Genomic DNA, 72089 nt, shown 5'->3' with positions numbered 1-72089 from the left:
GTGGGTATAAATTGGACTGTATGTCTGGATCTGTGAAATCAAGATCGTAAGGATCGTCTGATTCTCCAGAGACTGTTTCATATACAGGCTCCTGTTGCTCCTTCACATCCACTAAGGTGTTAATAGGAGTGGATGCCAGAGATTGCAAATACTCCTCTGCAGGCTGGAGTGCAGAGAGTGCTGTAAAAACAACCCTCCACGTTGCTTCTAAATCCTTTAGAATATCAGACTGCAACGTGTTCCGTTTTTGTATTTCTACTCCCACTTTCTCCCAAATCTTTGCATCGTAAGTCCCTGATACAGGGAACCAGGTACAGTTGTGTTTGATCCATACTAATAACTGCACCAATTTCGCTAATTGGACCTTATAGCCCTGTTCGCGTAATATACGCTGTAATACCTCAGTGTAGAGCTTATGCTCTTGGGAACTAGCCTGTCCCATGTTTATTGCGATCGCGGAACTCACTGATTCTGGGGACTCTCCGGTCCTGGGGACTCACTCTCTGGTCCTGGGGACTCACTCTCTGGTCCTGGGGATTCTCCGGTCCTGGGGACTCTCCGATCCTGGGGACTCTCAGGTCCTGGGGACTCTCCGGTCCTGGGGACTCTCCGGTCCTGGCGCGCGCTAGCCCCTGACAATCCTTCGATCAGAGTCGCTGCCGCTTCTTCGTTAATCTTCAACCTTGTTCGGGCGCCATTTGCGGCGGGCGGCAAGGAAGGCACAGACTCTGAGATCGAGGATGCAAGGGCCTAAAGCCGAAAGGCCTAAGGCTTTTTATTGTTATGCTACTACTCTATTTAACTGCTACAATGCAGGAGCCAGACTAGGCAGTTCAAGATAACATCAACATTCACACGCTAAGCACTCATCACCCATCCTGGGAAGAGCCCACAGTGTCCTGGGCTCAAAACATCAACAATCATTCCTGTTTTCAGCTCTGTGTTCAGAACTGACCTTCAACACATGTTTACTTGTTACATGCCTCAAAGAGCCCTGTGAACTGGTCTCGGCTCCTTTATCTCAGAAGCAAGCAAAAACTATTCTCAGTGCAGTGTTCCCAAGCAAATCTTATGCTCCCCAAGTAAAGCACAGCTCTTTGCAGGCTGAGGGTCTTCCACAGCCACCTGACAAGGAAGACCGAGCAGATGAGGCCCTCTATAGACAGATAGGTGTAGCCTCACGTTCACAAGCCCTTCAACCACCCTGATATCTGTTGGAGGGACAACACAGCAGGGTACAAGCAATCCAGGAGGTTCCTTGAATGCATTGATGATAACTTCCTTCTCCAAGTGACAGAGGAGCCAACAAGGAGAGGTGCCATGCTGGACCTTGTTCTCACCAACAAGGAGGGGCTGATGGGGAATGTGAAGCTCAAGGGCAGTCTTGGCTGCAGTGACCATGAAATGGTGGAGTTCAAGATCCATAGGGCAGCAAGGAGGGCGTGCAGCCAGCTCACTACCCTGGACTTCAGGAGAGCAGACTTTGACCTCTTCAGGGACCTGCTTGGCCCTGGAGGGAAGAGGGGCTCAAGAAAGCTGGTTAGTATTCAAGGATCACGTCCTCCAAGCTCAGGAGCAATGTATCCCAACAAAGAGGAAGTCAGGCAAAAACACCAGGAAGCCTGCATGGATGAACAAGGAGCTCCTGGACAAACTCAGACACAAAAAGGAAGCCTACAGACGGTGGAAGTAAGGGCAGGTAGCCTGGGAGGAATACAGAGGAATTGTCTGAGCAGCCAGGGACCAGGTTAGGAAACCTAAAGCCCTGATAGAATTAAATCTGGCCAGGGACGTCAAGGGCAACAAGAAAAGCTTCTATAGGTACATCGGTGATAAAAGGAAGACTAGGGAAAATGTGGGGCCTCTCCGGAAGGAAACAGGAGACCTGGTTACCTGGGATATGGAGAAGGCTGAGGTACTCAACGGCTTTTTTGCCTCAGTCTTCACCGGTAAGTGCTCTAGCCACGCTGCCCAATTCACAGAATCCAAAGGCAGGGACGGGGAGAATGAAGAACTGCCCACTGTAGGAGAAGATCGGGTTCAAGACCATCTAAGGAACCGGAAGGTGCACAAGTCAAGAGAGGGACTTTCTACAAGGGCAAGTAGTGATAGGATGAGGGGGAACAGTTTTAAACTGAAAGAGGGTAGATTTAGATTAGATATTAGGAAGAAATTCCTTACTGTGAGGGTATCGAGACACTGGAATAGGTTGCCCAGAGAAGTTGTGGATGCCCCCTTCGTGTTAGTATTTAAGGCCAGATTGGATGGGGCTTTGAGCAACCTGGTCTAGTGGAAGGGTGTCCCTGCCCATGGCAGGGGTTTGGAACTAGATGCTCTTTAAGGTCCCTTCCAACCCAAACCATTCTATGATTCTGTGATCACTGTGGCCAAGACAGCCACCAACCATCACTTCACCTATGAGACCATCTCTATTTACAAACAACAGATCTAGGAGGTCACCGTTCCTAGTTGTCTTTGTTTAGCCCACACCCAGGGCTAAACAACAAGCAGTTGTTCTATCACCCAATGTCCCTTCCCCCACCGAGAAATGGAATTGGGAAAAGGAGGGAGACTCATGGGTTAAAATTTAAACAGCTTTAATAAAATAAGGAAACCAATATCAATGTTAATACAAAACACACAAAATTATACTTAGCCCAAAGAGTGGTGGGAAGTCACTCCAGGGATATCAATAATTGAGAAGAGAGGAAGAGAAAGATGTCTGGGGGCGGGGGGGGGGGGAGCAGAGCAAAAAAAAAACCCCAACCATAGCCAGCAAGCTTTCCCATTTATAGTGAACCTGACATTAATGTTATAGAATACACCTGTGGGCCAGCCTGGGTCAGCTGCCCTGCATTTAACTGCTAATGACCTTGATCATCATACCACAGCTAGCCACAAACTGAAACAAAACTTAACAGAAAATTGATTCTATAAATTTTATCCCAATGAAACCAGGACAGGATCCACCCCTTATTCTATAACATTTACGTCACGTCACTACTATTTTCCCCGTCTCTCGACATATATATATCCATATATACACACAGATATCATTCTCTTTAGTCTATGTGCTCTCTCTCTAAGAAGTCCATTGAATTAATTTAGTCCAAAACCATGGGTTCCATTTCTCATAATAGTCTCTTAGGGCAGGAAAAAAAATGGTGTGGGATTCAATCAGGCCGCAGATCAGGACCAGGCCTCAATACATTGTGATGGACTGGTGAAGTTGGGTACAGCAAGATGATGTATTGCATCTGGACCTTGCAGCTGGTGTATCTGGTGCAGCCCATGTTCACAGTCTGGGGTGATTCTTACTGTGATAAATAACTAGAGAAATGATGACAAGCAGTAGCCTATAACAATTAGCATCATACTGTGGAAGACCATCAGCCTGCAAACAGCTGTGCTTTATTTGAAGAGCAGAGGATTCACAGAATCACAGAATCACAGAATCACAGAATGTTAGGGATTGGAAGGGACCTCGAAAGATCATCTAGTCCAATCCCCCTGCCGGGGCAGGATTGCCTAGACCATATCACACAGGAACGCATCCAGGCGGGTTTTGAATGTCTCCAGAGAAGGAGACTCCACAACCTCTCTGGGCAGCCTGTTCCAGTGTTCAGTCACCCTTACAGTAAAGAAGTTTTTCCTCATATTTAAGTGGAACCTCCTGTGTTCCAGCTTGCACCCATTGCCCCTTGTCCTGTCAAGGGATGTCACTGAGAAGAGCCTGGCTCCATCCTCTTGACACTTGCCCTTTACATATTTATAAACATTAATGAGGTCACCCCTCAGTCTCCTCTTCTCTAAGCTAAAGAGACCCAGCTCCCTCAGCCTCTCCTCATAAGGAAGATGTTCCACTCCCTTAATCATCTTCGTGGCTCTGTGCTGGACTCTCTCCAGCAGTTCCCTGTCCTTCTTGAACTGAGGGGCCCAGAACTGGACACAATACTCCAGATGTGGCCTCACCAGGGCAGAGTAGAGGGGGAGGAGAACCTCTCTCGACCTGCTGACCACACCCCTTCTAATACACCCCAGGATGCCATTGGCCTTCTTGGCCACAAGGGCACACTGCTGGCTCATGGTCATCCTGTTGTCCACTAGGACCCCCAGGTCCCTTTCCCCTACGCTGGTCTCCAACAGCTCTGCCCCCAACTTGTACTGGTACATGGGGTTGTTCTTGCCCAGATGCAGGACTCTACACTTGCCCTTGTTATATTTCATTAAATTTCTCCCCGCCCAACTCTCCAGCCTGTCCAGGTCTCTCTGAATGGCTGCGCAGCCTTCCGTTGTGTCAGCCACTCCTCCCAGTTTTGTGTCATCAGCGAACTTGCTGACAGTGCACTCTATTCCCTCATCCAAGTCATTAATGAATATATTGAATAGTACTGGTCCCAGTACCGACCCTTGAGGGACTCCGCTAGACACAGGCCTCCAACTGGACTCTGTCCCATTGACCACCACTCTCTGGCTTCTTTCCTTCAGCCAGTTCACAATCCACCTCACTACCCGATCATCCAGACCACACTTCCTCAGTTTAGCTGCGAGGATGCTGTGGGAGACCGTGTCAAACGCTTTACTGAAATCGAGATAGACCACATCCACAGCTTTACCATCATCTATCCACCGGGTAACATCCTCATAAAAGGCTATCAAGTTGGTTGAGCAAGACTTCCCCTTGGTGAAGCCATGCTGAGTGCCCCTAATGATCCCCCTATCCTTGATGTGCCTAGAGACAGCACCAAGAACAAGTTGCTCCATCACCTTTCCAGGGATGGAGGTGAGGCTAACTGGTCTATAGTTACCCGGGTCCTCCTTCCTGCCCTTTTTGAAGACTGGAGTGACATTCGCTTTCCTCCAGTCCTCAGGCACCTCTCCCGTTGCCCATGACTTAGCAAAGATGATGGAGAGTGGCCTAGCAATGACTTCTGCCAGCTCCCTCAGCACCCGCGGGTGCATCCCATCAGAGCCCATGGATTTATGGACGTCCAGGTTGCTTAATTGGTCCCTGACCCAGCCCTCATCAACCAAGACAGATTCCTCCTCTATCCTGACTTCTTCTGAGGCCGCAGGGGTCCAGGGCTCCTCAGGACAGCCTCCAACAGTATAGACAGAGGCAAAGAAGGCATTCAGTAACTCCGCCTTCTTTTTATCCTCTGTCTCCAGGGCACCCACCTCATTCATCAGTGGGCCTACATTGCCTCTAGTGTTGGCTTTACCTGCCATGTATTTGAAGAAGCCCTTTCTGTTGTCCTTGACCTCTCTTGCAAGGTTTAATTCCAAGGAGGCCTTAGCTTTCCTAATTGCCTCCCTACATCCTCTGACAACAGACTTATATTCCTCCCAAGTGGCCAGCCCCTCCTTCCATGATCTGTACACCCTCTTCTTCCACTTGAGTTTGCCCAGCAGTTCCCTGTTCAACCATGCAGGTCTCCTGGTACCCTTCCTTGACTTCCTACCTGTTGGGATGCTCTGATCTTGAGCTCGGAAGAAGCAGTCCTTGAACGCTAACCAACTATCTTGGGCCCCCTTACCCTCTAGTACCCTGTCCCATGGGATTTCCCCTAGCAATTGCTTGAAAAGGCCAAAGTTGGCCCTCCTGAAGTTCAGGGTTGTGATTCTGCTAGCTATTCTGTTCCTGCCACATGAGATCCTGAACTCTACCATCTCATGGTCGCTACAACCAAGGCTGCCCTCAACCTTCACCTCTTCAACCAGACCCTCCTTGTTAGTGAGGATCAGATCCAGCAGCGCTCCTCTCCTAGTTGGCTCATCCACCATTTGCATCAGAAAGTTATCATCAATGCACTGGAGGAACCTCCTGGACTGGGGATGGCTGGCTGAGTAGGCCTCCCAGCAAATATCAGGGTAGTTGAAATCCCCCACAACAAGCAGGCCCTGTAATTGCGAGACTGCTCTCAGCTGCCTGTAGAAGGCCTCATCACCCTCCTCATCCTGATCTGGTGGCCTGTAATAGACACCCACAACAGTATCACCCCTGCCAGCCTGCCCCTTAATTCGCACCCACAAACTCTCAACTCGCTCCTGATCTGCCTCTGGACAGAACTCAATACATTCTAGCTGCTCACTCACATAAAGAGCAACTCCACCACCTCTCCTTAGCGGCCTGTCTTTCCTGAACAAGACATAGCCATCCATGACCACATTCCAGTCATGCGAGGCGTCCCACCAAGTCTCTGTAATTGCCACTAGATCATAGCCCCCCGACCGAACACGGATTTCTAACTCCTCCTGCTTATTCCCCATGCTGCGTGCATTGGTGTACAGGCATGTACACCATTCGCTTGGGATTCGCTTGGGAACACTGCATTAAGAATAGTTCTTGCTTCCTTTTAAAATAAAGGAGCCATGACTACAGGGCCCTTTGAGGCATGAAAGAAGTAAACGTGTTGAAGGTCAGTTCTGAACACAGAACTAAAAACAAGGAATGGTTGTTGATGTTTTGAGCCCAGAACACTGTGGCTCTTCCCAGAATGGGTGATGAGTGCTTAGCGTGTGAATGTTGATTTCATCGTGCACTGCATAGTCTGGCTCCTGCATTGTAGCATTTAAATAGGGTAGTAGAATAACAATAAAGGAGCCTTAGGCCTTTCAGCTTTTGGCCCTTGCCTCCTCACAGAATCACAGAATCACAGAATGTTAGGGATTGGAAGGGACCTCGAAAGATCATCTAGTCCAATCCCCCTGCCGGAGCAGGATTGCCTAGACCATATCACACAGGAACGCGTCCAGGCGGGTTTTGAATGTCTCCAGAGAAGGAGACTCCACAACCTCTCTGGGCAGCCTGTTCCAGTGCTCAGTCACCCTCACTGTAAAGAAGTTTTTCCTCATATTTATGTGGAACCTCCTGTGTTCCAGCTTGCACCCATTGCCCCTTGTCCTGTCAAGGGATGTCACTGAGAAGAGCCTGGCTCCATCCTCATGACACTTGCCCTTTACATATTTATAAACATTAATGAGGTCACCCCTCAGTCTCCTCTTCTCTAAGCTAAAGAGACCCAGCTCCCTCAGCCTCTCCTCATAAGGAAGATGTTCCACTCCCTTAATCATCTTCGTGGCTCTGCGCTGGACTCTCTCTAGCAGTTCCCTGTCCTTCTTGAACTGAGGGGCCCAGAACTGGACACAATACTCCAGATGTGGCCTCACCAGGGCAGAGTAGAGGGGGAGGAGAACCTCTCTCGACCTGCTGACCACACCCCTTCTAATACACCCCAGGATGCCATTGGCCTTCTTGGCCACAAGGGCACACTGCTGGCTCATGGTCATCCTGTTGTCCACTAGGACCCACAGGTCCCTTTCCCCTGCGCTGGTCTCCAACAGGTCTGCCCCCAACTTGTACTGGTACATGGGGTTGTTCTTGCCCAGATGCAGGACTCTACACTTGCCCTTGTTATATTTCATTAAATTTCTCCCCGCCCAACTCTCCAGCCTGTCCAGATCTCTCTGAATGGCTGCGCAGCCTTCCGTTGTGTCAGCCACTCCTCCCAGTTTTGTGTCATCAGCGAACTTGCTGACAGTGCACTCTATTCCCTCATCCAAGTCATTAATGAATATATTGAATAGTACTGGTCCCAGTACCGACCCTTGAGGGACTCCGCTAGACACAGGCCTCCAACTGGACTCTGTCCCATTGACCACCACTCTCTGGCTTCTTTCCTTCAGCCAGTTCACAATCCACCTCACTACCCGATCATCCAGACCACACTTCCTCAGTTTAGCTGCGAGGATGCTGTGGGAGACCGTGTCAAACGCTTTACTGAAATCGAGATAGACCACATCCACAGCTTTACCATCATCTATCCACCGGGTAACATCCTCATAAAAGGCTATCAAGTTGGTTGAGCAAGACTTCCCCTTGGTGAATCCATGCTGAGTGCCCCTAATGATCCCCCTATCCTTGATGTGCCTAGAGACAGCACCAAGAACAAGTTGCTCCATCACCTTTCCGGGGATGGAGGTGAGGCTGACCGGTCTATAGTTACCCGGGTCCTCCTTCTTGCCCTTTTTGAAGACTGGAGTGACATTCGCTTTCCTCCAGTCCTCAGGCACCTCTCCCGTTGCCCACGACTTAGCAAAGATGATGGAGAGTGGCCTAGCAATGACTTCCGCCAGCTCCCTCAGCACCCGCGGGTGCATCCCATCAGGGCCCATGGATTTATGGACGTCCAGATTGCTTAATTGGTCCCTGACCCAGCCCTCATCTACCAAGACAGATTCCTCCTCTATCCTGACTTCTTCTGGGGCCTCAGGGGTCCGGGGCTCCTCAGGACAGCCTCCAGCAGTATAGACAGAGGCAAAGAAGGCATTCAGTAACTCCGCCTTCTTTTTATCCTCTGTCTCCAGGGCCCCCACCTCATTCATCAGTGGGCCTACATTGCCTCTAGTGTTGGCTTTACCTGCCATGTATTTGAAGAAGCCCTTTCTGTTGTCCTTGACCTCTCTTGCAAGGTTTAATTCCAAGGAGGCCTTAGCTTTCCTAGTTGCCTCCCTACATCCTCTGACAACAGACTTATATTCCTCCCAAGTGGCCAGCCCCTCCTTCCATGATCTGTACACCCTCTTCTTCCACTTGAGTTTGCCCAGCAGTTCCCTGTTTAACCATGCAGGTTTCCTGGTACCCTTCCTTGACTTCCTACCTGCTGGGATGCTCTGATCTTGAGCTCGGAAGAAGCAGTCCTTGAATGCTAACCAACTATCTTGGGCCCCCTTACCTTCTAGTACCCTGTCCCATGGGATTTCCCCTAGCAATTGCTTGAAAAGGCCAAAGTTGGCCCTCCTGAAGTCCAGGGTTGTGATTCTGCTAGCTATTCTGTTCCTGCCACATGAGATCCTGAACTCTACCATCTCATGGTCACTACAACCAAGGCTGCCCTCAACCTTCACCTCTTCAACCAGACCCTCCTTGTTAGTAAGGATAAGATCCAGCAGCGCTCCTCTCCTAGTTGGCTCATCCACCATTTGCATCAGAAAGTTATCATCAATGCACTGGAGGAACCTCCTGGACTGAGGATGGCTGGCTGAGTAGGCCTCCCAGCAAATATCAGGGTAGTTGAAATCCCCCATGACAACCAGGCCCTGTAATTGAGAGACTGCTCTCAGCTGCCTGTAGAAGGCCTCATCACCCTCCTCATCCTGATCTGGTAGCCTGTAATAGACACCCACAACAGTATCACCCCTGCCAGCCTGCCCCTTAATTCGCACCCACAAACTCTCAACTCCCTCCTGATCCGCCCCTGGACAGAACTCAATACATTCTAGCTGCTCACTCACATAAAGAGCAACTCCACCACCTCTCCTTAGTGGCCTGTCTTTCCTGAACAGGACATAGCCATCCATGACCACATTCCAGTCATGCGAGGCGTCCCACCAAGTCTCTGTGATTGCCACTAAATCATAGCCCCCCGACCGAACACGGATTTCCAACTCCTCCTGTTTATTCCCCATGCTGCGTGCATTGGTGTACAGGCATTTCAGGGAGCGAGCTGAGCACACCAATTTCACCCCAGGGGGATGGGGGGCCTCCTGGTCTACCTCAACACTAGAGCGTTGCCCCAGTGGTGCAAGCCCAGCTACTACCCCATCCCCCTTCGAATCTAGCTTAAAGCTCTCCGAATGAGCCCTGCTAATTCCTGTCCCAGAACCCTTTTGCCCCTACGACATAAACCTTTCCCATGTATTTCCGTCACGCCTGGTGTCTTATAAAACCAGGCATTATCAAAGAACCCAAAGCCCTACCTGTAGCACCAGTCTCGTAGCCAGACATTAATAGAGAGAATCCTACTATTCCATCCCACGTCATCACCTGAAAATGGAAGGAGGGAGGAGAAAACAACTTGTGCCCCAGACTCTTTCACCAACCGTCCTAGGGCCTTGTAGTCTTTCTTCATCCCCCTCAGACTACGGGATGCAGCTTCTTCCCCACCTGTCTGGAAGATCAGCAGGGGGTAGTAGTCTGTGGCCTTCACCAGGTTGGGGAGTTTCCTGGTGATATCCCTGATTCGGGCTCCAGGCAGGCTGCAGACCTCCCTGTGATGGGGGTCAGCTCTGCATATTGGGCCCTCAGTTCCCTTTAGGAAGGAGTCTCCAACCACTAAAACTCTTCTCTTCTTCCTTGTGGAGGAGGTAGCAATACGCCTGTCAGGTTTTTCTGACTGTGGTGGGACCTCTGATATGCAATAAACATGGGACAGTCTAGTTCCAAGAGCATAAGCTCTACACTGAGGTATTACAGCGTATATTACACGAACAGGGCTATAAGGTCCAATTAGTGAAATTGGTGCAGTTATTAGTATGGTTCAAAGACAACTGTACCTGGTTCCCTGTATCAGGGACCTACGATGTAAAGATCTGAGCAAAAGTGAGGGTAGAAATACAAAAACAGATAACGTTGCGGTTTGATATTCTAGAGGATTTAGGAGCAACGTGGAGGGTTGTTTTTACAGCACACTCTGCACTTCAGCCTGCAGAGGAGTATTTTCAATCTCTGGCATCCACTCCTATTAACACCTTGGTGGATGCGGGGGAGCAACGGGGGCCTGTGTGTGGGGTGGTCTCTGGGGAGTTGGACGGTCCTTGCGGTCCTGGTTTCGCGGGGCCAGGGGTGCAGTCCAATTTATACCCACCATTAACATCAGTAAAAGAAATGGCTGCAGCCGTCCCTTCGGTGTGAGAGATCTCGCAGCAGACAGCAGTAGCGGCAGCAGCTACGGCCAGAGCACAGTTAACAACAACAGCTCCTCTGTATCCTGCATCTGCCGTGCCACCTATTGGCTTTTCTGAAAAGGCACCAGAGTCTTGCGTAATGAAATACAAAACGCTGGCAGAAAAATGTAGAGAGGAAGCCGCTCGTAAAGGAGATTTTACTATGCTGACGGCGATGCCGGTAATCTATCGCCCAAATCATCCTCCTGAGTATCACTACCTTAGTTATGAAATGATTAAGGAAGTACGGGCTGTGGTGAGAGACTATGGTTTGCACAGTATACTTTAAATTTAATAACAGTCATTGGAGAATCCTATACTATGACTCCACATGACTGGAAGTCACTTTTACGGATGATTTTAACACCTGCACAATATTCAGTGTGGCTGGCAGAGTACCAGGAGGCTGTTTCTGCAGACACTTTGGAAAATATGCAAGCAGGAGTCTTAGATGAATATTTGGGAACTAATAGCTATGCAACACCAGAGGCACAGGCAGGGCTACCTCGACAGCGTTTACAACAGATCTCTGCATTGGCTTTAAAGTGCCTGAAACGCGTTCCGGAGGCAGGGAAACGCCAGCCCTCTTTTGCAGCAGTCAGGCAAGGAGCTCAAGAAGCATATGTTACATTCATTGATCATTTACAAAATGCACTGAGCAGGCAGATTGATGATGAAAATACAGTAGAAACGCTGTTATTACAATTGGCTTATGAAAATGCAAATGCAGATTGTCAAAAAATTTTGGCCCCTCTAAGAATCTCTTACAGAAGTATAGCAGAATTTATTAAAGCCTGTCAGAACATAGGCTCTGAAGAGCATAGGACTACTTTAGTTGCAAGTACCTTGGCTCAACAACTTGTTGTGGGACGAGCAGAAATGAAATGTTTTGAGTGTAATCAAATGGTACTGTCTTCGTTTAGCCCGCACCCGGGGCTAAACGATAGCAGTTTTTCTCTCACCCAATGTCCCTTCCCCAAATGAGGAAGGGAACTGGGAAAAAGAGAGGGAGACTCGTGGGATGAAGTGAACCAGATTTAATGAAATGAAGAAAATCAATATAAATGACAACACAAAACAGACAAAAAATATACTCATCCACAAATCACTGGCAAGTTGCTCCAGGAATCACAACAACAAACAGAATCACAGAATCACAGAATCAACCAGGTTGGAAGAGACCTCTGGGATCATCGAGTCCAACCGTTGCCCTGACACCACCCTGTCAACTAGACCATGGCACTAAGTGCCATGTCCAGTCTTTTCTTAAACACATCCAGAGATGGTGACTCCACCACCTCCCTGGGCAGCCCATTCCAATGTCTAATAACCCTTTCTGAAAAGAAATTCTTCCTGATGTCCAACCTGAACCTCCCCTGGCGAAGCTTGAGGCTACGTCCTCTTGTCCTATCACTAGTTGCCTGGGAGAAGAGGCCGACTCCCATTTCACTACAGCCTCCCTTCAGGTAGTTGTAGACTGCAATAAGGTCACCTCTAAGCCTCCTCTTCTCCAGGCTAAACAACCCCAGCTCCCTCAGCCGTTCCTCGTAGGTCAGACCCTCCAGACCCTTCACCAGCTTGGTCGCCCTCCTCTGGACTCGCTCCAACACCTCAACATCTTTCTTGAAGTGCGGGGCCCAGAAATGGACACAGTACTCAAGGTGAGGCCTCACCAGTGCCGAGTACAGAGGGATGATCACTTCCCTAGACCGGCTGGCTACACTATTCCTAATAGAGGCCAGGATGCCATTGGCCTTCTTGGCCACCTGGGCACACTGCTGGCTCATGTTTAGCCGGCTGTCGATCAGCACCCCCAGGTCTCTTTCCGCCGGGCCGCTTTCTAACCACTCTTCCCCAGCCTGTAGCGCTGCATGGGGTTGTTGTGGCCGAAGTGTAAGACCCGGCACTTGTTCTTGTTGAACCTCATGCCGTTGGTCTCGGCCCATCTATCTAACCTGTCCAGATCCCTCTGTAGGGCCTTCCTACCCTCCAGCAGATCAACACTCCCACCCAGCTTGGTGTCATCTGCAAATTTGCTGAGGGTGCACTCAATCCCTACGTCTAGATCATCTATAAAGATATTGAACAGCACCGACCCCAGAACTGAGCCCTGGGGAACACTGCTAGTGACCGGCCGCCAGTTGGACTTTGCCCCATTCACCACCACTCTCTGGGCTCGGCCATCCAGCCAGTTTTTAACCCATTTAAGAGTCCACCCATCCAAGCCCCGGGCAGCTAGTTTGTCTAGGAGGATGCTGTGGGAGACAGTGTCAAACAGGGAGGAGAGGCAAGGAGAGCAGGAAAAACCCCCACCTCTTCCCAGCAAACCCTCTCTTTTACAGTGAGCTTGATGTCAATGATATAGAATACACCTGTGGGCCAGCCTGGGTCAGCTGCCCTGGATTTAACTTCTAAGGGCCTTGATCACTATGGCTGGCCACAAACTGAAACCAAATCCCAGTGAACCACGACAGGATTCCACCCCTTATTCTATATCATTTACATCAAGTCACTACCATTTTTCCCCATCCCTCAACATACATACACATCCACACAGATACTCTCTCCAGTCCACTGAATCAATGCAGTCTGAATACGTGGGTTCCATTTCTCATCATAGTCTCTCAGGGCAGGAAAAAATGTTGGTGTGGGATTCACTCAGTTAGGAGCTCAGGACCAGGCCTCCATATGGTGTTATGGACTGTTGAAGTCGGGCACAGCAGGATGGTGTATTGTATCTTGATCTTGCAGTGCATGTATACTATAATGAATGACACTTAGCATCATACAGTTATTGGCTATTCTTGTCCAAAATCAAATCCCCTTGATGTACACATCTAACTTACCCATCCTCCTGCATCATCCACCACGTGCAACCAGGTCCTTGAGCAAAAGCAATTCCACCAGTGGGTTTGCCTTTACTCAAGGCAGGAGTAGTCCAAACTGTTTTCCCCAACATATTTCTCACATGAACCACAGGGACTTTATCCACCTCTACAGTGCACAACAGCTCGGGTTGAGCAGGACCAGCCTGACTGACAGATCCCCTGGTATTAACTAACCAGGTAGCCTTTGCTAAGTGTTCATCCCAATTTTTAAAAGTCCCATCACCCTTTGCTTTCAGTGTCGTCTTCAACAGCCCATTACATATGTTTTATATGTAAGAAATCATACTAATTTGCCTGGGTTTATTGCAGAAGGCAATGCTCGAGTGGACTCTTTGGTTTCTGACCCCACAAATTCTACTACAGTGACTGTACAGGTGCCGGACATTAAACAGCAGGCATGTATATCACATGAGTTTTTTCATCAAGGACATCGGGCACTGCGACGACAATTTCATTTGTCACACAGTGATGCTCGGAATATTGTGGCTATGTGTCCTGATTGTCAGCAACTGCCGCAACCTACACAGATACAAGGAACCAATCCTCAAGGACTGCAGGCCTTGGACATTTGGCAAACAGATGTAACTCACATTGCTGAATTTGACAGGTTAAAATATGTTCATGTAACAATTGACACTTTTTCTTCTTTGATTATAGCTACAGCGCAAACAGGCGAATCCAGCAAACACGTTCAACGACACATGCGTTCTGCTATTGCGGCCCTGGGCATTCCACAGACGATTAAAACGGACAACGGCCCAGGCTATGTGGCACGCGCCACACAGGACTTTTTCCAACTGTGGGGTATAACACATGTAACGGGCGTTCCACATTCACCAACAGGACAAGCTATTGTGGAGCGCATGAATTAAACTCTGAAACACCTTTTACAAAAACAAAAAGGGGGAGAGCCAGGGCTATCTCCTCCTGACAGGTTGTGTAAAGCGCTTGTTCTGGTTTGGCCCAAACCAGGCCAATTAGTCTTAGAGAAACCAAGGTCACTGCTAAATTCCTCACTGCTTACGAGTGAAGAGCCAAAGGGGGGTCGCAGCTGCAGGGGGGAGCAGACAGGGCAGGTGACCCAAGATTGACCAATGAGGTATTCCATCCCACACACGTCATTCTCACTTTCCTATTTATCACTAACCCACTGCCTCCTGGAGGTGGGGCCCAGGAGGGAGGGGCCCTCCTGTCTCCCACTGATTGGTACCAGCTTTGCCAATTTTCCAGTTAAAAGCCTGCAGGTGTGATGGCAGGGGGAGCTATTGCATTTTGCCCTCTGCTTGTGGTGGGGGGAGGTACTGCATTTTCCCCTCTGTCTGTGCTGGGGGAGCAACTCTGGCTGAGGAGGATTTCCAAGTTCTCAATCTTGGCTTTGTATATATTTGTATATATTTGATTATTTCTATTATTATTGTTATTATACTCTTTTTCATTATCATAGTTTATTAAAACTGTTTTAACTTTCCAACCCATAAGTCTCTCTCCCTTTTCCCTTTCCCTTGGGGGGGGGAGAGGGTTAACAGAGAGCATCTGCCACCTGGTTAATAGCCAGCCCAGCTTTAAACCGTGACAGCGCTTTATGTACTAAACTTTTTACGCTTGCCACAGGACTACTCTGTACCTCCAGCGGTAAAACATGGTGCAGGGTTAAAGGGAGGTATGGAGGATTTTCAGAAAGAACAGGAACAAGCCAAAGTGATGGTAAAAAATGGGGTGACTGGTGTGTGGGAAGGTCCAAAGAAATTAATAATGTTGGGTCGAGGGTATGCATGTGTCGTTACAGATACAGGAGCCAAATGGGTACCAGCTAAGTGGGTGAAGCCGTGGCTGCAAAAACAACCCGAACTACAGGAGCCAACTCAGGATCTGCCTCGGAACACTGACCTCTCGAGAGATCCAGTGCCGTGTAGGTAGATTAGGGTACGGCGACCGGAAAATCTCGGGCTGTAACGGAAGGTAGGCGTGGCGAAAGGAGCAGGATGTGTCATTATCGTGCGAGTTCGTACGGGACAAGACGACTATATAAGGCTGTTGCGCAGTTAAATAAATGCCATTTGCTGCATCCTCACATTGGTGTCGGTGCTCAATGGCCCTGGGGTGCGGATAGCCTCAGGCCAGCCAGCAACCGAACGGAGCTTGCCGCAGACAAGCGGCAACAAGTGGTGACCCCGACGTGATTGCTGGGCTGGCGGACCGCAGGCGGTCGGAGTGGGTTCGCGAACCATGGAAACCTTGATAAAGGTGATTTCGTTACTGGGCGGGGAATTTAAGATTTCTGTGAAATCGAAAGACGTAGCCCAGTGTGTGGACCGTCTCGTTAAAGGGGGGGGCGGTGGCAGGACCGGCTGATTGTTTACAGCCGAATACCTGGGAGCGGTGCTCGATGCAGCTCGCTGAGCGAGCTATGGCAGCGGGTTCTGCCAAAGAATTAAAAACATGGGGAGTTATCTTGTGGCTGCTACGGACTGCGCGGGAGGACTGGGCGACATGGGATGCGGCTCGGACGTGTTTACATGGGGTCTACCCTGACCAAGACAGAAGTGACAGTGGTGAAACTCCTCCAACATATACTCTCTGAGAGAGGAATTAAATATGACAAAGCTGCGTTAAAGCAGTTACTGTTTTGGGCAAAAGATAAAGGACATTTTACAACCTTTAATGATGTCTTTGAAGTGCCTTTATGGGAGAAGATTGGTGACTCTCTCTGGAATGCGGTGTCAAGTGGTGGTGATAAGGAAGCCTTTAAATTGTCTGCTACATGGAGGCTGGTTAGTGAAGCGTTAAAAGGAATAAAAGCAGAGAGAGAAGTCACACATTCAGCTTTTATGGCTTTAGGACCACAGGCGCCTACTACCCCCTCACTGTTTGCGGGACCAACACCTCCCACGGCCCCGGTGGCTGTACCGGTGGCAGCTCCTTTATCACCGTGGGTACGGACGGCTCCGAAAAAAGCTGAGGAGCGGGGAGCGAGAAAAATAGATACAGATCCATTAGAACCGGTAGTGCGCCCTAAAACACGAGCTCGATTTGAACTAATTGATTCAGACGCTGAACAGGAGACTTGGCAGAAACCCCTTCCGAAACCCCCTCCCTCTCATTGATCTCTCTACGGATGAGGCTGAGCAGGAGGACAAGAAGGAGGGTAAACCTGCTTTGTATCCACCTTTACCGGATTCGTCATTTACGGAGTCAGCAGTACCAGAGTCACAAGGACTTAAAGGACTGTTACCATCACGAAATGGACACGAACTTGACATGACAGAGCTTGGTAGACGACTGGAAGAATTAAAGATGGAATTGCAGCAGCATCGTTCAGCCAACGCCTCGGGACACGTGACTATGTCTCCCCCAAAAACCCCCCTCTGTGTTCGAGACAAGTATTAGGGCCACCTCAACCTCCTTTACAACTCCCTACTCCACCTTTAGATCAGGGCGGGGGGGGAGGTTTGCGTCCATCTGGTAATGTGGGAGGTGAGGGAGAGGGTCAGCTTCCGCCCGCGTATACAGGGGAAGAGGGGGGAGGTGAGGGAGGAGTGAAATGGAAAGGGGTCATTCGAGATGTGTTATTAGAAGGAGTTGTGATTCCACGGGCATATCCGGTGATTGTGGATGCGGGTCCTGAGGGAAGAAATATTTGGCAACTGTTAGATTGGAAAATTGTAAAAGAAGCATTACCACTATACTTAGCGAAAGACAACACAGGTGAGGACTGCAGAAAGGTTGTTGCAGGGATGGCAAATAGTAATGCCACCTTAACTGAGCTAATGGATGCTTGTGAGAAAGCAGGAACCACCACATTTCAGATGGAGCATTTAGCAAAAACTTTTGCGGCGGCAATTAAGGTAGTTCATCGTTGTTATACATGCGAACAGGAAGGTCACTTTAAGAAAAACTGCCTTAAGAAGTTGAAGCTGAGTGGGAGAGATAACTCTGTTTTGATGTGTCATTGCTGTGGGAAGCTAGGGCATTTTGTGAAGCTGTGCAGGTCTCAGTATAATGCTCAAGGTCAGCTGATAACAACCAGCTGCAGAATAGAGGGAAACTGGAGAAAGAACGCAGGGGGGGAACTGTATGCTGACACAAATGAATCTTCCCAACCAGTTCCAGGCCTATGCAGTTAACTCGCAGCCCAAACCGCAGGGAGCGCAGGACTGGTGTTTCCACACGGGGTTAACCTGCGCGGCTGCCAAGCCTTGGACCTGTGGCAAACAGGGATAATGCTAATGCTGATTGTCAAAAGATCATTGAAGCTTTACCTGGAAAAACAGATTTGAATGCTATGATAAAGGCATGTGCAAAAGTGGGTACTGTGGAACATAAGGCTCAAGTTATGGCTGCGGCCGTACTTGGGGCTTACGTCGTCACAATTGCAGCCTATATTCCAATTGTTAGCAGGGGACACAACTTTAACAGCGCCACGACACACTACTTCAGAGATACAGCAACTGATTACAGAAATAGAAAGCAGGCTACATTCCAAATTTGTACATCGTATTGATTTGAATCAGGAAATACAAATTATCACTTTGTTTGATAGGCAAATTCCGTATGCAATAATTGGTCAATGGAATTCAGAATGATCAGATTCGTTACAGAGCTATTGGCACAGATTATTCATCAAAGGACGGATGCGATGTTGGGAGCTTGTGGCCAGAGATCCCTGCATCACTAACCGTTCCTATTGCAGCTCAATATTTTGAGTGGTGTATGGCTAATAGCTTTGCTTTGCAAACAGCTATGGAGAATTTCTCGGGACAGGTTGTTTACCACTTGCCCTCCCATCCTGTTATAAAATTGAGTGCGGAACTTCCAATTGCCACAGGAGTGTGGTGCGCAGACACTCCTGTGGATGGAATTACCATTTTTACGGATGGATCTGGGAACAGAGGCAAGGCGGGCCTTGTCTGGTATTCTGATGGCAAGTGGGAATCTATGGTAATACAACAAAAGGGTTCACCTCAGGTGGTAGAATTACGAGCTGTATTAAAAATATTTCAGAATTTTCCCATTCCCTTTAATTTGATTGCTGATTCAGCATATGTAGCTGGCATTATAAAGCAATTGGATAGATCTGTTATAGAGCATATATGTAATCAGTGTGTTTTTGAATTGCTGCGAGCTCTGTGGCAAGAAATTCACATCCAAACTGCATTGTTTTATGTTTTACATGTAAGAAATCATACTAATTTGCCTGGGTTTATTGCAGAAGGCAATGCTCGAGTGGACTCTTTGGTTTTTCATCCTAAAACAACAATTTGTACCAGAGTGGAAGCAATAGCACAATTGCTTGTCAAAGTGCATAAAAGGATTACAGACATTACCGGACTAGACTCAGATGTTATCTATTTACCTATCAGAAAGGAATATCTACAGTGGTTAACAAATCAGTCAACTCTTTTTCAAATGGCCTTACAGGACTTTACTGGACAATTGTTAACACATTTGCCAAAAGATAAAAAGCTACAATTTATTTGCAAACAGGATTGGGAAGAAAAACCTATCAGATCAGAGATACCTGTGACTGGACTAACTGTTTTTACTGATGCAGGAAAGCGATCACATTCAGCAGTTATTACCTGGCAAGAGGATGGACAATAGAAACATTGTAAATTCTCAGGACAAACTGAGGACTCATTGCAGACACTTGAATTTTTTGCGATATACCAGGTTTTTGTAAAATGGACCAATAAGAAATATGCGACTTTACACTATTTTGCTACAGTTGCATCAAGCAATAAACCTCAGAGAGATACCTTATTTTGTCACCCACATTCGTAGTCATCAATTTGATCAAGATTTGAGCATTGGAAATAATAAAGCAGACACACTTGTATCCTATACGCAAATATCACCAAATTTATTTGAACAAATACACCTATCCCATCAATTCTTTCATCAATCAGCGAAAATGTTAGCGAAACAATTTCACCTCACCATGGCACAAGCACGTGAATTAGTGTTTGTCCTAGTTGTCAGAAAATTGGCATGGGAATTGGAATAGGGGTAAATCCTCGAGGACTGAGTGCGTTGCAACTGTGGCAAATGGACGTTACTCACATTGCAGAATTTGGAAGGCTCAAATATGTTCATGTATCTGTTGATACGTTTTCACATATAATATGGGCAACAGCACAAACTGGGGAAACAGGTTGTCATGTCAAATGACATTTACTTGCTTGCTTTACAAGTCTTGGGGTTCCACAACAACTTAAGACTGATAATGGACCAGCATACTGTTCATAAATTTTTCGTCAATTTTGTCAACTATGGGGTATTACACATGTCACCGGGATTCCTCATTCGCCTACAGGTCAGGCGATTGTGGAACGTGCTCATAGTACATTGAAACAGCTTCTGCAAAAACAAAAAGAGGGAGAGGAAACTGAACCTTCTGAGAGACTTGCAAAAGCTGTTTATGTACTTAACCATTTAACTTTAGCAGGAGATAAGGAGCGACCCCCAATTGTAATACATTGGGAGGCAGTTTGACAAGGAGCAAGCTATGTGCAAAACAAAGGCAAAGTGTGGTATAGGGAACCAGGTACTAACGAGTGGTTGGGACCAGGGGAACTATTACTAATGGGTCGAGGTTATGTTTCTGTCTCTACAGGCGCAGGAGTACGGTGGATTGTTTCTAAAAGGATGGTTAGCCACATTATTAGAGGGAATAGTTTATGTAGTTGTGATTATAATTATCATAGGGATCTGCGTGGGTTGTGTTGAGGCAATCATTGAGAATAGTATATGGAAGTAGTGAGATAATAAATCTAACTACTTCCAAAGGGGGAAATTGATACCGGATGTTTAGCAACGGTTTAGCAAGAGTAGGCCTCAGAGTAGGCTCTAAAAGGCCTGATCTGTGTTATCTTTAAACAGAATCAGCTTTCCTGTCAGTAGTTTTCCTTTCAGCTAGAATAACAGAGAATAACAGTATGTTCTGAAGTAAACTGCATGTTTTGTAGATAGAGTCTGCTTATGGGAATGTTTATAATAGGCTTTATCCTACTTGTGTTACCCTGTTTGTTTGCATGTTTGCAGAAAACTGTGCAACGAATGGTCAATACAACCTTTGTGGCTCAACAACAGAGAGCAGGATTTATGGGTAACCAAGGCTGGGATTCTCTGACTGGGCTCTGCGAGACACAGGGAACCAGGTTTAAGTAAGAAACAAAAACACAGAATTAAGATTCTTGGGGAGGGGGAAGGATTCCCAGACGTAATTCCTGTCAACTACCAATCTCACATTTTACATCGCTCTCTTTATTCTTTAAATCATTTTGCCCGGGGAGACCAAGAGCGTGCCCCAATTGAGCGACATTGGGGTCCAGGGGTGCCAGAAGTGGGCCCCCCAGTCAAGGTTCGGTTCCCTGGGACAGCGGAGTAGAAAACAGGTTGGGAGCTGCTACATCACGGGAGGGGGTATGCCGCCATCAAACGGGATGATGTTATACAGTGGGTCCCTACACGCTATTTGCGCCCTGATTTAAAACAAAATCCTAACCCGAAGTAATATGTACGCCAAGCTTTATGTTTTGCAGGAGTACCTGTGGGGGAAGCCAAAACAGCACCAGCCTCGACCTTCAGACGTGAGGAGTCATGACAGTACAGAGAGTCTGGTAAAGTGGCGGGGTGCCAAGAAAGATGAGGAACGGCGGCCGTTGCTGAGTGAAACAAAAGCTTTGAACAATGCGCTCATGATTAGCTTGCTTTTGCTTTGCATCTCAGGAGTTGCAGGGGAATCTTACTGGAGAACCTGGGCTCGGGATGTTGTATCCGCCAGCTACGCTTACGCTTTGATGCAAGGCTCCAGAATCAGCGATACGCTTTACTTTGCATGACTTGAAGCATGGGGAGGGGGAAATGTAGGTAGATTAGGGTACGGCGACCGGAAAATCTCGGGCTGTAACGGAAGGTAGGCGTGGCGAAAGGAGCAGGATGTGTCATTATTGTGCGAGTTCGTACGGGACAAGACGACTATATAAGGCTGTTGCGCAGTTAAATAAAGGCCATTTGTTGCATCCTCACATTGGTGTCAGTGCTCAATGGCCCTGGGGTGCGGATAGCCTCAGGCCAGCCAGCAACCGAACGGAGCTTGCTGCAGACAAGCGGCAACAGTGCCCTGACTGCGGGAAGTGTGAAAAAAGGTTTGCGTGGGAGGTATAGAAAAGGGAGTAAAAGGCGTAGTCATGATGAAGCAAGGGGTTGTTTTTTCTGTGTTAAGCCTGCTTTGGATCCTGGACCTGACAAAAGGTCATCAACCGATAGTCCTTCCGCCGACACCGTGGAAGGGGAGTCACAATGTTTGGGTGACTCTGATGTGGAGCTTGAACCAGACGCAGTTTTGTGCCTCCTTAGCTCAGCCTGAACAACCCTTTCATACATGTCTAGTGGGGGTCCCCTTAAACAGATCTGAAAGCAAAAATTACCAAAGGGTCTATTCCTAATTTGTGGGGATAGGGCTTGGCCAAAGTTGCCCAGTAAGAAACTGGGAGGTCCGTGTACCATAGGTAAATTAAGTCTACTAATGCCTTCACAAAAAGTCATACTAACCATACTAACCTACATAAGGCCAGGTAAAAAAGAAGTGTCACTAACATAGGGATAGAATGTAACGATGCTGCACAAGGACTAACACAATTGCAAAATTTAGCTTGCTGGGTTGCAAAAAGAGCTGATCAAACTTCTAGAATTTTAGGAACATTAGCCAATGATGTAGATAGTATCCGACATGCTACCTTACAAAATAGAGCTGCTATAGACTTTTTATTATTAGTGCATGGTCATGGATGTCAGGATTTTGATGGGATGTGTTGCATGGATCTGAATGATCACTCCAAGTCAATTCATAAGCAGATCAAAGAGCTCATGGATGCCACACAGAAAATACAGGAACAGCATGGGTTCCTGGATGGCTGGTCGGATTGATTAAAATGCTATTGATGGGATTGTTCGTGATTTGTATTATCATGCTTGTATTACCGTGTTTATTCTCCTGCTTGCAAAGGGCCCTGCAGCGGATGATAAACACGGCCTTTCTGGCTCAAGAAAAGAAAGGGGGAATTGTAGAGGGGTTTTTGGAGCAGAATGGTCATGTAATGAGCCAGAAGTATGAGAGTATGGAGTGAGGGCCTAGCTGCGTGACAAGATTCATGTAGCTAGTGTCAACAAGCCGACCTTGGAGAGATGAGGAAAAACAGTAGCTGAGCAAACAAGAATTGAGGGAGTAGCCGGTGGGAACCGAACACGGAGGAGAAGAAACAAGAACTGATGGAGCCAATTAAGAAAAGACCAGTGGCAGAGCAGTGACCAATCAACACATCAAAGAAGAGTATGTTTAGTAATATTAGCCAGTAGCAATGCACATGCTTACAACCAGGGAAAGTACAAAATGTATAAAAGGGACAGCTTATGCTTAATAACGCGTCTTCACTTTGATTCACATTGGATTGTGTGGAGGCGTGTTCCTTCTCCTCATTTCTGCATATCTTGCAACTCACTCAGGGACAGGGACTGGGTGGTTTCTGCCTCTTTTATGATTTCTGTCTCTTCTGCCCTCTGTTCTTGAGGTTGTCCTGCTGTAGAACAGTTTGCCTCTTCTGATTATTCCTCCTGCTCCCTCTCAGGAGGAGCTTCAGTGCAGTAAGTGAGGAACCCTTACTGACTGAGTTGACTGCTGCTTCCATTGTTTCTTCCCAATTACAGGAGCAACTACTATAGTTGGGTTGGGTCTCCGGTTTAGCCACAATGTCTGTATGTCCTCATATCCAGAGTCCCTCTCACCTCTTTGAGGGTGCTGGACACAGGCTTGGTAGGTGTAGGCCAAACCCCAACATAGTGCTAGAATTTCTCTCTCTTTGGTATAGGCAAGGCATCCTTCCTTCAAGTAATCTGGCAGTTGAACAGGATTCTGCACTTGTATAGGTACGAAGTCCCAGACCATCAGAGGTGAAAACTGCTCTAGGCACTTGTCCATATTCTCTCACATGCCTTGCCACACATTAATTGACTGCCTCAGGGCACATCCCTGTGTGGCGTTCCCAGCTGGTTGGTTAACCTTAGGAAAATCCAAAATCGTGTTCACGGCACATATCGATATGAGAGTTCTGGCTATGCAGGGATGTTCAAGAAACTGAAGAGCCATTAAAAAAGGTTGGAAACATCTACCGTACAAGAGAAGAAGGGGGCGAGCACCATTTTTCATTTTCCCCAAAAAGTGGCTCTTGGAGGAGAAGAGGAAGAGAAAGGTGAAAGGGGAGAGAAGTAGATGTTGTCTACCTTGACTTCACCAAGGCTTTTGACACTGTCTCCCCTAATATCCTCATAGGAAAGCTCAGGAAGTGTGGGTTAGAGGAGTGGGCAGTGAGGTGGATTGAGAACTGGCTGAATGGGAGAGCTCAGAGGGTTGTGATCAGTGGCGCTGAGTCTAGTTGGAGGCCTGTAGCTAGCAGTGTTCCCCAGGGGTCAGTACTGGGCCCAGTCTTGTTCAACTTATTCATCAATGACCTGGATGAAGGGACAGTGTACCTTCAGCAAGTTTGCTGATTATACAAAACTGGGAAGAGTGGCCAATACACCAGAAGGCTGTGCTGCCATTCAGCGAGACCTGGACAGGCTAGAGAGCTGGGCAGAGAGGAACCTAATGAAATTCAACAAAGGCAAGTGTAGGGTCCTGCACCTAGGGAGGAATAACCCCATGTACCAGTACAGGTTGGGGGTTGACCTGCTGGAAAGCAGCTCTGCAGAGAAGGACCTGGGAGTTCTGGTGGACAAGTTCACCATGAGCCAGCAATGTGCCCTTGTGGCTAAGAAGGCCAGTGGTATCCTGGGGTGCATTAGGAAGAGTGTGGCCAGCAGGTCGAGGGAGGTTATCCTCTCCCTCTACACTGCCCTAGTGAGGCCACACCTGGAGTACTGTGTCCAGTTCTGGGCCCCCCAGATGAAGAAAGACAAGGAACTACTGGAGAGAGTCCAGCAGAGGGCTACAAAGATGATCAGAGGACTGGAGCATCTCTCTTATGAGGAGAGGCTGAGGGAGCTGGGTCTGTCTAGTCTGGAGAAGAGAAGACTGAGAGGGGATCTTATCAATGCTTATAAATACCTTAAGGGCAAGTGTCAAGAGGATGGGGCCAGAGTCTTTTCAGTGGTGCCCAGTGACAGGACAAGGGGCAATGGGTACAAACTGAAACACAGGAAGTTCCATCTGAATATGAGGAAAAACTTCTTTACTTTGAGGGTGACAGCGCACTGGAACAGGCTGCCCAGGGAGGTTGTGGAGTCTCCTTTTCTGGAGATATTCAAAACCTGCCTGGATGCAATCCTGTGCAATGTGCTCTAGGTGAACCTGCTTTAGCAGGGGGTTGGACTAGATCTCCAGAGGTCCCTTCCAACCCCAACCATTCTGTGAATTGTTATTTGTCTCCATGAGATGGTTCCCAGAATACTGGGACTGCAACAATGCAGGAGCCAAATACCAGATTAGGCTCAAGGCCAGTGCTTTTATCATAGCTCTCCCAGTGTTGTGAGTTAACCCCAGTCATCATCTAAGCACCACACAGATGCTTGCTCACTTCCACCCTGCTGAGTAGTACAGAGGAGAGAGCAGGAAGACAAAAAGCAAGAAAATTCATGGGTTAAGATAAAAGTAGTTTAATAAGCGAAGGAAAAAGGAAGAAGATAGAAAAGCAAAACAAAACAAGTCATGCAAAGGCAATCACTCACCAGCTCCCACAAGTAGACTGATGCCCAGACAGTCTTCGAGCAATGGCTACTGTGCTGGGTTCACCTTGTCTGGCTGCCAGGTTCCCACGAAGCCGCTCTATCACTCCTCCTCCTCCTCAACTGGACAGGGGGAGAAAATATGATGAAAGGCTCGTTGGTCGAGATATGGACAGGGGCACCACTTAGCAATTACCGTCATGGGCAAAACAGACTCAACTTGGGGAAATTAATTTAATTTATTGCAAATCAAATCAGAGTAGGATAATGAGAAATAAGAACAAATCTAAAAAAAATCACCTTCCCCCCACCACTCCCTTCTTCCAAAGATCAACTTCACTCCCTACTTCTCTACTTCCTCCTCTCCCTGAGTGGCACAGAGGGATGGGGAATGGGGGTTGCAGTCAGTTCATAGCACTTCATCTCTGCCACTCTTTCCTCCTCATGCTCTTCCCCTGCTCCCACCCATGGGAGACAGCCCTTCATGAACTGCTCCAACATGGGTCCTTCCCACAGGCTGCAGTTCTTCACGAACTGCTCCAGCATGGGTACTTTCCATGGGGTGCAGTCCTTCATGAACTGACTGTGCCAGCATGGGTCCCCCACAGGGTCACAAGTCCTGCCAGAAGCCTGCTCCAGCACAGGCTCTCCACGAGGTCACAGCCTCCTTCAGGCACATCCACCTGCTCTGTATGGGGTCCTCCACAGGCTGCAGGGTAGATATCTGCTCCACCGTGAACCTCCATGGGCTGCAGGGAGACAACCTGCTTCACCATGGTCTTCACCATGGGCTGCAGGGGAATCTCTGCTCTGGTGCCTGGAGCGCCTCCTCTCTCTCCTTCTTCACTGACCTTGGTGTCTGCAGAGTTGTTTCATGTATTCTCACTCGTCTCTCTCAGCTGCTGTTGCACAGCAGGTTTTTTTACCCTTTCTTAAATATGTTATCACAGGGGCACTACCAACATTGCTGATTGGCTCAGCTTTCGCCAGCAGTGGGTCCATCTTGGAGCTGGCTGGCATTGCTCTATCAGACATAGGGGAAGCTTCTAGCAGCTTCTCACAGAAGCCACTCATGTAGTCCCCCCACTACCAAAACCTTGCCCCACAAACCCAGTACAGGAAGTGAGTCTTGTCAGATATGGAGATTGCTTCTTCCTTGACAAGGCTGCAGACCTCTTTCTCTCTCACCCTGGACCACAATGACAGCTTGCTGCTGTAAGGCAGATTTATTTTATTGAATAGAAAATATATCCATTGTTCCCAGTAGAGTGGTGACATTGAACTCCTTTTCTAAATTATTTTCATGTTTTTTCTTTTTTTTTTTTTGGTCAGTGTAACTTTAACTGCTATCCAGAGTATAACTGATTGAATTGAAGACAGTTTTTCAGATTGAATCATTATGATGTAAGCATACAGTTAATGGGGAATTCTCTCTCTCCCCCCTTTGGTTTATACCTGAAATTTTCAGTATATGTGATTTGTGGTCTTATTGCACACAGGACTCTTTTTCTAATAGATTTTATAGTTGTATTTGTCTAGCAGTTATTTTATGCTGTTAATATGCAATATGCAAGCTGCTTCATTACGTTCTGGTTGTTAAGTGCAGTATTTAGCCCTACTATCCATGCAGTCAAGCATATCTTAGCTCCCAGGATAATGAATGTTATTGGAATTTGCTGAAGAAATTTATGGTCCATATGATTACTTCCACAAAAGAAAATGTTAGAAAGAAGATACAAAGTCATAAGAATGATAATTTAAGAAATTTACAGTAAGTTCCTTTGCCACAAGAAAAAGACAAGGACACCTCTAGCTCTTGTCAGGTGGTCAGAATCAAGAGGCAGAGAACAAATCATATACAAAGGACCATTTTAGAGGTTAATACAGTGGAGTATTTTTAAGTTTACTCTGGAGCCTCATAAGAAATGGACAATGTATTCTTATTCTCGGTCAAAAGGCTCTTTTCCTCCCCCAATCTTCTGTTATTTTCCTTTAAGCAATTGCATTTATTGAATGTAATGTCTCCTGATATGAATAAGACTGTCATAAACCTCAAGCTTGAATTGCAAAAGGATTCAGCTAATTAGAACTGGAGAAAAAAAAAACAGAGGTTCGGACAAGTCTAACAAGAAAGGGCCTTGGAGGTTATAGCCATATGGGAGGGTTATGATAACTCCCCCTTATTGTGTAACAGTGACTCCCATTAATGTTAATCAATGACTGTGTGCCTGATTATCTTAAGCACTCATTGACTAAAAACAGAAAAGTCATATACAGTTCTGACAGAGGCAGACATGATGTATTGTATAAAGACTCTGATCAGGTGACTGACTGAACAGAAAGGAAAAGTCTCAAACTAAGAAAGTTCTTAAAGGACTTGAGTCCATGAAGATTCAATAGGTTATTCAGATGCAGCCAGGCCAAAAACAGTAATAGAGGGTCTGACTCTTACTAGATTACCAGAAAAATTATCCAGTCAGTTGTATACTGACCTAAAATACATCTGCATGAATGGACTCCAGATCAACTGACTCCAATTTCAGTCAGATTTGGATCAGCTCTGTAGGCATCATCTTAACTTAAAATAATACTATAGATATAATCATTCACCTCCATAGATTCTGCCCATCCTGAATGCACACACAAATACCTGCTATCTGAACTGAGAAAACATAGCAAGAGGAACTTGCAAGCACACATATTACTTCACTTTGCTAGTCCTGATAAGAGCTATGTAGGCTCTGAAACATCTGTTTCATGGGATTTTCTGTGATTGAGACTTATTCCCCTTGGAAATCAGAACAAAGTGCTGAAACTAGAAATGAAATACGGAACAACTTTTTTTTAAAGTAGGTTTTCTGAGTTAGTTAAAGTTTTCCATTGCAGTTAAAAGGCATCAGTCAGTAGGGTAATGCAAATGTTTCATTTTTGCTTAGGCTTCTAGTTTCGAATGTTATTATATGTTATCCATTATCAGTTGGGTGGACTGTTCGGTGGATGAGGAAGTGGTTGGATGGTCACAGAGAGGGTAGTAGTCAATGGCTCAATGTCCAGATGGAGATCAGTGATGAGTGGTGTCCCTCAGGGGTCCATATTGAGACCAGTACCGTTTAATATCTCCATCAATGACAGAGACGGTGGGATCGAGTGCACCCTCAGCAAGTTTGCAGATGACACCAAGCTGAGTGGTGCAGTTGACATGCCTGAGGGACGGGATGCCATCCAGAGGGACCTGGACAAGCTTGAGAAGTGGGCCCATGTGAACCTCATGAGGTTCAACAAGGCCAAGTGCAAGGTCCTGCACCTGGGTCAGGGCAACCCCTGGTATCAATACAGGCTGGGGGATGAAGGGATTGAGAGCAGCCCTGTGGAGAAGGACTTGGGTGTACTGGTGGATGAAAAGCTGGACATGAGCCAGCAATGTGTGCTTGCAGCTCAGGAGGTCAACCGTATCCTAGGCTGCATCAAAAGAAGCGTGGCCAGCAGATCGAGGGAGGTGATTCTCCCCCTCTACTCCGCTCTCGTGAGATCCCACCTGGAGTACTGCGTCCAGCTCTGGAGTCCTCAGTATAGGAAAGACATGGACCTCTTGGAGTGGGTCCAGAGGAGGGCCACAAAAATGATCAGAGGGCTAGAACAGCTCTTCTATGAGGAAAGGCTGAGAGAGTTGGGGTTGTTCAGCCTGGAGAAGAGAAGGTTCCTTATTTCAGCCTTTCAATACTTAAAGGAGGCTTATAAGAAAGACGGGGACAGACTTATTAGTAGGGCCTGTTGCAATAGGACAAGGGGCAATGGTTTTAAACGAAAAGAAAGTAGATTCAGAGTAGATATAAGGAAGAAATTTTTTACGATGAGAGGCTGTAGATGCCCCATCCCTGGAAACATTCAAGGTCAGGTTGGATGGGGCTCTGAGCAACCTGATCTAGTGGAAGATATCCCTGCTCATTGCAGGGGAGGTTGGACTAGATGACCTTTAAAGGTCCCTTCCAACCCAAACTATTCTGATTCTAGCATAAAATGTTGAAAAAAAAAAAAAAAAGAAAAATTATTTGCTCTTTCTTCTCCCCTGCCAAGAACCAAAACTGGTGGAGATTGACTGCAAATCTTTCCATTGACTTGGTCAAGGTTTAAGTCAGTATATGGTACATATAGAACTTTTCTGTGAACCTAGTAAAACCTGGAGCTTCTATGCCTGTCTTCAATCTGTCCATATCTAAGGCATCCATTGCCTAGTCATAGTCTCATCACCACAGTCTTCTTGCAGAAAAAGAAAATCCCTTAATCTATACAGAGCTAAATCCCAACTCACTCCATGTACACCTATATACTCTCCTACAACTGCCTGAGAACATTTGCCCTTCAGTCCCTAACATTCTGCTTTTCAACCCCCCCCTTTCCCATGGCAAATGAAATCAGTCTGCCAACACCTGAAAGTGATTTTCCATAATGCTGGAGATGGGCTATACCTGCACAGGTCTTGGTAAAGCCCAGGCTGCTTTGCTCTCAATTTCATTGTAGTGGGATGCTCTCTAAGCTAGAAACTCACCCCTCAAGAGGGCTAGTCTAGCCTATATTTCATGATAGGACTCACATAGGCTTTCTTTGACGCATCTGGCTTTCTATGGGTTCCTCTACAGGGAGAATTTGCCATTCTCTTCCTGCTATTTTTCTGTGTTAGCTCCCAGGTTCTCCTGGTGCTTTGAATGCACCTTTTTCCACTTTGGGCTAAGCAAGTTCACACAGTTTTTGGTAAATGGTGAACAGCGATTGGTGGCAGAAGCAGAGTGACTGAACATGCTCATCAAGCCTATGAATTGGTTGCACCCTGTATGAGAGTAATTAGGCTCTCCCTTCCCTCATGGTCATGTATGCACAAAATGCCATCAGTACATGATGTGTGGGAGTGATTGTCATATACAGTTATAGGAAGCAAACAAAATAAACTCAGAGTATGAACCAGGCAGATATTATGTGGTGGGGACACAGATGATTCTCTGTCATGCCCTGACTGAAGGAATCCAGAGAGACCTCATAATCCCTAGATAAACTCTAGAGGATGGTTAGTGAGCAAGATTTTAAATATCCTCATGTTCCCTTGGCCTGGGTTTCTCTGTCCCTAAAATGCTTCTATAGTCTCTGTCAAACAGATTTAGCATCCCAGGGACTCACTCCAGTACTTCTTTGTTTAGCCCTCATTTACCTAACATAGGAAGAGAAACTACTCATACCAATCTTAGCAACATCACTGTGAAGCTGGAGTGTCTTCGCTGCAGGAGGGTGGGTCATCTCTGGGTTTATCGTGATGTAATAAGATAGGAACCAGTCCCAAGTGACCTAGGAGCCCGGTCAAGACTGAAACTTAGCTAGAGTGCCAGTGCAAGTCCTCAGCACCATGCTGCTGTGTCCTGGGGGATGACCTTGGGATCTGCAGACATATACGGCAGCCTCTGCCTGCAGCTCTACACTGTGGGAAGCACTGGCATCTCATGTCCCTTCAGCCGTCTAAAAGCCAGGCTTCTAATCTAGGCTATATGTAATGGGGAGAGAGACCAGCACATCCAGACATGAACCCTGGAATGACCTGACACTTCTGGAGAATCATAGAATCATTTAGATTGGAAAAGACCTTTAAGATCATCAAGTCCAACCATTAACCTAGCACTGCCAAGTCCACCACTAAACCATGTCCCTAAGCACCACATCTACATGTCTTTTAAAAACCTCCAGGGATGGTGACTCCACCACTTCCCTGGGCAGCCTCTTCCAATGCTTGATAACCCTTTTGGTGAAGAAATTTTTCCTAATATTCAATCTAAACCTCCCCTGGTCATGACTGGTGGTAGCCTGGACTGCACTGATCATGCCCTGGTGGAATTCATGATCTCGAGAGATATAGGCCAGGCAAAAAGTATAGTCAAGACCCTAAACCTTAGGAAAAGCGAACTTTCAGTTGTTTCAAGGACTAGCAGATGGGACCCCCTGGGAAACAAAAGGCCCTCAGGGATAAAGGAGGAGGAGAGAGCTGGCAGCTATTTAGGCATTTTTCTTAGAGCACAAGAACTATCTATTCCCATATGCAAGAAATCAGGCGAGGAAGTCAGGAGACCAGCATTGCTGAGTAAGGACCTCCTGGTCAAACTGAAACAGAAGAGGAAAATGCATAGGCAGTGGAAGCAAGAACATTGTCAAGGTTTAAAGCTGGGCTGGCTATTAAACAGATGGCAAATGCTCTCTGTTAACACTTTCCTCCCCCCAGAAGGGGGAAGGAAAAGAGAAAAGGGAGAGAGACTTGTGAATTGGAAAGTTAAAACAGTTTTAATAAACAATAACAATGAAAAATAGTACAATAATAATAATGGAAATAATTAAATATATACTAATATGTACAAAACCAAGATCGAGCTCCCCCCAATGACAATCACATCACCACTGGTGCTGCGGGGCAGAATCCAGGAAGTCCCGGACTGAACCCAGTGGCAGATGGGAACTGGATTCAGGAACGCACAGATTGGGATAGAAAGCAGGAGAAAAATGGACAGAGTCCTCTTCAGACACTGGCAATAGAAGAAGAGAGGGAGACCCTCATGATCTCTCAGCTTTAAACTGAGAATGACGTGTATGGGATGGAATACTTCTGTCCACGTTTAGCCTGCACCTGGAGCTAAACAATAAGCAGTTTTTCTATCACCCAGTGTCCCTTCCCCAAATGAGGAAGGGAATTGGGAAAAGGAGGGAGACCTGTAGGTTGAAGTTGAACAGATTTAATGAAATGAAGAAATCAATATAAATGACAACACAAAACAGACAAAACTATACTTACCTAACAACTGGCAAGTTGCTCCAGGAATCACAACGTTACCGGAAAATAGTATCCAAGAAAACTCTCTAAACCAAATGATAGTTTAGAAAGCCAACATTGGTTTATTGCAGTGCTGGGTGCATGGGGGATCTCTCCTCCTAGCATGCACACCTAGGAACAAAAGCACACTCATTATACACGTTATAGAAAAATGAATATTCATACAATTCCGAGTAAAGCCCACCTATTCCGAAAAACTTATGCATATGCTAATACATTATGTAATTGTCTTTGCGCATGCGTACTAAATTGGGGAAGGGGTCTTGGGTGGTCTCTGGGAGTCTCTAGTGGTCGTAATCCCCCATAGTTATGCTGTCCGCTGTATAACCCCACTTCTGCGCAAGCGTGGTCGAGGCCTTTCTGTTGACACATACAGGTGGTTCCAAGGAGAAGATATTGTTCTGATTCTTACAGGATTTATCTCTACTCCTGGCGCCAGAGCTGTGACTCAAGTCAGTTAAGGCACTACAAAGATGTTGTTCACAGGCTTGCTTATCTCTGGCCCTTCTTTGTAATTAGTGAGGAATTTAACAGAGATCTTGGATTCTCTAAGACTAAGCACAAGCAAGAATCAGTGATGACTATAACTCTAAGCGTTATCAGTCCCAGAAGCAGACCCTGTCTTCAAAACATGCTGTTAGCTTCAGAACATACTGTCATTTTAGCTGAAAGGAAAATTGCTGAAAGAAAAGTTGATTCTGTCTAAAGGTTACACAGAGGAGGCCTTTTAGAGCCTGTTTTGAGGCTTACTTTTACTAAACCATCTGGTATCAACAATGAGGACAAGAGGCAAAGAAAACAGAAAGAGACCCACCTCTTTCCACCAAACCCTCTCTTTTATAGTGAGCTTGATGTCAATGATATAGAATACACCTGTGGGCCATCCCGGGTCAGCTGCCCTGGATTTAACTTCTAAGGGCCTTGATCACCATGGCTGACCACAAGCTGAAACCAAGTCCCAATAAAACCAGGACAACTTCATTGGTCAATTTTGGGTCACCTGTCCTGTCCGCTCCTCCCCACAATTGTGACCCTTTTATGGCCTTTCACTTGTGGACCATAAGGAATTTAGCAGTGACCTTGGTTTCTATAGGAATAAGTCTAAGCAGGAGTCTTTCTGCATACCATTCATACAGTTACCTTAGTAATAACTATAAACTTCAAGTGTTATCAATTGTAGAAGCGGACACTGTCTGAAAAAACATGTAGTTAACTTCAGAAAGTGCAGTTACTTAGAAGAAACTTAACTGAAAGGAAAAATCACTGAAAGAAAAATTGGTTCTGTCCTAGTCCAAACCAGGACAGACATGCATCCTGGGAAGAATATAGGAATACTGCCCAGGAGTGTAGGGATGGGATCAGGAAGGCTAAAGCAATGATGGAGCTGAATTTGGTGAGGGATGCAAAGAATAATAAGAAGGCCTTCTACAGGTACATTAGTCAGAAAAGGAAGATTAAAGAAATTGTAACCCCACCCCATGATACAAAAATCGGAAATCTCCAAACCCCCTTTCTTTCTAACTTTCCTCACTGAAGTGGGAAGCTAGGTGCGGCTGGGTAAGGAGTCCGAAAGAAAACTCAATAACACTAGAGTGTTATTAAGCAGGCATTCTCTATTGCAGCGCTGGGCAGCACTGGGGATTATCCACCATGAGTGCTCCACCGATTTGGCAGATTTTCAGAGACTATATACCATAAAGTCATACATAGTCATAGGATTTCTGAGAACTCATTTACATAACCATGAGATATGCAAATATCCACATGCACAGTCATCTTCCCTGGTGGGTGTCGGGGGGCAGGGTGGGGGGGGAGTGTCTTCAGATGACGGTTTGTAGTCTTCCTCACTGTGTCTTACGTAAACTCAGTCCTGGAATCATGTAGGCCATGTCCTTCGAGGCAGCTGTTGCAACTCCCTTATCTCTATGTTCCTGTGCATCCGCCAATCCCAAGGCCCAGTCATCTGAAGTGAGAACATCCCGGAGCCTCCTTATCTTACAGCCATTACCGCTCTCCAAATTGCAAAGGCTTCCCTTTGTTTAGCTGAGCACCCAGGACAGTTGAGTAATTAAGGTATTTACAACATCCCCCTTGCTCTTGTGGCCCCAACTGTTTCATTCCCCCCTTTACTTGTTACTTGTAAATTCTTTTACAAAGGTTTCAAGTTTTCATATTTCATTATCTTAGGTAGGGCCCAAATTTTCATAGCTAATTTCTTCAACTTATACCGTAAAAGGCAATTGAAACCTGTTACTACTATGACAAACACTAATAATATCAGGAGTGGGTGAATTAGGATATGTAAAGTTTTCTCCGCAGAGGGTGAGTATCCTGAGAAGATATCTCACCAATGGTGAGTGGTATCATCTTTAATTTGACTTGCCAATCCTACTAATTTGTCTCTAGTTATTACTGTTTGGACTATGGACTCAGTGAGTGTCTTATTCCTGAGTTTGGTTCAGGATTTTGTTCAATTTTTCCAAAGACACACTGTAGGTAGATTAGGGTACGGCGACCGGAAAATCTCGGGCTGTAACGGAAGGTAGGCGTGGCGAAAGGAGCAGGATGTGTCATTAGCGTGCGAGTTCGTACGGGACAAGACGACTATATAAGGCTGTTGCGCAGTTAAATAAAGGCCATTTGTTGCATCCTCACATTGGTGTCAGTGCTCAATGGCCCTGGGGTGCGGATAGCCTCAGGCCAGCCAGCAACCGAACGGAGCTTGCCGCAGACAAGCGGCAACAAATGGTGACCCCGACGTGATTGCTGAGCTGGCGGACCAAAGGCGGTCGGAGTGGGTTCGCGAACCATGGAAACCTTGATAAAGGTGATCTCGTTACTGGGCGGGGAATTTAAGATTTCTGTGAAATCGAAAGACATAGCCCAGTGTGTGGACCGTCTCGTTAAAGAGGGGGCGGTGGCAGGACCGGCTGATTGTTTACAGCCGAATACCTGGGAGCGGTGCTCGATGCAGCTCGCTGAGCGAGCTACGGCAGCGGGTTCTGCCAAAGAATTAAAAACATGGGGAGTTATCTTGTGGCTGCTACGGGCTGCGCGGGAGGACTGGGCGACATGGGATGCGGCTCGGACGTGTTTACATGGGGTCTACCCTGACCAAGACAGAAGTGGCAGTGGTGAAACTCCTCCAACATATACTCTCTGAGAGAGGAATTAAATATGACGAAGCTGCATTAAAGCAGTTACTGTTCTGGGCAAAAGATAAAGGACATTTTACAACCTTTAATGATGTCTTTGAAGTGCCTTTATGGGAGAAGATTGGTGACTCTCTCTGGAATGCGGTGTCAAGTGATGATAAGGAAGCCTTTAAATTGTTTGCTACATGGAGGCTGGTTAGTGAAGCGTTAAAAGGAATAAAAGCAGAGAGAGAAGTCACACATACAGCTTTTATAGCTTTAGGACCGAAGACGTCTACTACCCCCTCACGGTTTGTGGGATCAAAACCTCCCACGGCCCCGGTGGCTGTACTGGTGGCAGCTCCTTTATCACCGTGGGTACGGACGGCTCCGAAAAAAGCTGAGGAGCGGGGAGCGAGTAAAATAGATACAGATCCATTAGAACCGGTAGTGCACCCTAAAACACGAGCTCGATTTGAACTAATTGATTCAGACGCTGAACAGGAGACTTGGCAGAAACCCCCTCCGAAACCCCCTCCCTCTCATTGATCTCTCTACGGATGAGGCTGAGCAGGAGGACAAGAAGGAGGGTAAACCTGCTTTGTATCCACCTTTACCGGATTCGCCATTTACGGAGTCAGCAGTACCAGAGTCACGAGGACTTAAAGGACTGTTACCATCACGAAATGGACACAAACTTGACATGACAGAGCTTGGTAGACGACTGGAAGAATTAAAGACGGAATTGCAGCAGCATCGTTCAGCCAACGCCTTGGGACACGTGACTATGTCTCCCCCAAAACCCCCCTCTGTGTTCGGGACAAGTATTAGGGCCACCTCAACCTCCTTTACAACTCCCTACTCCACCTTTAGATCAGGGCGGGGGGGGAGGTTTGCGTCCATCTGGTAATGTGGAGGTGAGGGAGAGGGTCAGCGTCCGCCCGCGTATACGGGGGAAGGGGGGGGAGGTGAGGGAGGAGTGAAATGGAAAGGGGTCATTCGAGATGCGTTATTAGAAGGAGTTATAATTCCACAAGCATATCCGGTGATTGTGGGTGCGGGTCCTGAGGGAGGAAATATTTGGCAACTGTTGGATTGGAGGGTTGTGGGAGAAGCATTGCCACTATACTTAGCGAAAGACAACACAGGTGAGGACTGCAGAGGGGTTGTTGCGGGGATGGCAAATCGTAACCCCACCTTAACTGAGCTAATGGATGCTTGTGAGAAAGTAGGAACCACCACATTTCAGATGGAGCATTTAGCAAAAACTTTTGCGGCGGCAGTTAAGGTAGTTCATCGTTGTTATACATACGAACAGGAAGGTCACTTTAAGAAAAACTGCCTTAAGAAGTTGAAGCTGAGTGGGAGAGAGAACTCTGTTTTGATGTGTCATTGCTGTGGGAAGCTAGGGCATTTTGTGAAGCTGTGCAGGTCTCAGTATAATGCTCAAGGTCAGCTGATAACAACCAGCTGCAGAATGCAGGGAAACTGGAGAAAGAACGCAGGGGGGAACCGCGTGCTGACACAAATGAATCTTCCCAACCAGTTCCAGGCCTATGCAGTTAACTCGCAGCCCAAACCGCAGGGAGCGCAGGACTGGTGTTTCCACACGGGGTTAACCTGTGCGGCTGCCAAGCCTTGGACCTGTGGCAAACAGGGATAATGCTAATGCTGATTGTCAAAAGATCATTGAAGCTTTACCTGGAAAAACAGATTTGAATGCTATGATAAAGGCATGTGCAAAATGGGTACTGTGGAACATAAGGCTCAAGTTATGGCTGCGGACGTACTTGGGGCTTACGTCATCACAATTGCAGTCTCTATTCCAATTATTAACAGGGGACACAACTTTAACGGCACCACGACACACTACTTCAGAGATACAGCAACTGATTACAGAAATAGAAAGCAGGCTACATTCCAAATTTGTACATCGTATTGATTTGAATCAGGAAATACAAATTATCACTTTGTTTGATAGGCAAATTCCATATGCAATAATTGGTCAATAGAATTCAGAATGATCAGATTTGTTACATGTATTGGAATTGGTTGTTTCTACCTTCAAGAACAAAGAAAACGGTCCCCATGTTTGCAGAGCTATTGGCACAGATTATCATCAAAGGACGGATGCGATGTCAGGAGCTTGTGGCCAGAGATCCTGCATCACTAACCGTTCCTATTGCAGCTCAATATTTTGAGTGGTGTATGGCTAATAGCTTTGCTTTGCAAACAGCCATGGAGAATTTCTCGGGACAGGTTGTTTACCACTTGCCCTCCCATCCTGTTATAAAATTGAGTGCGGAACTTCCAATTGCCACAGGAGTGTTGTGCGCAGACACTCCTGTGGATGGAATTACCATTTTTACGGATGGATCTGGGAACAGAGGCAAGGCGGGCCTTGTCTGGTATTCTGATGGCAAGTGGGAATCTATGGTAGTACAACAAAAGGGTTCACCTCAGGTGGTAGAATTACGAGCTGTATTAAAAATATTTCAGAATTTTCCCATTCCCTTTAATTTGATTACTGATTCAGCATATGTAGCTGGCATTATAAAGCAATTGGATAGATCTGTTATAGAGCATATATGTAATCAGTGTGTTTTTGAATTGCTGCGAGCTCTGTGGCAAGAAATTCAAATCCGAACTGCATTGTTTTATGTTTTATATGTAAGAAATCATACTAATTTGCCTGGGTTTATTGCAGAAGGCAATGCTCGAGTGGACTCTTTGGTTTCTGACCTTACAAATTCTACTGCAATGACTGTGCAGGTGCCGGACATTAAACAGCAAATCATAGAATGTTTTTTTCCACCTTTTCATCCTAAAACAACAACTTAAGACTGATAATGGACCAGCATACTGTTCACAGATTTTTCGTCAATTATGTCAACTATGGGGTATTACACATGTCACCGGGATTCCTCATTTGCCTACGGGTCAGGCGATTGTGGAACGAGCTCATAGTACATTGAAACAGCTTCTGCAAAAACAAAAAGGGGAAGAGGTGACTGAACCTTCTGAGAGACTTGCAGAAGCTGTTTATGTACTTAACCATTTAACTTTAGCAGGAGATAAGGAGCGACCCCCAATTGTAATACATTGGGAGGCAGTTTGACAGGGAGCAAGCTATGTGAAAAACAAAGGCAGAGTGTGGTATAGGGAACCAGGTACTAACGAGTGGTTGGGACCAGGGGAACTATTACTAATGGGTCGAGGTTATGCTTCTGTCTCTACAGGCACAGGAGTACGGTGGTTTCCGATCAAGTGTATTAAACCATATGTGGAGGTGGGATTTAGATCCGGAGATCCGACAGAGAGTAGCAGAAGACAGCAGGGCAATCAGGGATGCAGCAGAAAATAGTTGGCTCAACAAAATCCTGCAAGAATTAGGTGAATTGTCTCTAAAAGGATGGTTAGCCACATTATTAGAGGGAATAGTTTATGTAGTTGTGATTATAGTTATCATAGGGATCTGCATGGGTTGTGTTAAGACAATCATTGAGAATAGTATATGGAAGTAGTGAGATAATAAATCTAACTACTTCCAAAGGGGGAAATTGATACCGGATGGTTTAGCAACGGTTTAGCAAGAGTAGGCCTCAGAGTAGGCTCTAAAAGGCCTGATCTGTGTTACCTTTAAACAGAATCAGCTTTCCTGTCAGTAGTTTTCCTTTCAGCTAGAATAACAGAGAATAACAGTGTGTTCTGAAGTAAACTGCATGTTTTGTAGATAGAGTCTGCTTATGGGAATGTTTATAATAGGCATTATCCTACTTGTGTTACCCTGTTTGTTTGCATGTTTGCAGAAAACTGCAACGAATGGTCAATACAACCTTTGTGGCTCAACAACAGAGAGCAGGATTTATGGGTAACCAAGGCTGGGATTCTCTGACTGGGCTCTGCGAGACACAGGGAACCAGGTTTGAGTAAGAAACAAAAACACAGAATTAAGATTCTTGGGGAGGGGGAAGGATTCCCAGACGTAATTCCTGTCAACTACCAATCTCACATTTTACATCGCCCTCTTTATTCTTTAAATCACTTTGCCCGGGAAGACCAAGAGCGTGCCCCAATTGAGCGACATTGGGGTCCAGGGGTGCCAGAAGTGGGCCCCCCAGTCAAGGTTCGGTTCCCTGGGACAGCGGAGTGGGAAACAGGTTGGGAGCTGCTACATCACGGGAGGGGGTATGCCGCCATCAAACGGGATGATGTTATACAGTGGGTCTCTACACGCTGTTTGCGCCCTGATTTAAAACAAAATCCTAACCCGAAGTAATATGTACGCTGTCCGAGCTTTATGTTTTGCAGGAGTACCTGTGGGGGAAGCCGAAACAGCACCAGCCTCGACCTTCAGACGTGAGGAGTCATGACAGTACAGAGAGTCTGGTAAAGCGGCGGGGCGCCAAGAAAGATGAGGAACGGCAACCGTTGCTGAGTGAAACAAAAGCTTTGAACAATGCGCTCATGATTAGCTTGCTTTTGCTTTGCATCTCAGGAGTTGCAGGGGAATCTTACTGGAGAACCTGGGCTCGGGATGTTGTATCCGCCAGCTACGCTTACGCTTTGATGCAAGGCTCCAGAATCAGCGATACTCTTTACTTTGCATGACTTGAAGCATGGGGAGGGGGAAATGTAGGTAGATTAGGGTATGGCGACTGGAAAATCTCGGGCTGTAACGGAAGGTAGGCGTGGCGAAAGGAGCAGGATGTGTCATTATCGTGCGAGTTCGTACGGGACAAGACGACTATATAAGGCTGTTGCGCAGTTAAATAAAGGCCATTTGTTGCATCCTCACATTGGTGTCAGTGCTCAATGGCCCTGGGGTGCGAATAGCCTCAGGCCAGCCAGCAACCGAACGGAGCTTGCCGCAGACAAGCGGCAACAACACACTTGCATGACTTAACATTTAAACTCTCGCAATGCCAAAACATTGCTATTTGTTTACATGGTATTCTTCAACTACCGATCAGTTGTTAATCACTAAGTTGTCAAATTTGGACACAATGCAAAGGTCACTCCCTGCCATCCTGTTAATGTTACTCCGTATGTGGATTGTTCCTTCTTATTGTAGTGTCTCAATAGGGTGCAATTGACAGTGAACCACACTGGGAGTGAAGGCTATTACTATATTAAAGCAAAAGCAAAAACACAATATAATCATTAACAATCTCGAGTCAACTTTACAGATATGGGTCCTGTGGGTTGGTATTTCCATGGTTCTTTGGGTGCTTTCTTGATTCTCAAGTAGTGGATCCAGGTAGTGTGCTTCTCAAGCTTGACCGCTGTGTAGGTCGTGAGCAAAACTTGAAAAGGGTTGCTCCATTTCTCTTCGAGAGGGTTACCTGAAATATTTTTAACATAAACCAAATCCCCAGGTTTAAACAAATGCACTGGTGAGTCTAAATCACATGCTCTAGTAGAGATCACCAATTTGTTTACTTCTTGTAATTGTTTTCCTAATGCAATTAAGTATTGTTGATACCGATACCCCCCTTTTCTAGGAAGTTCCAAAAAATCTATTTGCCAAATTTGACCTGGGACCTTTCCCTTACTAATATTTCCAAATTTCACATTATGTTCTACCTTTGGATTATTCTTTAGGCATACCTCACATCTTTTAACTAGGGCTTTTATAGTTTGATACAATCTTCTGTCTGCTATTTGCTTAATAAGGGTGTTGTAGAGATTTTCACATAATTGTTGTAGAAGTTCTCATGAGTTAAGAAAATAAGAATAGAATAATTATTATAAGTCTATCTGAATAAACACAGGTGGGTTTCATAACCCATGAATAATGTTCTCAGAGCCCCTTTGTATAATCCTGACCCATTGATACCAGACGGTTCAATTTAGCAACGGTTTAGCAAGAGTAGGCCTCAGAGTAGGCTCTAAAGGCCTGCTCTGTGTTACCTTTACACAGAACAAACTTTCCTGTCAATAATTTTCCTTTTAGCTAGAATAATAACAATAGGTTCTGAAGCAAACTACATGTTTTGTAGATAGAGTTTGTTTATGGGATTGATAACAAGGTTCTAGTAAATAATGATTCATACTGTTTACGCTTAGTCCCAGAAAAACAAAGGTCTCTGCTTATTATATAAGGCCAAAAGACAAAACAAAACTGTAGAGGACAACTTTGTGATGTCTAAATTAACTTGATTCATAAACTCTTGTGTCAGAGGAGAGATAAGTCCAAAACGATATCTTCTTCTTGGGAACACATGTACTTGTAAACAAGAAGGCCTCGACCACGCTTGCGCACAAGCACGATTAAATGGGAATTGCGACCACCAGCGACCCCCAGAGACCACCCAAGACCCCTTCCCCAATTTAGTACGCATGCGTAAAGACATTACGTAATGCATTACATAACGTGTTATGCATAATTTTTTGGTTTTGGAATGCGTGGGCTTTTCTCAGGATTATTTATATAAGGAGCCAGCTTTTGTTCTTAGGTGTGCATGCTAGGAGGAGAGATCCCCCATGCACCCAGCGCTGCAATAAACCAATGTTGGCTTTCTAAACTATCATTTAGTTTGGAGAGTTTTCTTGGTTACTATTTTCCGGTAACAGAATTTGGCACCCCAGATGGGACAAGCTCTCCGGAATCTCCACAGACCAGAGGAATCGTGAGTACTCCAGCGTGCACCGGAGTATTTTCGGGGAAGCCTCCGATTCCCTGGTCGGGTGAGTTTCCGAGACAGCAACAGCTATCTGGGATATTAACGACATTGGTTGTGAGTATTGGTACCGGTATTTTAATTTGGTAGCTTGGTTGTTTGGTTGCTTACAAATAAGTCGTACCTGAATTAAGCGCGCATTGTTAAGCTATTGGTTTTGGGTTGCTTGCAAATAAGTCGTACCTGAATTAAGTGCGCGTTGTTAAGCTATTGGTTTTGGTGTGCACAATTGTGATAATCCGTACGCTACTACGGGGACGCCCGGAGTCCGGATTTTGGGTTGAATATTGGTTTTGTATATATTTGTATATATTTGTATATTCATTGCCGCTTAGCGAAACTGCTTTTGACTTTCAGCTTGCAAGTTTCTCTCTGTGTTCTCTGTTCCTTCCCCTTTGGGGGAGGGAAAGGAGAAAAGGGGGGTGAACGGCGTTTGCCGTTTACTGTTCGCTATCAGTTTAACAGCCAGTCTGGCTTTGAACTGTGACAGATTTATTTGTAATTGTGGTAATTGTGGTACTTGTATAACTTTGTTAGGGTATTCGTGTTAATTTTGAAACTTTGTAAAATGGGAAACAAACAGTCTACTGAAGGGGTGGATTAGAGTCCCACTGAAAGTGGTATAAGGGATTCGAGTCACCTGAATATGGTATAAGGGGTTTGAATCCCCAGCATCTTGTTATTTTGTGTTAAGTCGTTGGTTTTGTGTCTGTGTTAAGTCGTTGCTTTTGTGTCTCTGTGTTTTAGCGCTGCTTTTGTGTTCTGATATTATTTTGCAATGGGTAATAACCCCTTGGTGGAAGGGGGATTCTGAAAAATCTCCTCTAGGATGTATATTGAAACATTGGAAAAAGGTGTGGGGGGGAGACTCTCTCACCCAGAGGCAGTTTGTAGAATATTGTAATCACTGGTGGCCTTTGTATATCCTAGATGATAAGGAGAAATATCCAAAGAACAGGAGTATAAGTTACAACACAATACTGCAATTAATGTTGTTCTGTAGACGAGAGGGAAAGTGGGATGAGATGCTGTATGTGAATTTGTTCTTTGCATTACGGGATGATTATGATGTGCGTAAGGAATGTGGTTTGATTGTAAGTGAAGGTGAAGTATTGGCGTTAGAGGCAGGGAAAAAGAAAGTGCCTAAGCATTGTTGTTCAGCATGCAGCATCAGCAAGTGGTGCAACAAGTATAAGGAGAAAAGAGAGGAGGAGGAGAACGAGGAGGATGTTCAAATGTTAGTTGGTCATAGAAGGGATAATGAACAGAGTGATTCGGACAGTACCGATGGTGAAGCAGGTTTCAGTCCGGTAGCAGGCAGGACTACCAGATTTTGCATGATGTTCGGAATGCTATTCCAAAGTCTAAGAACTGGTCTAAATTGTATCAGGTCATTCAAGGAAAGAATGAGGATCCCTCCTCTTTCCTTGAAAGACTAACAGAAGCTGCAAGAAAATACACTGATTTGAATCCAGAAAATGATGTAGATGCTGTCTCGTTAATACACATTTGTATGGGACAGTCTAGTGCAGATATAAAACAGAAACTGCAGAAAATAGAGGGGGCAGATGCCCGCTCGCTAGACAAAATGTTAGAGGATGCCTGGAAAGTGTATAACAACAGAGAAGAGGAAGGAAAAAAAAAAAGAAAAAAAAAAAAAGGTGTTTAAAAACAACCAGCAACTGGCAGCAGCTATTGCCCAGGAAAATAATAGGGTTAGAGAACGGAATTATCGGGGGAGGCCAAAGGGAAGAAAAATCTTCCAATAAAGTACCAGGTGCTGCAAAGCAATTAGAAAAAAATCAGTGTGCTTTCTGCAAGCAGAAAGGGCACTGGAAAAAGGAGTGTCCGCAATTAGGTCAGCGAGGCCTTGGGAAAATGCCAAGGAAAGCTGCTAACATGATAACTTTAGATTCAGACTGAGGAGGACTGGGGGAAGAATTGAAACCCTCCCCAACAGAACCCCTGGTTATAGTAAGGTTGCAAAATGAGAAAGTAAAATTTTTTTTTAGTAGACATGGGAACTACCTATTCAGTATTAAATACATGCAAGGGTAATTTGAGTGATTAAAGCATGCCAATTATTGGTGCCACAGGGCAGAAAGAGGATCGGTCATTTTTCCAGCCTTTAAAATTTGGAATTGGGAAAAGGGTGTTAACCCATCAATTTCTCTACATACCAGATTACCCCATGCCGCTGTTAGGATGAGACATGCTAAGTAAATTGAATGCACAAATTACTTTTACAAAAGGAAAAATCCAAAACCATATCCCTGAAAATAAAGCTTTGGATGCCCAAGTTTTTATATTACAGAAGGAAGCCGAGTTACAGGAGATACCAGAAGATGCTGTAGCACCTTTCGTATGGGCCTCAGGAACACCGGGACGATCCCGAGCGGCAGGACCAGTAACCATCCAGTCAAAGCCAGATGCTGGACCGGTAAGATGAAAGCAAATGAATTTTGGACTCATTGCCAAACCCTTATATGAAGCTGTACAAGGGAAAGGAAACCTCCTTGTTTGCACTCAGAGGTGCATTTACAAAACTAAAACAGACTTTAATGAGTGCTCCAGCTCTGGGCCTCCCAAACTTAGAAAAACCATTTGAACTATTTGTACATGAAAGACTGCATATTGCTCTGGGAGTGTTGGCCCAGAAACTAGAATCACGGAAAAGACCTGTGGGATACTTTTCAAAACAAGAAGACAATGTCAGTAAGGGATGGCCAGCATGCCTCCGAGCAGTGGCAGCTACAGTACTACTGATCCAAGAGGCCCGAAAATTGACACTCGGGCAAAAGCTAACTGTGTTTGTGCCGCATGCAGTTACAACTGTTCTAGAACAAAAAGGATGACACTGGCTGTCACCGAGAGAGATGCTGAAATATCAAGCCGTCCTTCTGGAACAAGATGATGTGGAGCTGAAAGTAACCAGCATCCTGAATCCAGCAACCTTTCTAACTACAGATCCTGGTAGGAAAAATTAACACATGACTGTTTGCAGGCGATGGAACAAACATACTCCAGCAGAGACCTTTATCAGAAGCAACAAAGAGAAGAAACAATCCAGAAGACTATTGGCAAATAGACTTTTCCGGATTACTGCGGCAAAATGGGTACATCACTGTGAGTGCACCATTATCCCTGGACGTGCCTGTGCATCAATACCAACCTGGGGACTGGGTGTACCTGAGGACATGGTCAGATGAACTGCTAAAAGAGAAGTGGAAAGGACCTTTCCAGATTTTGCTCACCACCTACACAGCTGTCAAGCTCGAGGGAGTCACTCCGTGGATACATCACAGCAGGATCAAACCAGCTTCATCACCAGAATCAGAATGGACTGTAAAACAAGGACCTTTATGTTTAAGATTAACTCGGGGATCACAAGGTTCTGGGTTATCTCCCTTGCAGTGATGTTTGGAAATGCAGAAATTGATACAGATGGAGAGGCCAATACAGACATAAATGAGAACTTAATTCTAACTCTGATACAAGGGTTTGGTAGAATAAACAATCTTACTAGTGTAACAGCATGCATCCCAATTCCTCATTCAGCCTGTCAGCCTATCCCCTGGGGTCACAACTTGAATGGGGATTTCAAAGTTTCCTTTTACCAGGACTGATGGCTTTAGAAAATCGGATGCTAATAGAAAATCTAACGTGGCAAGTAGAATCTTTATCAAGAGCCACTCAAAAGGGATTCCAAATTGTTAACAAACAGATCCAAGCCAATACTAAAATGACTCTGCAAAATAGACTGGCTATTAGACTTGCTATTAGTCAAAGAACAAGGAGTGTGTGGATATCTTAAGTTAGACAAAGAGCACTGCTACATCCACATCCCAAACATCACTGATAACCTGCAAGAGCAATTGGATAAAATGAAGAAAGTAGCAGAAGACAGCAGGGCAATCAGGGATGCAGCAGAAAATGGTTGGCTCAACAAAATCCTGCAAGAATTAGGTGGATTGTCTCTAAAAGGATGTTTAGCCGCATTATTAGAGGGAATAGTTTATGTAGTTGTGATTATAGTTATCATAGGGGTCTGCATGGGTTGTGTTAAGAGAATCATTGAGAAAAGTATATGGAAGTAGTGAGATAATAAATCTAACTAATTCCAAAGGGGGGAATTGATACCAGACAGTTCAATTTAGCAATGGTTTAGCAAGAGTAGGCCTCAGAGTAGGCTCTAAAGGCCTACTCTGTGTTAGCTTTACACAGAACAAACTTTCCTGTCAATAATTTTCCTTTTAGCTAGAATAATAACAATAGGTTCTGAAGCAAACTACATGTTTTGTAGATAGAGTTTGTTTATGGGATTGATAACAAGGTTCTAGTAAATAATGATTCATGCTGTTTACGCTTAGTCCCAGAAAAACAAAGGTCTCTGCTAATTATATAAGGCCAAAAGACAAAACAAAACTGTAGAGGACAACTTTGTGATGTCTAAATTAACTTGATTCATAAACTCTTGTGTCAGAGGAGAGATAAGTCCAAAATGATATCTTCTCCTTGGGAACACATGTACTTGTAAACAAGAAGGCCTCGACCACACTTGCGCACAAGCACGATTAAAGGGGAATTGCGACCACCAGCGACCCCCAGAGACCACCTAAGACCCCTTCCCCAATTTAGTACGCATGCGTAAAGACATTACGTAATGCATTACATAACGTGTTATGCATAAGGTTTTTTTTTGGAATGCGTGGGCTTTTCTCGAGATTATGTATATAAGGAGCCAGCTTTTGTTCTTAGGTGTGCATGCTAGGAGGAGAGATCCCCCATGCACCCAGCGCTGCAATAAACCAATGTCGGCTTTCTAAACTATCATTTGGTTTGGAGAGTTTTCTTGGTTACTATTTTCCGGTAACACCATGACTGAACAAATCATCAGTCATAGGTTAATGAGTAGCTAGCAGGAGTAGGCCTAGAAATATTAAGTTTCTGATGATTTTAGTAAAGGGGATGTATGGTTAACCTTTTCTTTACCTTAAAAGAATATAGAACACTTAGAAATAAAAATTATTAGACTAATTAATAGTTCTAAATAGACTTTAGTTGTTTAGGTTAATGTTTAGGAGACATTGGCAGCAGGAACCAGACTCTGGTCAACCTGGATCAAGACAGGACGCTCATCACAGCAGGAACATTAAGGATGGGGTGTCAACCGGTGCGGAGAAAAGGACTCAGTACACGATCCAATGTGAATCAAGCATAAGCCGTTTATTACAAAATAAAAGCCCCTTTTTATAACATATTTGCTTCCGTACATGCAGCCAAGCACTGTCCATGCAAAACCCGATTGGTCGCCCTACTTCTGCCACACGCTGTCCACGCACCCCCCTGCAACCTCCCATTGGTCAGTCCTTTCACCATCCCCCTGTGCTGTAACATGATCCTGCAGGTGCCAAGTCCAGCACTGTTCACAGTGATGTTTACTGTCAAGTATGCAGAGGCTCTGTGGGAAGCACACAGGAGATAGGCCTGTGGCCTTGCTTGGAGAGCTTGTTGACTTCAGCTCTTGATTCTTTCTGTTAGCTGCAACAATATCCCCCAACAATTCCCCCTTTTTGTTTTAAAAAGATCATAGATACATCCGTATTTCCTTCATTCCCACCATCTCCTCAGGCATCATAGGATCAGCAGATCCCGTAAGTTCTTGAACCATCCATACCTTTTTTATAGCAGATTCTATCATGCTCTGTACACACTTAAGGATACATGGTACTAGAAGCGCGATAACGCAAAGCACAATCAAGCCCATCAATAGTATTTTAATCAATCTAGCAAGCCACCCTCCTAGTCCCAGGCCCTCTAACCACTCGGATAATGGATCTGTCTCCTTTGTGATATGTTTCATGTTTTCTTCCATTTGGGCCAATTGTTTGTGTATACTCTCTGAGTGGTCGGATAAGTTAAAGCAGCACATTCCCTCAAAATCTTCACAACCATGGCCTTGGACTAGTAACAAAAAGTCAATGGCTGCTCTATTCTGCAATGTTGCGTGTCTAACACTATTCACATCCTGCAGCATCTCTGATAGCATAGCTGACGTTAAATTAAATTGCTTTTCTCCCCAACATGCAAGCCTCTTTATATTTTTTGCATTTACTGCTACCCCTCCACCTGGCATGAAGAAAGCTAAAGCTATGGTTGCCGCCACAGATGGTATTTCTACTTTGTCATTACACTCTGCATCAAACCATGTGGTAGCCCTTTTCTGGCGGCGAGCTCGTGTCTGGTTTATCAAGTCTCGCATGTGTGGTGTGATTAAGGTAAGTCTTCCCAGATAGCACGGTCCTCCTACAGGCCGTCGAGGTATGCCATCCCATGCTCTATCTCCGCAAATGAGAAAAATGCCTGGGGGTAGTTGATGACCCCCTGTGCTATCAACCGTTAAATAACCTGTGTTAGTCTCAGGCCAGCCTAACATTTCCCCTGTAACGTTTTGATGTCCCGTGAACCACACGTCCTTCTCTCCTTGGGCAACAAGCCACTGGTACCATGGATCCCCAAAAGCCACACCACCGGTGCCATTATAAGGCAGTAATTGTGGGCGGACATTATTGCAGTTCCTTAAGTGAGTTACATTACTCAGGGTCCATGGAGCAACACTGCCTGCGAGATCTAATTCTTGTACATATCCAGGTGCAGGGTAGTTCAGAGCCTCAATAACTGCCTTTTGCCAACACGAGCCATTCATAGAGGGAAAACCCTGTAGCATGCATCCCTCCAAGTTGTGATTATTCATTATGTTTAAACAAAGAGCATAGTTTTGGTTATATGCTATGATATTAACCCAGTCTGTGACATCAACTTCCTCAGGTTCTAGTGCAAAACCAACAAGGCAGGTACGAAATGGATCACCTGGACTGGCCAGGCTCAAACAAAAGTCCTGTTGTCCTGTAACATTAGCCCATGTTACCCACACATTAGCCCTTCGCGGTATTTTGATTATTGCATGGGGTTCTGATGCCTGGGCAGACATGACCTGTCCGAGGACCTGTAGGATGGCGACTGTGAAGGTTGTGATCGACGGTCCCATCTTCGTTTTTCTTCTTCCCACCGGTTGTCTCTTACCCACCAACTCCTAGGGATAGGAACACCCAGTCCACACTGATGTCCAACAATAAGCGCGCTATCTATGATTTGTTGCAAAGCATTAAATTTTCCCAAATTAAAAACTATTACAGCCGTTATCCTGACTTCGAAATTTTCTATTAAGCTTACAGCAGCGCAAAATTGTCTTTCTCGCAAAGTGGGCAGCCAAGCAAAATGCAGATCACTTCTTCCTTCTACTTCAGCTAAAGGTTTTCCCAAAAAATGTTCATAAAATGTACTAAGATCAGCACTGTCAATTCTCTGCTCACAAGCAGGACAGAGCCAATGAAGTGCTCCGTCGGTTTTCCGTGTCACTCGCCAAGCAACAGAGCCACAGTTATTACACACTACCTTTATCCACGGCCTACAGATTAACCCGTGTTCTGGACAGATAGTTTTCAATTGCTTTCGTCTGTCGTCGGTCAATGACCTTGGAATGAATCTCGGGTTAAAGAAGGTTAGAGGATGGGTTAATCCTCTACTATTGGTGGGATTCAGATCCCGGAGCAAGGGTCTGATGATGTTCGCGAAACGGTGCTCACGTCTCCTCTGGGCCTCTGGAGTCAGATTCCCTGGATCCGACAATGCCAGCAGATCCATTCAATGTGGGCTTCTCCCCCAGAGCTGGACGTACGCACCTAGCTGGTATCCAACGAGGTCCTACATCTGTGGAAACACAAGCATAACCTCGTCCCCAGGTTAATAGATCATGTGGTCCCGTCCACTGCCCAGTTTGCAGGTCTTGAATGAGAACTTTTACACCAGGTTCCGCCTGCGATCGTCCTTTCATTGACCCAAAATGCATTACAACAGGAGGATCAGTTTTATCAGTTCGAATTTGAAGAAAGTTCAGTACATATACTGCTTTATCCAGTCTAGCTTCAGGTGTCTCACCACTCATTCCCCCTTTTTGTTTTAAAAGCATGTGTTTCAGAGTCTGATGTGCTCGCTCGATGATCGCTTGTCCCGTGGGAGAATGAGGGATGCCAGTAACGTGAGTAACACCCCAAACCTGTAAGAAAGCTTGCACCTTAGCAGAACGATAGGCAGGCCCATTATCAGTTTTTATCTGTTTAGGGATGCCCGCAGTTGCAAAAGCTTTCCGCCAGTGTCGAATAACGTGACCAGCATTTTCGCCTGTTTGCGCTGTAGCTATAATCAAAGAAGAAAAAGTGTCAATTGTTACATGAACATATTTTAACCTGCCAAATTCAGCAACGTGAGTTACATCTGTTTGCCAAATGTCCAAGGCCTGCAGTCCTCGAGGATTGGTTCCTTGTATCTGCGTAGGTTGCGGCAGTTGCTGACAATCAGGACCCATAGCCACGATATTACAAGCATCACTGTGTGACAAATGAAATTGTCGTCGCAGTGCCCGATGTCCTTGATGAAAAAACTCATGTGATATACGTGCCTGCTGTTTAATGTCCGGCACCTGTACAGTCATTGTAGTAGAATTTGTGGGGTCAGAAACCAAAGAGTCCACTCAAGCATTGCCTTCTGCAATAAACCCAGGCAAATTAGTATGACTACTTACATGTAAAACATAAAACAATGCAGTTCGGATTTGAATTTCTTGCCACAGAGCTCGCAGCAATTCAAAAACACACTGATTACATATATGCTCTATAGCAGTTCTATCCAATTGCTTTATAATGCCAGCTACATATGCTGAATCAGTAATCAAATTAAAGGGAATGGGAAAATTCTGAAATATTTTTAATACAGCTCGTAATTCTACCACCTGAGGTGAACCCTTTTGTTGTACTACCATAGATTCCCACTTGCCATCAGAATACCAGACAAGGCCCGCCTTGCCTGTGTTCCCAGATCCATCCGTAAAAATGGTAATTCCATCCACAGGAGTGTCTGCGCACCACACTCCTGTGGCAATTGGAAGTTCCACACTCAATTTTATAACAGGATGGGAGGGTAAGTGGTAAACAACCTGTCCCGAGAAATTCTCCATGGCTGTTTGCAAAGCAAAGCTATTGGCCATACACCACTCAAAATATTGAGCTGCAATAGGAACGGTTAGTGATGCAGGATCTCTGGCCACAAGCTCCCGACATCACATCCGTCCTTTGATGATAATCTGTGCCAATAGCTCCGCAATCATGGGGACAGTTTTCTTTGTTCTTGAAGGTAGAAACAACCATTCCAATACATGTAACGGATCTGACCATTCTGTATTCCATTGACCAATTATTGCATACGGAATTTGCCTATCAAACAAAGTGATAATTTGTATTTCCTGATTCAAATCAATACGATGTACAAATTTGGAATGTAGCCTGCTTTCTATTTCTGTAATCAGTTGCTGTACCTCTGCAGTAGTCTGTCGTGGTGCTGTTAAAGTTGTGTCCCCTGCTAACAATTGGAATAGAGGCTGCAATTGTGAGGATGTAAGCCCTAAGTACGGGCGGAGCCAATTTATCGGCCCAGCAAGTTTCTGAACATCATTTAATGTCTGAATATTGATTTCTAATTTCACTGGTTGAGGGATAATCTGTTTTTCCAATACTTTTAAATCTAAGTAGAGCCATGGAGCTTTTCTCTGAACTTTCTCAGGTGCAACACAGAGTCCAAATGCATGAAGACTATTTATAGTACATTGTTCCATTTCTTGTAATTTCTGATCTGTTGAAGCAGCCAGTAAGATATCATCCATGTAATGATAACAATATTCCTGATTGAACTGTTCTCTAATTGGATTAAGGGCCTGAACAACAAACCATTGGCATATTGTGGGTGAATTTTTCATGCCCTGAGGCAATACTTTCCAATGATACCTCTTTGCAGGGCCACTGTTGTTTATTGCAGGTACAGTGAAAGCAAATTTTTCCTTATCTTGTGGTGCTAAAGGAATAGTGAAAAAACAATCTTTTAGGTCTATAACTAAAATTTTCCATTCTGAGGGGAGCATGGTGGGAGAAGGTAACCCAGGTTGTAGTGCTCCCATAGTAGCCATTACCTTATTGCTCTCAAATCTTGCAATAATCTCCATTTTCCTGATTTCTTTTTAATTGCAAAAACAGGAGTATTCCAAGGACTCTGTGATTCTTCAATGTGTCCAGCAGTGAATTGTTCATGCACCAGAAAATGAAGGGCGTCAAGCTTTTCTTTCGTTAGGGGCCACTGATCCACCCACACCGGAGTGTCGGTGGTCCAGGTTAACGCCAATGTGGGCTGCTTGACGCCAAATAATACAGTGACCCCTGTCAAAAATCCGTGGTGACACGAACACCCCACTGGGATAACACATCTCTCCCTCAGAGAGTAATTGGTGCAGACGTTACATATGGACAGACAGTAGCATGTTGCCCCTCAGGATTAGTGATTGTTACCACCTCGGTGGAAATCAGCCCCATTGATGTCCCACCTATACCCATCACTCCCTGTGCGGACTCTAAAGGCCAGGACTTTGGCCAAAAAGGCAGTGCAACCACAGTGATATCTGCTCCTGTGTCTAACATCCCATTCAGGGTAATAGATCGAGGAGTATTATTGTTTGACCGAATGGTGCAGGTTAAATTTGGTGTTTTCTTTGTAATATTTTGTGTCCAATAGACAGCTGGAGGTCCCGTGGACCCAAACCCTTGTTCTTTCCTCTCAATCCTGAGAGTTTTTGCAACTGCACTCCGGAATGGTATCAATTGAGCAATACGTGTATTAGCAAGAACAGTCACAGGAGGTGTCGCTGTAGAGACCATTACTGATATCCGTCCAGTGTAATCTGCATCAATTACCCCTACATGTACTGTAAGTCCCATAATTGTACTACTAGATCTACCTATCAAGAGAGCACTCAGCCCTTTCCCAATTGGTCCTTTAGCATTTAATGGAATTTTATGGACCGCCGTGTCTGTGATTGTTACTGACTCGGCGGTGGATACATCCATCCCTGCTGCCCCTGAGGTCTCCCCATGGAGGGTGTCAATGAGCCCCGATTCCGAGGTCCCGTCTGAACCTTGGGTATTTGTGTCTGAGCACGCCCTTTCACGCTCCTCCATCCATTTCTCGATTTTGCCCTGCAGTCCTTCACAAAATGTCCAAATTTCCCACAACGATAGCACTTCACCTGAGAGCGTGACGCTGTACACTGCGCTTTAGTCTGTCCCTTCTTTCCACATCCAAAACATTGCATCTCCTGAGTCTTAATCGCAGCCATAACCTGAGCCTTATGTTCCACAGTACCCACTTTTGCACAAGCCTTTATCATAACATTCAAATCTGGTTCTCCAGGTAAAGCTTCAATGATCTTTTGACAATCAGCATTAGCATTATCCCTAGCTAGCTGCGTTATCAATGTTTCTCGCAAATCCGCGTCAAAAACTTGTTTCTCAACCACCTCTTGTAATCGCTCGACAAAAGGTAAAAATGGCTCTTTTGGTCCCTGTCTCACGGTGGTATATCTGCGCACTGGAGACGCCAGTTGTGCAGTTTTTACAATCGCCTGCATACCCAACGTCTTAATCTGATCTAAAATAAGAGGATGCCATTGCACCTGATGATTAGGATTAGCAAACTGACCATCTCCCATTAAGACATCTACTCCATTACCATACCGAGGATTATCTTGACTGTATCGCAAATTTATCACCGCCTGAGCTTCAGAAGCACTTCTCCAATTTGACATAAACACCGTAAATTGCACAGGCTGGAAAATTATCCTTCCCAGCTGCTTAAAATCCCAAGGAGTCAAAGTCTCCATTGTCAACAACCTTAACATTTGCATACTTGGAGGAGAATTTATACCATATTGAGCTACACTCTTTTGCAAATCTTGTACAACTTACCACAAAAAAGGAGCATGCGTATGAGGCTGACCCGTGGCAGGATCATTAAAAATCACAGGATAAACAGAAGGACCAGACGCAGATCCACCCGCATCACCTCCCATGCCTCCCAGTTTCTCTACCACCTCCCACTCCCCCTGCTGAGCTGCTGATGATTTTACAGCCTCCCAAAATTTCCCAGGGTCCCGAGGGAACACAGTAATTCCCAGCACGCTAAAGAGTTTATCTGGAGGGGCATTAATCTTAGGTCTACAAGAGAGGCCCTCTGTGATACTTAACCGATTGAGTGCCTGTGATAATTCTTCTCTAGCAGAGGAGCCTTCTGTGGAGAGCGGAGGTGCAGAGGGATGGGGGGAGGTGAAGCGCTGCCAGTCTGAGGCGCAGCCAGTGTCAGATGAGAAGAAGTCGGAAGTGGAGGGAGGGAGGGTGACCATCGTCGACAGCTTCTGATATTATTTCGCTGAGCAGTTGCGGCGGATTAGGAGATGGTTGCTCTAAATTCTTGTAGTATTCCACTACTGCATGGGAAGCAGTAGGTACAGGCGTCTTCACTTTTACTGGCACCGTGTCTGTTTGTTTTCGCCTCTCACCTGCGGAGGCACCAATGCCACTGATACATGGCACAGGAGGATTAGGAGACTCCTTTTTCCTCCTCGTCTTGCTGCTGTTTTACCTTTTGTACAGTCTCTTTCATTACACGCCAAGTTACTAATAGTTCTACAGCAGCTTTATCTCCATATGTCGCTGCCTCAAAGAGGGCAGATCCCAAGCCTTCCCACACTGCTAAACTGAAGGCAGTAATAGGGGATGCATCACACCCGTTCTTCTTTACCCATATCAACATTTTCCGCAACGATGGGTCCGGGAGACTTATCCCCCGTTGTTTTAAAAGTGACTGCCACATAGATAAAACGGTACTCTCTTCCTTAGTTATAGTACCCCCCATCGTGCCCCTGGTGGCTCACCGATTCCACGGTGTCTCCTTACCAAGTTCCTGGGTAAGTAGCTCTCCCTGCTGCTGATCCACCAGCAAAAAAAATCCTTCTTCCGAATGTGCCTTGCCAGCCAGACGATCACGTCAGGGTCACCAATTGCAGAGAAAAGGACTCAGTACACGATCCAATGTGAATCAAGCATAAGCCGTTTATTACAAAATAAAAGCCCCTTTTTATAACATATTTGCTTCCGTACATGCAGCCAGGCACTGTCCATGCAAAACCCGACTGGTCGCGCCGCTTCTGCCACACGCTGTCCACGTGCCCCCTGCAACCTCCCATTGGTCAGTCCTTTCACCATCCCCCTGTGCTGTAACATGATCCTGCAGGTGCCAAGTCCAGCACTGTTCACAGTGATGTTTACTGTCAAGTCTGGCAGAGGCTCTGTGGGAAGTACACAGGAGATAGGCCTGTGGCCTTGCTTGGAGAGCTTGTTGACTTCAGCTCTTGATTCTTTCCATTAGCTGCAACAATATCCCCCAACAGACCGGAGCCGAAGTGGAACCAGAAGAGGGGATCGGATGACTAATGGAGAAGAATGGACTTTTGTGGACTCCTGTTGCTGCTTGTCTGCGGCAAGCTCTGTTCGGTTGCTGGCTGGCCTGAGGCTATCCGCACCCCAGGGCCATTGAGCACTGACACCAATGTGAGGATGCAACAAATGGCCTTTATTTAACTGCGCAACAGCCTTATATAGTCGTCTTGTCCCGTACGAACTCGCACGCTAATGACACATCCTGCTCCTTTCGCCACGCCTACCTTCCATTACAGCCCGAGATTTTCTGGTCGCTGTACCCTAATCTACCTACATTTCCCCCTCCCCATGCTTCAAGTCATGCAAAGTAAAGCATATCGCTGATTCTGGAGCCTTGCATCAAAGCGTAAGCGTAGCTGGCGGATACAACATCCCGAGCCCAGGTTCTCCAGTAAGATTCCCCTGCAACTCCTGAGATGCAAAGCAAAAGCAAGCTAATCATGAGCGCATTGTTCAAAGCTTTTGTTTCACTCAGCAACGGTTGCCGTTCCTCATCTTTCTTGGCACCCCGCCGCTTCACCAGACCCTCTGTACTGTCATGACTCCTCACGTCTGAAGGTCGAGGCTGGTGCTGTTTCGGCTTCCCCCACAGGTACTCCTGCAAAACATAAAGCTCGGACAGCGTACATATTACTTCGGGTTAGGATTTGTTTTAAATCAGGGCGCAAACAGTGTGTAGGGACCCACTGTATAACATCATCCCGTTTGATGGCGGCATGCCCCCTCCCGTGATGTAGCAGCTCCCAACCTGTTTCCCACTCCGCTGTCCCAGGGAACCGAACCTTGACTGGGGGGCCCACTTCTGGCACCCCTGGACCCCAATGTCGCTCAATTGGGGCACGCTCTTGGTCTCCCCGGGCAAAATGATTTAAAGAATAAAGAGCGCGATGTAAAATGTGAGATTGGTAGTTGACAGGAATTACGTCTGGGAATCCTTCCCCCTCCCCAAGAATCTTAATTCTGTGTTTTAGCGTCTGATTAGCGCGCTCTACAATGGCCTGCCCGGTAGAATTATACGGAATGCCGTGTTTGAGCGTGATACCCCACCGCTGACACCACTGACGTGTGGTATGAGCAATAAAACAGGGGCCATTATCAGTTTTGATCTCGACAGGTAGGCCTAGCCAAGCGATTGCAAGATTCCAATGTAGCTGAATGGAGCGTGCTGTTTGTTTCCGATGCGGGGTGGCCACAATCATCATACTGTAAGTGTCCACGCGCCTCTATATTAGTTCTGATTGGCTTATGCTAAAAAGCTATATCTTGCAGGTGCAGCATTCTTTCTTATTTTTCAACTTCCCCCATATCTTGTTGGTCTCATAGCCAAGGCCCTTGTTCTGTATTATGATTGGCTAGTTCATCACCACCCCATTACCACCCCCTGGACATGCCTGGACATAGCTCGTTCAGTAGCTCGTTCCCACCATTGTCCCGTGGGAACCCCACAATTCCCCCTTTTTGTTTTTGAACGAGCTATGTCCTATCTCGTCCTTTTTGTTTTTGTTTCTTACTCAAACCCGGTTCCCTGTGTCTCGCAGAGCCCAGTCAGAGAATCCCAGCCTTGATTACCCATAAATCCTGCTCTCTGTTGTTGTGCCAAAAAGGCTGTATTGACCATTCGTTGCACAGTTCTCTGCAAAGATGCAAACAAGCAGGGTAACACAAGTAGGATAATGCCTATTATAAACATTCCCATAAGCAGACTCTATCTACAAAACATGCAGTTTACTTCAGAACATACTGTTATTCTCTGTTATTCTAGCTGAAAGGAAAATTACTGACAGGAAAGCTGATTCTGTTTAAAGGTAACACAGATCAGGCCTTTTAGAGCCTACTCTGAGGCCTACTCTTGCTAAACCGTTGCTAAACCATCCGGTATCAATTTCCCCCTTTGGAAGTAGTTAGATTTATTATCTCACTACTTCCATATACTATTCTCAATGATTGTCTTAACACAACCCACGCAGATCCCTATGATAACTATAATCACAACTACATAAACTATTCCCTCTAATAATGTGGCTAACCATCCTTTTAGAGACAATCCACCGTACTCCTGCGCCTGTAGAGACAGAAGCATAACCTCGACCCATTAGTAATAGTTCCCCTGGTCCCAACCACTCGTTAGTACCTGGTTCCCTATACCACACTTTGCCTTTGTTTTTCACATAGCTTGCTCCCTGTCAAACTGCCTCCCAATGTATTACAATTGGGGGTCGCTCCTTATCTCCTGCTAAAGTTAAATGGTTGAGTACATAAACAGCTTTTGCAAGTCTCTCAGAAGGTTCAGTCACCTCTTCCCCTTTTTGTTTTTGCAGAAGCTGTTTCAATGTACTATGAGCACGTTCCACAATCGCCTGACCCGTAGGCGAATGAGGAATCCCAGTGACATGTGTAATACCCCATAGTTGACAAAATTGACGAAATATCTGTGAACAGTATGCTGGTCTATTATCAGTCTTAAGTTGTTGTGGAACCCCAAGACTTGCAAAGCAAGCAAGTAAATGTCGTTTGACATGACGACCTGTTTCCCCAGTTTGTGCTGTTGCCCATATTACATGTGAAAACGTGTCAACAGATACATGAACATATTTGAGCCTTCCAAATTCTGCAATGTGAGTAATGTCCATTTGCCACAGTTGCAACGCACTCAACCCTCGAGGATTTACCCCTATTCCAATTCCCATGCCAATTTTCTGACAACTAGGACAAGCACTAACTAATTCACGTGCTTGTGCCATGGTGAGGTGAAATTGTTTTGCTAACATTTTCGCTGATTGATGAAAGAATTGATGGGATAGGTGTATTTGTTCAAATAAATTTGGTGATATTTGCGTATAGGACACAAGTGTGTCTGCTTTATTATTTCCAATGCTCAAATCTTGATCAAATTGATGACTACGAATGTGGGTGACAAAATAAGGTACCTCTCTGAGGTTTATTGCCTGATGCAACTGTAGCAAAATGGTGTAAAGTCGCATATTTCTTATTGGTCGTATAAAAGCTTTTTCAATTCGATTTACAATGCCTGCTGCATAAAGAGAGTCTGTTACAATATTTACAGGTAAGTCCTTCCATTTTACAAAAACCTGATATATCGCAAAAAATTCAAGTGTCTGCAATGAGTCCTCAGTTTGTCCTGAGAATTTACAATGTTTCCATTGTCCATCCTCTTGTCAGGTAATAACTGCTGAATGTGATCGCTTTCCTGCATCAGTAAAAACAGTTAGTCCAGTCACAGGTATCTCTGATCTGATAGGTTTTTCTTCCCAATCCTGTTTGCAAATAAATTGTAGCTTTTTATCTTTTGGCAAATGTGTTAACAATTGTCCAGTAAAGTCCTGTAAGGCCATTTGAAAAAGAATTGACTGATTTGTTAACCACTGTAGATATTCCTTTCTGATAGGTAAATAGATAGCATCTGAGTCTAGTCCGGTAATGTCTGTAATCCTTTTATGCACTTTGACAAGCAATTGTGCTATTGCTTCCACTCTGGTACAAATTGTTGTTTTAGGATGAAAAACCAAAGAGTCCACTCGAGCATTGCCTTCTGCAATAAACCCAGGCAAATTAGTATGATTTCTTACATGTAAAACATAAAACAATGCAGTTCGGATTTGAATTTCTTGCCACAGAGCTCGCAGCAATTCAAAAACACACTGATTACATATATGCTCTATAGCAGTTCTATCCAATTGCTTTATAATGCCAGCTACATATGCTGAATCAGTAATCAAATTAAAGGGAATGGGAAAATTCTGAAATATTTTTAATACAGCTCGTAATTCTACCACCTGAGGTGAACCCTTTTGTTGTACTACCATAGATTCCCACTTGCCATCAGAATACCAGACAAGGCCCGCCTTGCCTGTGTTCCCAGATCCATCCGTAAAAATGGTAATTCCATCCACAGGAGTGTCTGCGCATAACACTCTCGTGGTAATTGGAAGTTCCGCACTCAATTTTATAACAGGATGGGAGGGCAAGTGGTAAACAACCTGTCCCGAGAAATTCTCCATGACTGTTTGCAAAGCAAAGCTATTGGCCATACACCACTCAAAATATTGAGCTGCAATAGGAACGGTTAGTGATGCAGGATCTCTGGCCACAAGCTCCTGACATCGCATCCGTCCTTTGATGAATAATCTGTGCCAATAGCTCTGTAACGAATCTGATCATTCTGAATTCCATTGACCAATTATTGCATACGGAATTTGCCTATCAAACAAAGTGATAATTTGTATTTCCTGATTCAAATCAATACGATGTACAAATTTGGAATGTAGCCTGCTTTCTATTTCTGTAATCAGTTGCTGTATCTCTGAAGTAGTGTGTCGTGGCGCTGTTAAAGTTGTGTCCCCTGCTAACAATTGGAATATAGGCTGCAATTGTGACGACGTAAGCCCCAAGTACGGCCGCAGCCATAACTTGAGCCTTATGTTCCACAGTACCCACTTTTGCACATGCCTTTATCATAGCATTCAAATCTTTTTTTCCAGGTAAAGCTTCAATGATCTTTTGACAATCAGCATTAGCATTATCCCTGTTTGCCACAGGTCCAAGGCTTGGCATCCGCACAGGTTAACCCTGCGTGGAAACACCAGTCCTGCGCTCCCTGCGGTTCGGGCTGCGAGTTAACTGCTTAGGCCTGGAACTGGTTGGGAAGATTCATTTGTGTCAGCACACGGTTCCCCCCCGCGTTCTTTCTCCAGTTTCCCTGTACTCTGCAGCTGGTTGTTATCAGCTGACCTTGAGCATTATACTGAGACCTGCACAGCTTCACAAAATGCCCCAGCTTCCCACAGCAATGACACATCAAAACAGAGTTATCTCTCCCACTCAGCTTCAACTTCTTAAGGCAGTTTTTCTTAAAGTGACCTTCCTGTTCGTATGTATAACAATGATGAACTACCTTAACTGCCGCCGCAAAAGTTTTTGCTAAATGCTCCATCTGAAATGTGGTGGTTCCTACTTTCTCACAAGCATCCATTAGCTCAGTTAAGGTGGGGTTACGATTTGCCATCCCTGCAACAACTTTCCTGCAGTCCTCACCTGTGTTGTCCTTCGCTAACTGTAGTGGCAATGCTTCTTTTACAGTTTTCCAATCTAACAGTTGCCAAATATTTCTCCCCTCAGGACCCGCACCCACAATCGCCGGAAATGCTTGTGGAATTATAACTCCTTCTAATAACGCATCTCGAATGACCCCTTTCCATTTCACTCCTCCCTCACCTCCCCCCTCTTCCCCTGTATACGCGGGCGGACTCTGACCCTCTCCCTCACCTCCCACATTACCAGATGGACGCAAACCTCCCCCCCGCCCTGATCTAAAGGTGGAGCAGGGAGTTGTAAAGGAGGTTGAGGTGGCCCTAATACTTGTCCCGAACACAGAGGGGGGTTTTGGGGGAGACATAGTCACATGTCCCGAGGCGTTGGCTGAACGATGCTGCTGCAATTCCATCTTTAATTCTTCCAGTCGTCTACCAAGCTCTGTCATGTCAAGTTCGTGTCCATTTCGTGATGGTAACAGTCCTTTAAGTCCTCGTGACTCTGGTACTGATGATTCCGTAAATGGCGAATCCGGTAAAGGTGGATACAAAGCAGGTTTACCCTCCTTCTTGTCCTCCTGCTCAGCCTCATCCATAGAGAGATCAATGAGAGGAGGAGGGGGTTTCGGAGGGGGTTTCGGCCAAGTCTCCTGTTCAGCGTCTGAATCAATTAGTCCAAATCGAGTTTGTGTTTTGGGGCGCACTACCGGTTCTGATGGATCTGTATCTATTTTTCTCGCTCCCCGCTCCTCAGCTTTTTTCGGAGCCGTCCGTACCCACGGTGATAAAGGAGCTGCCACCGGTACAGCCACCGGGGCCCTGGGAGGTGTTGGTCCCGCAAACAGTGAGGGGGTAGTAGACGTCTGCGGTCCTAAAACCATAAAAGCTGTATGTGTGACTTCTCTCTCTGCTTTTATTCCTTTTAACGCTTCACTAACCAGCCTCCATGTAGCAGACAATTTAAAGGCTTCCTTATCACCACTTGACACCGCATTCCAGAGAGAGTCACCAATCTTCTCCCATAAAGGCACTTCAAAGACATCATTAAAGGTTGTAAAATGTCCTTTATCTTTTGCCCAAAAGAGTAACTGCTTTAACGCAGCTTCATCATATTTAATTCCTCTCTCAGAGAGTATATGTTGGAGGAGTTTCACCACTGTCACTTCTGTCTTGGTCAGGGTAGACCCCATGTAAACACGTCCGAGCCGCATCCCATGTCGCCCAGTCCTCCCGCGCAGTCCGTAGCAGCCACAAGATAACTCCCCATGTTTTTAATTCTTTGGCAGAACCCGCTGCCATAGCTCGCTCAGCGAGCTGCATCGAGCACCGCTCCCAGGTATTCAGCTGTAAACAATCAGCCGGTCCTGCCACCGCCCCCTCTTTAATGAGACGGTCCATACACTGGGCTACGTCTTTCGATTTCACAGAAATCTTAAATTCCCCGCCCAGTAACGAAATCACCTTTATCAAGGTTTCCATGGTTCGCGAACCCACTCCGACCGCCCGCGGCCCGCCAGCACAGCAATCACATCGGGGTCACCATTTGTTGCCGCTTGTCTGCAGCAAGTTACATCAGGCAGGCCCAAGGCTGGGGCCCTCATTAGTTCCAATTTCAGTTCTTGGAATGCTTTTCTAGCCTCACTAGTCCATATTAATTGTGTATGGTTGTTTTTCAATAATTCATATAGGGGTTTAACCAAAAGTCCATAATTATAGATCCATAATCGGCACCAACCTGTCATTCCCAGAAAGGTTCGAAGTTCTTTTACCGTGGTTGGTTCTGGGGTCCTGCAGATGGCTTCCTTTCGGTCACTCCCAAGCTGTCTCTGTCCATTTGAAATCACGAATCCCAGGTATATTACTTCTTTCTTCAGGATCTGGGCTTTCTGTAATGAGACTCGATAACAACTTAGTCCAAGAAAATTCAACAAACTCACAGTCCATTCTTTGCATTCCTCCTCCTTTTCTGTAGCTATCAGAATGTCATCCACATACTGTAAAAGGATCCCATTTCCCGGAGGCCTTACCCAGGCTTCTAATTCTTTTGCTAATTGATTCTCAAAAATGGTGGGACTGTTCTTAAATCCTTGAGGTAACACTGTCCAGGTTAGTTGGGTTTTCTGTCCTGTATCAGGGTTTTCCCATTCAAAGGCAAATAAATTGCCAAGGTGAGGCAAAAGAATGCATCTTTTAGGTCTAATACAGTAAACCATTCATAGGTTTCCTTTAAACTAAACTAGTCAGCAAAGTATATGGGTTTGCCACTACTGGATACAAATCTTCAACTATCTGATTTATTGCTTGCAAATCCTGCACCAATTGATAAGTTTTGCCATCAGACTTTTTAACAGGCAAAATAGGTGTGTTATACTCTGAAGAGCATTCAGTCAATAATCTAAATCTCATGAAGTCCTCTGTAATACTTTTCACTCCTCACCTATCTTCCAATTTCAGGGGATATTGTTTTATCCTAACAGTCCGTGCTCCCTCTTTAAGTTTAACAACAACCCATTCTGCATTTTTAGCTTATCCAGGCATTCCTGAGGCCCACGCTCCTGGATATATCTGGTCCTTTTTTTTGTGTATAATTTCTTCTTCCCTAATTTGGGGTTCAGTGAGAGCCAAATTTAAAATTTCAATGGGATTCTCTCCTGGTATTTTAAACTCAATTTCTCCATCTTTAAATTCTATCTCAGTATTCAAGTGTTCTAATAAGTCTCTTCCCAAAAGTGGTCTAGGATCATCAGGCAGGTAGAGAAATTTATGAATTCCTACACTTTTTCCAATTTTGAATTCTAATGGTTTCAAAAAAAAAGCTTTCTCAACCTGCCCAGATCCTCCCACTGTCACCGAAATCGGGAATAAAACCTCTTAACACCAATGTAGCATTAAGAAGCAGGCACACCTTTATTGTAGCGCTGGGCAGCACGGGGGTAGCCCCTCTAAAGCCGTGCGCGCTCCCCTCGATAATTCACCTCATATTTATATACTAAAATATTACATATTCATGTATCCAAGGATTTCTATACATATTCATAACTTCTCCCCGAAAAGGCGGTCTTTATTATAATGAGTTCCGGGAAATCATTTCCATAGACTCCACCTATAACTCCTCCCGATTGAGCACACGCAGTTTCTTCTGGTGGTCGTGGGCCGGGGTCTCCGCGATGAAGGCCATATATCTTCCTCGCTGTGCACTTTTTACCTTTCCTTCTTGCGCAGGCGTGGTAGTACCTTGACTCTCAATCAAGTCTCAAGATAAGTTTTAGTTGGTCTCTAACGTGTTGCAACTTGTTCATCCAGTAACTCCATTGTATTCAACTAGTGTCCATGACAGTCTCTAACAAGAAGTCCAGCAACTTATCTAGTGGGGTTTCTATGGTTACCTGTTTCAAACTTAACAATCCTATAACTAGCTTTACAAACTCTAATACAGAACACAAACTTATCATTTTGTGATTAAATTAAATCTCTTTTAATTTCAAACATTTGTAACACCACAATGTTAACATTTTGTTTGCTTATTGGCAATAAGGTCTGATTCAATACTGAAAATGTGGCACCTGTATCTACTAGAAATTCTACAGTTTTCTCTCCTTTTCCTAGATGCATTTTTACCAAGGGTTCTGCTAAGGAAGATTCCCCTGGTTCCAGTCAGTCAGTTCCTATATCAGAAACTATTACCGATTTCAGTTTCAGAAAATCCTTTTTCCAATGCCCCATCTGCTTACAATACACACACTGATCTTTCAGGAGGGGTTGATTTCCCCTCGGTGGGGCACTTGCACTTTGTCTCACAGTGTTAGTGTTATTTCCCGTTAAGTTCCGAGAGGGTCTCTGGCCCCCTGTGGTGCGCAGAGCAGCCACTGCGACACCGGCAACCGCTCCGCCTGTCACTCTGCCCCTCCGAGTCTCCCCATTCCGATACGCCTGCCCTGCAGTCTCCAGCAACCTCTCTAAATCTCTCACATCCATTCCTTGCACTTTCTGTAGCTTTCTTCTAATATCGTCTGCCGATTGTCCCAAAAACAGAGATCCCCTGTTCCCAGCAGAGTTCCAGCCAGAATCAGAGCCTGTACCTGGGTTCTGTCCACTTTCACAACCATCTGCTTTTCTGATTCGCTAAACACTGCATCCAGCATTGCATCCACATCCTCCCAGTCAGGATCCTGGGTTTTCACAATTAGTTCAAACCCTTTAGCAACCTTTTCAGGATCATCCTGATAATTCCCCACAGCATCTCCTTCTCTATCACCTCCTCTAATCTCTCATTCTGTGCACCAACCTTTAAACACTTTTGTCCAATGCTACAAGCTGAGCAACATCCTTTTAACTTCCCATGTTGCTTATTTTTCTTCTTTTTCTATTGCCAAGACCATAGGGTCCTGGGGTGCTAAATTAATTCCACATTCCTTTTGCCACTCTGGGTGATTCCGCAGAGTAAAGAACATATCTGCATAAACCACTTCATCCCATTTTCCTTCCCTTTAAAAATAACATAAGTTGTGACAAAGTATTATAACTCAAAGTTCTGTTAAAAGGCCATTTTTCTCCATCATCTAACTTGTATAAAGGCCACCACTGATTGCAATATTTTATCAAAGTTTTATGGCTCACACTTCCTCCAGGTGGTCCCCCAAAATCTTTCCAGTGAGCCAGAACGCAGCCCAAAGTTGCAGCGGGCAGAAAAGAAGGCACGGACTCTGCGATCGAGGAGGCAAGGGCCAAAAGCCAAAAGGCCTAAGGCTCCTTTATTGTTATTCTACTACCCTATTTAAATGCTACAATGCAGGAGCAGGACTATGCAGTGCACGATGAAATCAACATTCACACGCTAAGCACTCATCACCCATTCTGGGAAGAGCCACAGTGTTCTGGGCTCAAAACATCAACAACCATTCCCTGTTTTCAGTTCTGTGTTCAGAACTGACCTTCAACACATGTTTACTTCTTTCATGCCTCAAAGGGCCCTGTGAACTGGTCACGGTTCCTTTATCTTAAAAGCAAGCAAGAACTATTCTCAATGCAGCGTTCCCAAGCGAATCCTCTGCTCTTCAAGTAAAGCACAGCTGTTTGCAGGCTGATGGTCTTCCACATTTCCCCCTTTTTTGTTTATTTCGATGACAAGGGTGGTCATGATGTGGGTTTCAGCTTTTCGGAGTCCTCTGATTGCAGACCAGGTAAAGTGAAAGACTATAACAAAAATAAGAGTATAAAACCTCCCACTATTGCAAACATCCATAACCTTAAGTTTAGACCCATAGACCAATTCTTTAGATTTAACCACTTAACATTGTCTGATGTATCATCCAAGACACTCTTTTTTGCTAATTCCTTAAGATTAGATAATTGATTTTGTAGGGCAGCTTTTAGGTCTTGCACTTAGCCATTTTGAATCATTGGTCAAAATAGGGATTTCAGGATCCCACCACATTATGGGTGCAAACAATAGGGGTTCCAGCATGTGTGCCCAATAAAGCGTATCATCTGCCACACTCCTTTGAGGACAGACCCAAAACAAACAGCTTATTATAATCACCTTTGAATTCGCATAGATTAAAGCAAAATAAGCTAAAAGGGTGCCACAGGGTGTAGGCTTAGCCTCAACCTGATACCCTAAAAGACCTACTCTGTGTAACCCTCAGATAGAATCAACTTTCTTTTCAGTAATTTTCCTTTCAGTTAAAACAACTGCACCTTTCGAAACCAGCTGCATGTTCTGTGGGCAGTGTCTGGCTCTGGGACTGATAACGCCCAAAGTTATATCTATCACTGACTCTTGCCTGCGCTTATTCCCAGAGAATCCAAGGTCTCTGTTAAATTCCTCACTAATTACAAAGAAGGGACAAAGATAAACAAGACTGTGAACAACATCCTTGTAGTGTCCAAATTGACTTGATTCACACACTCTAGAAGAGATAACTGCTGTGAGAACCAAAACAGTATCTTCTCCTCAGAGCCACCTGCATGTGTCAACAGAAAGGCCTTAACCACGCTTGAGCGGAAGCGGGGTCACACAGCAGACAGCACAACTATGGGGGGACTATGACCACCAGAGACCACCCAAGACCCCTCGCAGCATGCTACTTGTGTGCTCATCCAGTCATTTCAGCATTCCCCAAGTAATGTCAGGTGTCAGGTTGACTGTTCTACGTCGCTTGTGTGGTCCCTGTGCTTTCAGCGTCTGCATTTCCGGTACCGGGTTCTGGTTGTGGTTTCTCCAGCTCATGGTATGGCTTCATGTATCTCGCAGGTAGCCAACGAGGACCTGTTGGGAGTAAAACACAAGCATATCCCCTCCTCCATGTCAACAATTCTACTGCTCCACGCCAATCAGTTGGGCCTGGCAGATCTTTATACCAAACCTTAGGATTTTGTGTAAAGGGTACCTTACCCTGAAAATGTCGTTCCACTGCCGTGGTATCTAATTGAGAAGATGACCGATTTAAAAAATTTAAAGTGAACACAACCATATCTAATTGTTCTTGAGGAGCTGTGGCTACACTCCCCCTTTTTTGTTTTTGTAACATGTGTTTCAAGTTTTGATGTGTCCATTCAATTATGGCTTGTCCGGTGGGGGTGTGTGGGATACCTGTAACATGAGACACACCCCACTGTTGTAGGAATAAGGCCACTGCTTGAGATACATAGGCAGGTCCATTGTCTGTTTTTATTTGTTTAGGGAGGCCCATAAGTGCAAAGCACCTTGTCCAATGTTTCTTAACATCCTGAGTCCGTTCCCCTGTAGCTGCAGAAGCAACAACATAACCAGAAAAGGTATCCACAGTAACATGAACATACTTTTGCCTGCCAAAAGGTGGATAATGCGTAACATCTGTTTGCCAAATTTCATTAGCCTTCAGTCCCCTGACATTTACACCATCATGATAAGTTGCAGTATTATATAGTTGACAATCGTTACATGCCCGAATAATATCACGAGCCTGCGTTTTTGTGAGAGCAAATTCTTTCTGTAAACTGCGAGCATTTTGATGGAAAAAGGAGTGAGATAATTGTGCATGTTGAAATCGTTGAGTAAGGGAGGATGATGTTATGGGCAAAACAGTGTACTTATCAGCTACTGCATTCCCTTCTACCAGAGGTCCTGGCAAGCGAGTGTGAGACCGAATATGAACAATAAAGCAAGGATGCTGTCGTTGCTGAAGCAGAGTTGCAATAGCAAGGAAAAGTTTATACAGCTCTTGATTGCTAATTTCTTTGATAAATGCAGCTTCTAAGCGGTTAATAGCGCCAACAGCATATAGGGAATCTGATACAATATTAATAGGTTCCCTTGCAAACAATGTCAAAGCTAAATGTATTGCAGATAATTCAACAATCTGAGTGGACGCTTCCACAGTAATTGATGTGTGTTGCCATTGTGCTTCTTCCTTCCAGGTCACTACGGCCTTCTTTGTTTTACCTGAGCCGTCTGTAAAAACCTTTTTTGCATTTGGTATAGGGTGAGGCACCATCACTCTCTGTGGCTGTAAACAGAGGGAAGGTAAGGCTTGCAAGATTTTATTCTGTGGCAAAGTAAAACACATATCATTCAAATAATCAGCCAGAGCAGCCTGAAATTCAAGGCTGTCCCTCATCAGAGTAATGTGGGTTTCCTTATGAAAGGGTAGGTAAATAATGTCAGGGTCTCGACCTGTCAGCTGCTGTATCCTGAACCGTCCTTTCTGAATCACCATAATGACCATCTCCAAAGGGGTCGTAACTGTTTTTGTAAAGGTGCGTGATAAGAAAATCCATTCCAGGGTAACTAATTGCTGTGATTCTGTCAATTGAGCAAATAGCCCATAAGGCTGGAATTTCGTGTGAATCACAAAAAATAGAAGAGGCAAGTGTAAGATTATACGTCCTGCTTGGGAAGTTGTAAGTTTTTGAATTACCAATGCCAATTCCTATTTTGCTTTGTCAGAAAGGATTCAAGGCGAAGTTAAATCTGAATCCCCCTTCAAGGTGTTAAACAGGGTACTTAATTCTTCAGTAGAGATCAGTGACCCTTGGGTTAAATGCGCCATCATAGCTGACAATACAATTCCCCACTGAGCTAAAAGATCACGTCCCCACAATGTAAAAGGAACTGAAAGAACAAAAGGAACTAAGGTTGCCGTTTTTCCTTCATGGCCCACCACACACAGAGTACGTGCACTTTGCAATGGAATTTGCAACCCTCCTACTCCATTCACAGCAGCAGCTACTTGTTTAAGAGGCCAATCTGACGGCCAGTCATTTTTGCTGATGATGGACACGTCAGCTCCAGTATCTAACAGACCTGTGAATAACCATCCATCAATTTTTATTGTGAGCATAGGCCGATCATTAGTTACCTTTTGATTCCACAACACCTGTGGCGTATTAGTACTGCCAAATCCTCCTGTGCCGTGTGGATGTGGATTAACCGCTGGCACGGTATATGGTATCAATAGCAACTGCACCACACACTGACCTTTAGGTATAAAACAAGGTGGTTCTGATGTCCATAACATGATTTTAATTTGGCCCATATAATCTGAATCAATAACTCCTGGTATGACAAATATATTTTGCTTTCCCACAGAAGAACACCCAAAAATCAATCCTACCAGTCCAGAAGGGAGAGGCCCATATACATTGGTATCTATGATCTTAGTCCTTTTATCATTCAATTCTGTATCGGTGGCTGAGGCCAGATCCAACCCGGCGCTGCCGGCTGTGCTGGCAACGAGTTCTGAGACTGTCCGTTTATCGGATTCTCGGACTGAGCATGTGCACAACAGACCCTGTTGTATTGGGGGGCACCGGGCCTCGCGCCCCTCCTCCAGTTTCCCTGCATGGGGTTTCCATCCTTATCAAACCTTGATCGACACTGATTGCTCCAATGATAGCCCTTTTCACACTTAGGACATAATCCTCTGGGTGTTCTAGATCTTTTTGATCCTTTCTGCTCATCTTTTTTCTTTACTGTCAGCTTTGGGCAGTTCTTTCTAATATGTCCCATTTGATTACACTCAAAACATTTCACTTCTGCTTGTCCCACGACAAGTTGCTGAGCCAAGGCACTTGCAATTAAAGTAGCCCTATGCTCTTTAGAGCCTACATTCTGACAGGCTTTAATAAATTCTGCTATACTTCTGTAAGAGTTTCTTAGAGGGGCCAAAATTTTCTGACAATCTGCATTTGCATTTTCATAAGCTAATCGTAATAACAGCGTTTCTACTGCATTTTCATCATCAATCTGCCTGCTCAATGCAGTTTGTAAACAATCAATGAATGTAACATAGGGTTCTTGAGCTCCTTGCCTGACTGCTGCAAAAGAGGGCTGGCGTTTCCCTGCCTCTGGAACGCATTTCAGACACTTTAAAGCCAATGCAGAGATCTGTTGTAAACACTGTCAAGGTAGGCTCTCCTGCCTGGCTCGCCAAAACTGATACAAAAATTGGGAATGTCCAAACCCCCTTGCTTTCTAACTTTCCTCACTGAAGTGGGAAGCTAGGTGCGGCTGGGTAAGGAGTCCGAAAGAAAACTCAATAACACTAGAGTGTTATTAAGCAGGCATTCTTTATTGCAGCGCTGGGCATGGAGAAGGCTGAGGTGCTCAACAGCTTTTTTTCCCTCCGTTTTCACTGGAAATTGCTCTTCCCACATCTCTCAAGTCCCTGAATCTCAAGGCAGAGATGGCGGGAATGAAGTCCCTCCCATCATATGAGGAAGACCATCAGCCTGCAAACAGTTGCACTTTACTTAAAGAACAAAGGATTCCCTTAAGAACACTGCATTGAGAATAGTTCTTGCTTGCTTTTAAGATAAAGGAACTGTGACCAGTTCACAGGGCCCTTTGAGGCATGAAAAAAGTAAACACGTGCTGAAGGTCAGTTCTGAACACAGAACTGACAACAAAGAATGATTGTTGATGTTTTGAGCCCAGAACACTGTGGCTCCCGCCAGGATGGGTGATGGGTGCTTAGCATGAAATGTTGATGTTATCTTGAACCGCATAGTTTGGCTCCTGCTTGTAGCATTTAAATAGGGTAGTAGAATAACAATAAAGATCTTTGCTTCCTTGAGCAGCAGAGTCCGTGTCTTCTTTTCAGCTCGCAGCAAATGGCGCCCGAACAGGGCTGAAAATCAATAAACCGGCAGCGACTCTGTGATGGAACGTTTGTCAGGGGATAGCGCGCTGAGAATCACAGGGACCGGTGAGTTCCGCGATCACAGTAAACATGGGACAGTCTAGTTCCCAAGAGCATAAGCTCTACACTGAGGTATTATAGCGTATATTACGCGAACAGGGCTATAAGGTCCAATTAGTGAAATTGGTGCAGTTATTAGTATGGATCAAAGACAACTGTACCTGGTTCCCTGTATCAGGGACCTACGATGCAAATATTTGGGCGAAAGTGGAGGAAGAAATACAAAAACGGAACAGATTGCAGTCTGATATTCTAGAAGATTTATGAGCAATATGGAGGGTTGTTTTTACAGCACTCTCTGCACTTCAGCCTGCAGAAGAGCATTTGCAACCTCAGGCATCCACGCCTATTAATACCTTGGTGGATGTGAAGGAGAAAAAGGAGCCTGTATATGAAACAGTCTCCAGAGAATCAGACGATCTTTACGATCCTGATTTCACAGATCCAGAGATACAGTCCAATTTATACCCACCATTAACATCAGTAAAAGAAACGGCTGCGGCTATCCCTTCGGTGTGAGAGATCTTGCAGCCGGCAGCAGTAGCGGCAGCGGCTATGGCTAGAGCAGAGTTAACGCAAACAGCTCCTCCGTATCCTGCATCTGCCGTGCCACCTATTGGTTTTTAAATATATACATATATTCATTGTTGCTTAGTGAAACTGTTTTAACTTTACAGCTTGTGAGTCTCTCTCCCTTTTCTCTGTTCCTTCCCCTTTGGCGGGGAAAAGGGGGAAGGGGGGAAGGGGGGGCGAATGGCATCTGCCGTTTGCCACCGGTTTAATAGCCAGTCTGGCTTTGAACCGTGAGTGAAAGCCTTGAATTCCTTGAGCAGCAGAGTCCGTGTCTTCTTTTCAGCTCGCCGCAATCATAGGAGAAGATCAGGGTCACAGAATCACAGAATCACAGAAACAGTCAGGTTGGAAGAGACCTCTGGGATCATCGAGTCCAACCATTGCCCTGACACCACCATGTCAACTAGACCATGGCACTAAGTGCCATGTCCAGTCTTTTCTTAAATGCATCCAGAGATGGTGACTCCACCACCTCCCTGGGCAGCCCATTCCAATGTCTAATGACCCTTTCTGAGAAGAAATGCTTCCTGATGTCCAACCTGAACCTCCCCTGACGAAGCTTGAGGCTATGTCCTCTTGTCCTATCGCTAGTTGCCTGGGAGAAGAGGCCGACTCCCACTCCACTACAACCTCCCTTCAGGTAGTTGTAGACTGCAATAAGGTCCCCTCTGAGCCTCCTCTTCTCCAGGCTAAACAACCCCAGCTCCCTCAGCCGTTCCTCGTAGGTCAGACCCTCCAGACCCTTCATCAGCTTGGTCACCCTCCTCTGGACTCGCTCCAACACCTCAACATCTTTCTTGAAGTGTGGGGCTCAGAAATGGACACAGTATTCAAGGTGCAGCCTCAC

Source organism: Nyctibius grandis, chromosome W (assembly GCF_013368605.1).
Source record: "Nyctibius grandis isolate bNycGra1 chromosome W, bNycGra1.pri, whole genome shotgun sequence".
Taxonomy (NCBI): Eukaryota; Metazoa; Chordata; class Aves; order Nyctibiiformes; family Nyctibiidae; genus Nyctibius; species Nyctibius grandis.
The sequence above is the reverse complement of the archived record's forward strand: the minus strand, read 5'-3'. Positions refer to the sequence as shown.